The following is a 54,544-nucleotide window of genomic DNA, read 5'->3' as shown; positions in this document are numbered from 1 at the left end:
CCTTCTTCTGCCTTCTATCTACCCAGAGAGCTCAGGCCTGCTTGTCAGAGGGAGAGGGGCGCAGAGGGAAGCAGTGACTTTCCAGAGGCCAGCTGGTCCCCAGGGAGGATTTGGGAGGGTGTTGGGGTTTGGAGTTCAGTGGACTTCCCCTTCCCCCATTGGCCAGATGGTACCTCCTCAGACACAGATGCCCCCTGGCAGGCACTGGGGACATCTGGGGGAATGTTCGCTTGCTGAGCCTGAGGTGCCGGCAGTGCCTGTTGACCCAGCTGATGCCTGAGGTTGGGTTAGGGCCGGGGCGGGGGGGGGGGTGGTGGTGCTGTGCGAGGGGAGTGGGAGGGAGCCACAGAGCCTGCTGCCCTGCCCCTGTCCCCGTGCCTGGGGGCAGAACTGTTCCCAGAATCCTACGGGGCAAAGCTCAGGAAAAGCAGGGGAGCCGGGGTGGGTGAGCTGGGGGAGCAGTGGAGTTAAGGATGCCTCAGCCTTATTCTCAGGACTTGTGCCTGTGTGTGTGTGAGACCACGAGTGTAAGTCCATGTCTGCACGCGTCTGTGAACCTGAATGTGGCTTTGTTGTTTTTGTGTGTCTTCTGCCCATGGCCTGTTAGTGTCTGTGTGTTAGTGTGTCTGTGGGATTTCAAGTGTGGGTAGGTGTTACTCTAGAGAAGGTGATGTGCCCCTCCTCTCATGTCCCAGCCTCAGGACTGGGCCATCTCCCATGTCGGGGCTCGGACAGCAGCTGGCTTCTGGGGACTAGAGTTCTTCTAGGTAGGGGTGCCTGGGTGGCTCAGTGGGTTAAAGCCTCTGCCTTCGACTCAGGTCATGATCCCAGGGTCTGGGGATCGAGCCCTGCACTGGGCTCTCTGCTCAGCAGGGAGCCTGCTTCTCCCCCTCCCCTCTCTATGCCTGCCTCTCTGCCTACTTGTGATCTCTGTCAAATAAATAAATAAAGTCTTTAAAAAAAAAAAAAAGAGTTCTAGATGACCTCCTGCAGGAACCAAAGTTCTTGGTCCTTCCACTTCTTCCTACTTAGCAGAAGAAAGGGCAGGCTGAGCACAGGGAACACTCAGTCTGCTCCAGTGGCCCATCTGCTGCTCCCAGGGCTGGCCCCTTGGGAGGCAGAGGGACCGGAGGCTCAGGGGCTCCCCCAGCTTGGCCCAGTGCTGGCTCTGGGCTTGGGGAACTGAGTGTAAGTGGGAGGATGGGGTGGGTAAGGCATGCAAACGTTGGGGCATGTCTGCTCTGATTTGCGCACTTTCGAAGTGTTAAATGTGAGAGACAGAAACTCGCTCCTAGGAGGAAAAATATGTATTTTTTAAAGCAGATTAGCATATTTCCTATACGTCTCCACCATTCGAAGAGAACCCTAGAGAGCGAAGCCCACCTCCTCTGGCTGAGCTGCCTCCTTCCTTGGCAGGTGGCTTAGACACGACCAGCCTGCGGCCCCAGAAATTTCCTTCCCCTGGACCTCCTCCACTGGCTTCAGCTTCCCCGGCCTTTCCTGTCCCTGAAGTGGGGCCCTCCTCCCCACACCCATCTGTAGGAGTTTTGGGCTCTTGTTTGGGCACAGTCAATGGAGCACAATGCAGACATCCACATACACACAGTGGGGTCCGCGGGCCAACGCTTGAGCCCATTATCCTTCTGTTCAGTTGGTCTTTCAAGCCCGCCCTTCCTTATTTCCACTCTCCCTCCCATCCAGTCTTCTCCATCTGCGCGCACACTGGGTCAAATCACTCTCCTTCCTTTCCCTCATTTTTCTCATCGAGGCTTTCTTGAGAAGCCCACTCCCAGAGATAATCTGAAGTACATTCTTTTCCCTAAATCTGAAAATAACATTGTGTTGAATTTGTACTGTGCCAGGCTCACATACAGGAACTCCTTTCATCCTTACAAACCACCACCAGCCACTTACCTTCATCCTCATTTTACCAAGAAACCAGCTAATGGGTCCCAAGCTTCAGGGCCAAAGGGCAGAGCCAAGATCTTGGTCATGCCTTCTGCCGTCTAGACCACTGCTTGACACTGCCCCCTAATGGCCAGGCCAAGGGTTTGGGGGGGAAATTAGGGCCCTCCCAGTAAGGAAGCCCTTCCCTGGCCACACTGGAGGTCCCTCAAAGGGGGCAGCTCCTCCTACCATAACTCCCCAAAGATGCTCCCGGCTGCTGTTCAGACCAAGACATGAAAGGGGGAAAGCAGGCTGATGGAAACTGTTTCAGCTTGGGGTCTGGGGAGCTGGGTTTGGGCACTAGACCCTGGAGAGAATGCTCACTGCTGACTCACCAGTCCAGGGGACAAGGGCATGGGGAGGCCCGGGGCCTTCCCTGCTCTCCCTCAAGTTTCCCAGCATTTCCTGGGGTCCCTCCAGCCCCAGCCTGTGAACCAGGAGATACCCTCTCTATTTTATCCAGGGCAAGAAGAGAAGCACAAGTTCAGAAAATAATTTAATAGAGAAACCATGAATTACATTCTTTATACCTAGCCTCCTGCAAGGAAGACACCTCCCGTCCCAAGGAGGCACTAAAGAGCACAAAGAGCACATATCATCAGCACCCTTGTGGACTTTTAAAAAAGAACCTCCAAATAACTCCACTGGGTGAACATTGTTCTCTAGATTAAAGTCACTTTGTCCTCTTAAAAGCCCATGTCGGGGAGCTGAGGAGGTATTAACAGCGCCACTGGAGAGCTGGCGAGATCGGGCCCAGAAAGGGGAAAGGACTTGCCCAGGGTCACACACGGGGGGGTAGCAGCAACATCAGACCCAGAACCAGGTCCCTAGATTGCTGGCTCTTTCTCAGGGGGTCTGGCAGCCTCCATGCCTCCCCACTCCAAGCCAGGACTAGCTCTGAGGCAAGTAGGGGTGAAGGATGAAGGCTGCAGACCACTCCGCTTGTGCCCCCTGGGCCAGAGCAGGAACAAGGCATGGCTTTCTTAAATCGGCCCCACCCCTGAAAAATACATTATTTTCACGTCTGAAGGATTATCTTAAAATACTCAGAGGGTGGGTGAGGGTCAGCTCCCAGGAAAACTGGGCACTCTGTGGGCCTGAGTCCACACCGAGGGGTGGGTGGTCCCTGAGGGTCTTGGGAGTGCCCCGGTCCCATGCAAGGAGGGAGGCAAGTTGCAATAAGGGTTTCCAGGAAGGCAGGGGTGGGCACAGGGCACAGCTGCCTGCTGAGAGGGGAAGAGGCAAGAACAGAAGTGCCTGCGGAAGGCCCCCTGCCCCGTTCTCAGAGCAAAACTAGAGGCCTCATGTCCCCAAAGTGCCAGAATCAGGATCCCGCAACCACCACATAACCAAAGTCACACGAAGGAATCTCTTCTCCCAGAGTCCTGGTCCCCTTCCCCCAGGGGCCAAGACCCAGTGCTGCCAACACTGACATGGGCCACCAGACCTCCTGGAAGTGCAGACGATCTTGAGGGGGGCTGGGGATCCTGGGATATGTGTGTGGGGGGGGGTGTCTAAAAGTTGCCCATCCAGGAAGTCTGTTCCATAGTGTTCCGGAGAGCCAGAGAATTCTGGGCATCAGTCTAAGGGAGTGTGTCCCCAATTAGGGGTGGCTGTGGCCCATCTAATCATCCCTCCAGGGTCACTGCAGGGTGCACGCTGTGGAGAGGAAGGGGGGGAAAGTCCATCTTAAGCCTCTGGCACAGAAGCAGAATCCAGGACCGCCCCCAGCCCTTCCCTCTCCTTGGTAAGGGTCCGACTCCAGGGCAGGACTCACAGCTCCGAACAGACTCCGACAGCCCTTCTTTGTCCAGGGTCTCAGCGGCCCAGTGAGACTCCCTCATCTGTGGAACATAAAGGCAGCACAAGGGTGAGAGACAGCCAGATGCGGGCACAGGGCCGCACTGAGCAGCTGCTGAGCGACTGAGCATGAGTGCCAAAGACAGAGACAGCGATGGGGGGGACCTTCAGAGGAAGACGGAAGGGGGAGACATGCAAGGGGATGCGGGGGACAAACAGCCACAGGCAGAGAAGGGCAGGATGCAGCCAGCCCGCAACGAGGGTGCAAGGGACAGGCAGCCACAGGCAGAGAAGGGCAGGACACAGCCAGACCGCATGCCCACCTTGACCTGCTCCTTCAGGTACTCAGCTCGAGCCATGAGGTTCTGAACCTGCCGGGGGAAGACACGCCCATAGGGGTGTGGGCCGGAGGGGCCTTCAAACTGCTTTCCTCCTCATTCCCGATGCTCTCCAGAACCCTCCACACCACCCAAACCACGCCCCCTGAGCTCTTTATCTGCTCCCTTCTCCAGGAGGCCTTTCCAACCGAAGCAGCGCCACCCTGTCTGTCCCCGTGTGCCCTGACCCCCGGCACCTAAGCCCCTGATGGAGCGCGCAGGGCCCCCGGAATTCCCCAGGCTGTGAGGTCTGACTCCCAGCCTTGGAACACCCTGCAGGAAGCTGAGGACCCCCAGCACGGGAGCAGGGGGAAGAGGGGAAGAGGAAGCCTCCCAACCCTCTCAACCATGGCAGGCACCTCAGTGTGAAGCAGCTCCCGCCTCCGGCCTGGGGGCTCCGCTACAAAGAGAGGGAGGGTGTGCAGTGAGCGCTGGGCAGCCCGGGGGCCTGGGGGCCAGTGGTGATGGTGAGGGTGGGCTCACCTGCCAGCAGCACCAGCAACTCCCCCAGGCCATGCTGGTACAGGTCCAGGGCATCCTGTTCCCCACCGGCTTCTTCCTCCTACAGCCACAGGGACAACAGGTCACTTCATGTCATGCCCTGCACTTTTCCTGCCCCACGTGAACCCCTCACACTGGGTGCCTACCTTGGCCGTGGCGGCCGAAGCCACTTCCAGGGCAGCAAGGAGGCGAGGCTTGTCCCGGGCCATCTCTGGGATGAGAACAAAGGCTCAGGGTGAGGAGGAGCAGCCTGCTTTCCATCTCAGGGAACCTACCCCATGCTGCTGACCCCTCAGGCTGGAGGGAAGGTGCTGGGGCTTGAGGCCAGGAACCGGGCCTACCTCTGAGCAAGTCACGTGCAGAAGTCCCCTGCTTCAGCAGGGCCTGATTGGAGGAGGAGACAATGGCTTTGAGCTCCTCAGCCCGGGACACGTACTGCCTCACCTGCAGGAGGGGAAGGGCTGATAAGGTGCTGCCCCACACCCACCTCCCTCACCAGCACGCACCTCCAGGTTCTGCCCCACGCTGTAAGGACAGGGGGCCACTGAGATGGGCCTGACCCTCCCTAGGAATGAAGTTCTGGTTCTTAGTTCTAAGAGAGCCGGTCTGCAGAGACCCCCACCAGGATCCCCCACCCCAGGAGGGTCCCTCACCTACCTTTGCCTTAATTGCTTCCTTCCGCTGGGCATCCACTTCATCTGCAGATAGTGGGGGTTTGCGTGAGGTGTCTGCTCTGCCCCCCCCCAACCAAATCCTCTGGGACTCTCAAAAGGACCAGGTGCCAGATTTACCCTCTGCCTTGTCTCCCACAAAACTCTGGGTGGGGAGCTGCTTCTGGAATCCATCCACTGCAGCTGGGGCTGCCCCACCCCTGCTGCACCCCAGGGCTCCAGGCACTCACAGTGCAGGGCAGGCACGAAGAAGTCCAACGCTTGGCAGTAGAGGGATAAAGCGGCCACAGCCTCCCCATCCTGGTCCTTCTTCACAGCCTGCACCACAAGGGCGGTCTGGGGGACAGGCAGGTCAGGGGTCAGGCCCACCCCCAGGCTCAGCACGAAAGGAGAAGGGCAGATCTCTGGTGTACCACTGAATGGGGTTGATGAGTGCCCCCCGCCCAACCTGCCCTCCTCCTCCGCCCTCCCGCTGGCCCTTTTACCGCGCGAGCCAGGCTCTCCCTGCTGGGCATGTGCTCCAGGTCCACCCAGGGGTGGGCAAAGAAGTCCTGGAAGGAGATGCGACGATTGGGGTCACGCTCCAGGAGCCGCTGGAGCAGGTCCCGGCAGTCTCGGGAGAGCGGGGGCCGCAGGGGGAGCTGCGGGGAGGGTGGGAGCCAGATCACAGGGGGCCCCAGCTTCTTCAGCCCCCAGCCCAGGGGCCGGTCAGGACCACCTGGTCCAGGGATGCCCCAGAGGAACATGTGTGCAGGGGGAGAATTGGAGCCTCAGGAAGAACAGTGACAGGACAAGGCGCTGGGTGCCGGGGGGAGCCACGCCCTCGCAGGAAGCCTTGCTGTTGTGAACCCCACGTACTTGCTTCTCCTTCCCTGATCCCTCTTGGTAAGGCTGGGCCTGGCCTGCTGGCTTTGCTCCCACAGAGGGCCCACACACAATCAGTGGGGCAGTCCCTTTGCGTCCTGTCTGGAGCTGATCTGGGTTCCTAGAACCTTCTAGAGCCTCAACCTCCCCTCTAGAGCTCATCTAGCACCACAAAGCCAGCCTGGAGCCCATGCCCCAGGCTGTGCAGTGGCAGCGAGGGCGCCTAACTCAGGGCCCCGAAGCCCTCTCCCAACAGGTTGCCAGGGCTCTTTGAGACCCACCTCAATAACCCGGTTGCTCCGGATCTTCTCCTCCAGCTCTGAGAACGACCTGGAGGCAAAGGGGGGCTGCCCGAAGAGGGCTTCTGTGGAAGGGAGGCAGAGGGCAGGCTGGGAGGGGACAGGGTCAAGCCTGGCCTGGCCCACACCTTGGGGTTGGGGGGCTGACACCTCTCATGGCAGGGACTCCGGGCCTGCAGAGTCACATTCATTAGAACCTCTCAAGAGGGGCCCTAGAGAGGCCTTGCCTGAGGACACATGGTGGAGGTCCGGGGGTTGGGGCTGGGGACAGAGCTCTCACCGTACAGGATGACCCCCACGGACCAGAGGTCCACACGGGCATCGTACTGCCGCTGACACACCATCTCGGGGGCCATGTAGAGTGGGGAGCCACGGAGCACGTGCTTCTCGTCCCAGGGAGACATGTGCTGTGCGAAGCCAAAGTCTGCGGGAGAGAGGCCGAGCAGCAGGGCCCGATTCTAGCTGCTGCAGCTCCTGCCCTTTAAAGCTTCACCCTGTGCTCCAGGGCAGGGCTCCTCCCCACCTGCCAGGCTCACCGGGCTCACCGGGCTCAATCCTACTCTGTGGCTTTTGCTCACCCCCTTTCTCTCCAAATCCTAAAGCCTAAAACACCCTCCTCCATCTTCCTCTGGGAGCCAGCCCCCTCAGGCATCTTTTTCCAGGAAGCCCACCCTGATCGCATCAGCTATGAGGATAAGGGCCCACCAGGAGTTAGGAGCTGAGGTTTTGCCTTGCTTTCTGGCTTCCCAGCCTCAAGTCCATTCTTGGCCACAGCTACCTCCACCCCCCCATCCTCCAACAACACTGTCACAGACTGAGTCACATGTTGAGCCCCAATCCTGGGGACAGACCAGTTCCCAACCCTGCTCACACAGGGAGTCCTTCCTGTCGTCACATATGGAGTCCTAACCTTGACCCCAGACTGAGCCCTGGCCCCATCCAGTCCATTGCTGGAGTCGAGTGAAGGGAGCCTGAGAAACATCCTGCCTTTTGGTGGCAGGCCTGTCCCTGCATTTCCCAGCCTGTCATGGCTTGATGACTCAACAGAGGGTGCCATGAGAACTAGGGCTGCTGAGCGAGCCTGGGCAGCATGAGGCCCCTGTACACCCACCTTCCAAACCTCATCCCTGCTGTTCCAGACTCACACCTGCCAGTTTAAGATGGGGCTTCTCCAAGGAGCTCAGCAGAATGTTCTGTGGCTTCAGATCCAGGTGAGAGATATTCCGTTCATGCAGGAACTGCAGGGCACTAGCTGGGGAATAAGACCCACACGGAGAAACAGGTCAGAGAAGGCCATCCCTCACCTGCCTCTCGCCACCCCACCTGCGCCCCTGCCAGCCTTATATCTACCCCTTCAAGCCTGCCCAACTGGACTTCTACACTGGCTGCTCTACCAAATGTTTTAATACTTAAATATCAGGTTCCTGCCACTTCTAAGAATTTGCCCCCTATCCCCTTGACCCCTTCGCAAGTCCCCTCCCCCTCCTAGAAGCCTCCCCAGTCCCCCAACCCTTAAAGTCTTGTTTTTTTTGTTTTTTTTTTTTTAAAGATTTTATTCATTTATTTGACAGACAGAAATCACAAGTAGGCAGAGAGGCAGGCAGAGAGAGAGGAAGGGAAGCAGGCTCCCCGCTGAACTGAGAGCCAGACGCGGGGCTCGATCCCAGGACCCCGGGATCATCACCTGGGCCAAAGGCAGAGGCTTAACCCACCGAGACACCCAGGCGCCCCTAAAGTCTTGTTCTTTTCCTTGGCAAAGCACTTGAGTCCTACCCTTAGGCCCTGGAACATTCTATGAGTTCCTTATATTATGTTCCATGTGTGGAAACCCGAACTCCCCACAAACGAGGGTTCCCCTCTCTCTCTCTCATGTCATCCTTAAGCCAGGATAGGCACGTGGGAAAGATGGGGCCCTAACAATACAAGCTGAAGCAGAGACAACTACTAAGAACGGTTCTAAGCCTGCAGTGGGAGGTTGAGGCGGGCAGAGATCACGAGAAGGGGTGTCAGGCGGGGGTCCGAGGCTTTTACCCAACTGCTGCATGAAGACACGGGCCACCTTCTCAGGCAGAATTCTGCGGGTATGGATGAAGCGAGACAGGTCACCCCCTGCGCAGAACTCCATGATGAGGTAGATGTTGTCGCTGTCCCACTGCAGTTATCGAGGCAGAGAGGCAGCTTGAAGAGAATGCCCCTTCTCTAGCTCCCTTTGGGGGTGGCCCCACCCCAGACCCGCACCTGGAAGTCTTTCAGATGTACAATGTGGGGGTGTCGGATGCCCTTGAGGATCTCAATCTCTGTCAGGAGGTTCTCCACAGATGCCTTGTTCAGACTCTTCTTGGCCACACACTTTATGGCTACCACCTCACGGGTGTCCTTCTGTGGGGACAGGAGATTTGAGGTTTCTGCCTTGAGAGGAAGAGAGCCCATGCCTGGGCCCTCCTGCCCCATCACTGGGCCTCCCCACTCACATCAGCTTCCAGGCTTCCCAGCTTCCCCTTCCCAGGCCAGGGAGGCACTGGGATTCTGGAATCCCGGGCTCCCCACCCAGTCTAATGTTCTCCATAATCGATCTCATTGTATTCTAGAGTGCCCCCACGAAGGTGTGTCATTCAGTGTTCTAGAGCGGCGCACTCCGATTCCTAACTGGGTCCAACCTTCTAGAACCCTGTCCCAGACTCCTTCCAGCCCACCAAGGATCCTCCCTGTTCGCCTGCCAGTGACACCGAGCTTCACCGAGGCCTCCACCTGCCTCTCCTGACAAAACAGGGCTGTGTGGGCGTGCGTTTTTGTTTTTAAAACCTAAGGGTGGCAGTCAGCTCCCAGCTCCTCCACCGAAGCGCGGCCGGCCGCGGGCCACTGCTCGCACGCCGCAACTCGCCTCTCTCTCGAAGGACGCCCATCCGGGTTCGCTCGGGGTCTGGCGGGCACAGGGGCAGGGCCCTCACTGTTTCTCCAGCCCCGTCCCTGCCCGGCGCGGGGGTCCCCAGGGCGCCCTGCCCCGCACCCACCTTGGCGTAGGCTTTGTACACCGTAGCGTACGTGCCGCTGCCCAGGCGCTCGGTGAGGATGAAGCCATCCAGCCTCGGGGGACCCCAGGCGGGCCCCGCCATCCCCGCCGCCCGGTGCCCGCCGCTTCCTGCTTCCCAGCGCCGCGTTCCGGCGCGCAGCCCTGCGGTCTGGGCGCGCGGCCGCGGGCTGGACTCCACGCTGCCCCCAGCGCCGCCCGCCGGGACTGCAGCGCGCTGGGCGGGGCGCTATCTCGCCCCGCCCCCACGGTCCCGCCTCCCCCAGGTGCTCCAGGTGCCCTTCCGGGTGCCACGTCACTGGAGATCCCGTAGTGGGAGCACCGAAGCTCCCTGCGGTCCGAGGCCAGCAAGCGAGGTCGCTAGGAGGGGGGACGGGGAAATCCCACCCAGAATTTATGGCTCACGTGAAGGGCAAGGGGGGAGGAGTCGGGCAGAGCAGGTGTGCCCGGTAGGGGTAAGAGTCAAAGAGGCTCCCCAGGCTGCCCCTCGGGCTCAGAACCAGCGGCTCTAAAGCAGAGATACTGGGACAAGAAGGTGCTTTTGGCCAAGTAGTGTCAAGAAGGCGCTTGGCCCCTTCCAGACCAGCCAGAGCAGGGGGGCCAGATGTGGAATCTTGGTCTTCACACTAACCGCGGCAGCAGCTAACTCAGTGCAGGCTCTGTTGGCCACTCCCATCCTCCCAAGTCCACCAGACAAGAGGACGAGAGTTGTCTGAAAATGTCTTGTTTTTATTTAAAGCACAAAAATTGAGACATAACATATACATTTGTACATGAAGAAAAAAATACCAGAAAGTGTACAAAACCTTGGTCACTGCCATGATCAGTGGCTCTGGGGCTGAGTGGGCAGTCTGCACACTGCCTGGGGTGGGCCCCAGGTCCCAGGCGCAGGCAGTTGGCCAGCTTTTTGAGAAGTCCCCTCAGACCACACACCCGCCCCTGTAGATGGCCTTTAGAGGACAGGGTGCAGGTTTTATCTGTGGACTCCCAGGCGCCCATCACACGGGACACACCTGAGGAATCCCCAGGACCAGTGACAGGTGACCTAGGTTCCATGGGGGGGGGGGGGTACAGGGTAGCCCTCAGTAAAGTGGCTCATCAGTCCAGTGAGAGGGATGCAGTTCTGGACTGATTCTTCTGCCCCCCGAAGAGTCATACACACGAGATATTGCTGAGGGGAGAAGGCAGAGTGGGGAAGAATCTGAGGCCACAGCTAAGGGCCACTGTCCCTCAGGAGGAGAGGATATCGAAACAAGGCCAAACCACACCAGGATAGTCAGACTCTACCCCCTTAGACAACTGTCAAAGGCTGGGCAAAGGACTACTTGGGGTCAATGTCCTCCATCCCTCTCCATCCCCGAATCCCAGCCAAACCCACTGCACATTCAATAAGTCAACAGGGGAGAGGGCAAGGGCTCAGAGAGGGCCCCAGAGGGCACACATGCCTCCCACACCAGGAAGGTGCAGGGGGCACTAAAGGGCTATAAATCTGGGAGAAACAGAAGGCAAGGAAGAGCCTGGGAGTGACCGTGTCAGAGGCTCTGGAAGCCCAGAGACCACCTCAGAGTGATCTGGGGAACAGAGCTTTCCATCCACCTGGACTGCAGCTCATCTAAAGGGGGGCCTGGGGAGACTACTCCTGCCTAGGCAGGAGAGAAAGGCAGGACTGTGGAAGCCAAAGGCTGGGCCTGTGGAGCCAGATGCAGGCCAGGCCTGCTGGGGGAGGAGTGGAGTCCTAGGACCTTGGCAGAAATAAAACTGCAGCTGGCATGGGCCCAGGTCAGCTGGTGATCCCAACTGTGTTCACCTATGTGATGTGTGTGGGTGTGTGTGCACGTGCACGCCTGCATGTACCTGTGTAAGGGGAAGTGAACTACAGTCCCACTGCTTCGAACCTACCAAACCACCACCAGAGAAGGAAAGACAGCTTTTTTTTTTTTCCTTTTTTCTCTTGTGTAAAAAAAAAAAAAAGTCCCTGTCCCTCCCTCCCCTCCCCTCGGGCAGAATGGAGCTGGTAGCTGAGGAAGGAGGAAGGACTGTGCAAGACCCTCCCCAGGTCTGTGCTGGGCATAACCACCGTTTAAGGCACCCACGGAAAGTGCAGCTAGAAGGCAGGCGAGAGAAAAGGCTGGGGTAGAGGAAGGAGAGTCAGGAGGACTAGTTCCCCTGGAAGGCTCCTCGGGCAGCAGATGAGGCGGCACTGCGGAAGGTCCTGTTGCTGAAGATGCCCTGGGAAAACTCCTCCTGGGCCTGCTGGAAGCTGGCCCCCGTCCGGCGGTACAGGGAGTGCACCTGGGGAAAGAGGCTGCAGTGAGAAGTGCGCCCTGGGGACCCGCCTGACCTCCCACCCAGAAACTTGGTGACAACAGTCACTGGATCTCCGGGGCCCAGGAGCAGGGAGCCCAACTGCCTCCAGGGATGGGCATCCCCAAGGCGAAGGCAGGAAAGAGCTGCCTTCTTCCTCCGGCTGCTGTTGGCCCAGCACCCACCACTCACCCGCTTCAGAAGGAAGAGTGAGAGCACAGCACACAGGGTGAAGAAGCCAGCCACCACCATCATGATGATCGACACAGCCAAGTGGTCTTGCTTCAGCGTAGACAGGGCTGCGATCCAGCCACTGCGAAGGCGGGGAGGAGGAAGCCAGAGGGGACACAGTGAGAGGGGGCCCTGGAGGTCCCCATGAGGGGCTCTTTAAGTGGCCGCTGTAGACTGACTGGCCACCACCAGGCACCTCCCTGTGGCACAGAGCCATGGGCCAGAAGCCCTTGGGCTGTGAGAGCCCAGGCCTCTGTGAAGGCTGACAGGCCCCATGCTGCCCTCAGACAGGAGTAGTCCAGCAGAGGGCCTTTTCCTGCCACTCTAGGGGACACGGAAAGCCTGGCTGATCACTCCCAAAGCCCACCCCTGGGAAGGAGGACCACTGGCCAACCCACTGCATTCATCCTGTCACCTCAGCAACTCCTGCCAGGACCCAGGGCAGCCCCTCTGCCTTCAGTCAGTCATGTCAAATTCCTGAGCCCCAGTGTCCTTATCTCTAAGAGGGGATAGTCTCCCATTTCTGGACTTAAAACCTACTACAAAGCCACAGTTCTCAAAACAGTGCCGTACTGGCACAAGGACATACAGATCAATGGAAAAGAACTGAGAGTCCAGAAACAAACTGATACATCTACCATCAACTGATTTCTTTTTTTAAAAAATATTTTTATTATCTTTTTATAGATTTTATTTATTTGACAGAGGGAGAGGGGGAAGCAGGCTTCCCACTGAGCAAGGAGCCGGATGGGGGGCTCAATCCCTGGACCCTGGGATCATGACCTGAACCAAACGCAGAGGCTTAATCCACTGAGTCACCCAGGCATCCCCATCAACTGATTTCTGACAAGGGTGCCAAGACACCAATCTTTTCAACAAATGGCGCTGGGCAGCCACACGCAAAACAATGAAGCTGGACCCTGACTTCAGCCAGGCACAAATCTAACTCAAGATGGATCAGAGACCTAATACGAGCTAAAGAAAAGAGTTCACTCTTCATGACTCTGGGTTTGGCACTGGTTTTAGATATGACACCGAAAAAACATAACAAAAGAAAAAAATTGGACTTCATCAAAATTAAAACTTGTGCATCAAATGACAGTATCACAGAATGAAAAAATAATATAAAGAAGGGGGGGAAAAATGTGTTAATCTGGTAAGTTCATATCCAGAATATATAAAGAACTCGAAAACAAAATGGCAACCCAATTACCAGAGGAAGACCTGAATAGACATTTCTTCAACAAAGAAACACAAATGGCCAAAAAGCACATAAAGATGGTCAACATCATTAGTTATTCAGGAAATCCCAATCAAAAACCACACTCGGGGTGCCTGGGTGGCTCAGCTGGTGACACACCCTGGGTTTTGGTCTCAGGGTCCTGGATTCAGGCCCCATGCTGGGCTCCACGTTGGGTGTGGAGCCTACTTAAAAACAAACAAACAAACAAACAAACAAACAAAAAAAACCCACCACAGTGAGATACACCTCTAGGTTGGGAATACAACAAAATAAAATAAGCAGGGGTGAGGCTGCAGAAAAACGAGAGCCCTCGTATACTGCCAACGGAAATGGTGCAGCCAGGAGAACCCTCCTACCCCGTGGCCACCCCACCACAGACTTAACACGTGACCCAGCAATTCCACTCCAGATACATACCCCGAAAGAACCCAAACCAGGTATTCAAAGGCTTGTACAAAGATGTTCATAGCAGCACTGTTCACAACAGCAAAAAGGTGGAAACTACCCCAGGGTGTGTCCACTGATGAAAGGACAAGCGGATGGAAGAGTACTTCGTAAAGAGGAGGGAAGTACTAAGCCATGTTACAGCGTGAACCTTAAAAACATCACACCGAGTGAGGCTGGCGTAAAAAGCCCCATGCTGTATGGTTCCATTTAGACAAAATGTCCAGAGAAGGCAGATCCAGATAGAGCGCGAGAGAGCGAGCGAGAGCAGCTTCATGGCTGGCAGGGGCTCTGGGAAGGAGGGAGCAGGATGCCTGCTAAGTACAGTCTCCTCTCAGGGTGAAGCAAATGTCCTAGAACTAACTAGTGGATGGGGCCGCCTAACACTGTGGACCTACTAAATGCCACTGAATTTTTTACTTTAAGATGTGTTAAGGGATCACTAAAATAAATTTTATGTTCTGTGCATTTTATACTTGATAACAAGAAAGGGGGGGTTCTATCCACCCAGCCGCGGGGGTCGGGAGGTGAGGTGGGGAGGCGCTGGGAAGCCGGAGGCTGCCGAGCTCATGAGGGGGCAGGACAGGGGGGCGGGCCTGGACCAGAATGCCAGCCTTCTGACTCCCGGCCTGGGAAGCAAAGAGCACTTACGCCACAGTCTGTCTTCCAGGATCTCACTGAGGGTAGTGAGTGATGACATTTTCAAAGAGAAAGGGGCAAGCCCAGAAACAGCAGGGCAAGATGGATGAGGGGTGGCGGGAGGGCAGTGGGCACGCTTGGAGCGCAAGGTGAGTCAGGCCCCTCCCTCCGCCCTGCATTTGGCAGCTCCGCTGGAGGGAAGGGACCAAAGTAGTGCAGCCCCTCCAGGCTCAGGCTCTCAGCCAAGCGGCTGCCTGACCTTTCTGTAATGTTCCCTGTGCACTGGGGCAGAAAGGAAAACCTCAGCCGGCAGCTTTTCTTTTTGAGGCTAATTTTGAGCCGAGGACTCCAGCACCCAGGAAACTCAGGCCGGCTCTGTGCTCAAAGCCAGTTCAGAGGGGCTGGGGCTCCAGCTCGTGACATTACAGGGTCTCTGGACAAAGTCACAGCACCAAGTACACAAAAGGCCAGGGCCTCTGTCAGCAGCTACCCAAACCCAAGGGCTCGCCTGGGGCCTGTAGAAGCAGCACCAGCCTCTGGGAGGGAACGGCCAGAGGAAAGGAAGAGGATGCAATTCTCCACAGGACGTAACCCTGGTAATCTAAGGGTTTGGGGCCAGTCCACCCACAACACCTCAGAAAGTGGTGAACAGGTGAGGCAGTGAGTGGTGACCCGGGAAGAATGGGAGGGGCAGAGGAGGACACCAGGCAGCCTGCCCCCCACCTTCCCGGCCAGAGTGGAGAATGGGTCCTCTCGGAGGGCTCTGCGGGAGCGAGGAGACAGGGCAAGGGAGGTCAGGCCACCTCCAAAGCATCACCCCCTCATGCTGCCCCAGGACTCACCTGTCCCCCAGGCCAGGGATGCCTACCAACTGGATGATATAGATCCCTATTTGACAAAAAAATATGAAGAAGAACACGAAGAAGCTGAAAGAATTGTCGGACCTGTGGAGAGAAGGGGAAACCCAAGGTCATTAAGTGGGCCGGGGGTTCACTCCTCAGTATTCCCCGCTTGGCATTAGGAGCCAGAAGGCAGGATGGGAGTGCAGACAGCTCCAGTGGACCAGCCACACTGGCCAGAGGACACAAACAGCCACAGCCATAATCAGAAACAGCTTGCCACTAACTGCCCTCCAGTTTAAGGGGTCAATGCTTGACCCCTTACTCAAAGAGCTAATAAAGTTGCTCCCCAGAGGATGACATAAAGAACTTAATAGTCCATTTTCTGAGCTATGTACCTGCATTTCATAAGAGACAAGGAAATCGATGCCAAAGACAGAAACACCCAATAATAAAACCATTGGCCTGGGTCAAATAAAAAGCTATTTGGGGAGCACAGAACTGTAGACCAAACCTCCATCCCCATGTCCTCGAGGGCTGGCGTACTGCCCGCAGAGTGCATGGGAAGGTTCAGCCACCGCCTGCCCCCTCTCCCTGGGGCCTGCTAGGCTCCCAAGCCTGAAAGCAGCAACTGGGAGGCACAACACCACAAACGTTAGGGGTCTATGAGATAGATCTGCTCGAGCTCACAGTATCTATTCTCCACCAGCCCGTCTGTACTCAGCAGGCTCAAGAGTTACTGGGGAGGCAGGGGAGAGGCGGAAACAACCTAGGAGCGATAAGCCATGCAGCGCTTATCAAAGTGGACTCCCTAAAGCCTCGGAAGGGAGCTGAAGAAGCCCTGCCCTCTTCCCAGTAACGCAGCAGACCGCATGGGAGTGGGTGGGAGCCCAAGGACCCCTCTCTAGGTCTCCCGTGCCTAGTCCAAGGACAGTGCTCAGAGCAGACCCCGGATACAACATCTCAGCAAAATGGGTCCTGAACCCCGTCTGCTTGCACTGTGGATGAGAATGGGAAAGTGGATTCCCCCACCATCCTGTTCTGCTCCCAGACTGGGATGGGGCCCCTGGGCATAAGGCCCTTGGCCTGCTACCTGGGATGCTAGCCATACTCTCCCCTTGCCCCAGCCCCACTCACCTGAAGGCCTTATAGATGGGTCGGTACCAACAAAGGAAGGCACAGGGGGTGAAGATGATAAACCACAGGATGGAAAGGCCGAAGTCCACTCCCTTGGAGCTGTCGACTAAGAACCAGGCCAGGCAAGCAAGCAGGTTCAGAAACAGAGTCACTGAATGCACTGGGGAGGGTGAGGAGAGAGACAGGCTGGTGCTGAGGGGACAGAAGGGCTCCTGGGCCCAGCAAACCAACCCCAGAGAGGATGTGAGGTCCCTACAGTGAGGGCATCAGCAGAAATGCCAGTCCTTGGTCTGCACCGAGGCAAGGTGAGCTCCCAAATCCTGGTTTTTCTGGGACAGCAAAACCAGGGACCAAACCAAGTTCCTAAAAGGTGAGGGTACAGCCCAAGCATATGAAGGAGGGCAGAGGGGGAAGAAGAGATGCAGACTCAAGGGCTGATCCCTGGGGAAGAAGTCTTTCAGTGACTCTTGTCCCTGGCCCTAGAGGGCCCACAGTGGAGCTACAGGGGGTCTTATATCCGCTCACATTCCTAGGAGCCAAGAGGCCTGTGGGGAGGGAAGCCTTTGCCAAAGGAGGGCCTTTCACAGGCAATGAGCCCCAGAGGAACTCTGCAGCCTCCTGCTAGTCCCACCCTACTCGATCTGTGGTGTGAACCAGGGTGAGTGGGCCCTTTCAGGGGGCTTCCCAGGACAGGGAGTAGACAGTGGAGGGCCAATGTGTGGCCAGAAGGCAACCCCCACCCCAACACCAGCCCAGCCCTGAGGAAGGCTGGAGTCTGCAGTGAGGAGCAGCCAGAGCAAGGACAGAGCTCTGGAGTTACATCCCACTTCCCCCTTGAGCTCAGAAGACGACCCCAGACTCACACATCCAGAGATAGTACAGCATCTTGCATATCCGCTGGTAGTCGGCAGGGATCTCCACTGAGAAATCCTGATAGAAACAGGGCTTGACAGGGCACCAGAAGGGCAGGGGCGGCCAGTTGTTCTCTCTTACTGTGGGTGAACAAGCAATGCAGTCAGGCTTAGCCTCTGTAGCAGCATGTGGGGTGCATACTCCTGGAGTTTATGGGCCAAACCAGGGCTCCCAGAAGAGGCCGGCAAGTGGGAGTCAGAGTCACTATGGGTAGGGAATGGGATGGGCAAAGTGGCATGGGGCACGAATATCCACAAGCCACTACAAGATAATGGATCCCAAATGGAGCAAGAGGGCCTAAGTCATTATTTTTATGAACAACCAGCCCATAAACAGAAGGAGTCATCATCACAAAGATGAGGGGGAGTCGCACACAGGACCAGTGCCCTACTCTAGCAAAACCCTCCAGAGCTGGGAAGGAGCATGGAAACAATTTATAGTTTGAGGACCACACTGCAGGTCTCCCGGCCTCCACCTTGCTGCCCTTCTGGGCACTGGCACCAGCGCCGCTGAGATGATCTACAGCCCAACAAAGCTCCAGGGCTGCTCTGGCCCGAGCAGGCTCAGGGAAGGCTCCTGCATCAGGCAGGCTGGCCCAGAGGCTGGCAGCCTCCCTTACCGTGTAAGTTGGCCACTGTGTTCTGCAGCTCCCGCTCCTTGCGCTCTAGTTCAGCTGCTTTCCTGTCCAGTTCTTCCTGCTGCCGGAGCAGGCTTGCCTGCGCTGCGGAGGCCACGGCCTGGGGGACACAGAGGGTGGGGGCAGCCGGACACAGGAGACAGAGGGACAGCATCAGCCTGAGCTGAAGGTGGGAGGGCCTTTCCCCCGGCAGGGAGAGCCAATTCCAGCCCCATGGTGTCTGGGGTACCAGAGACCACCAAAGAGATGCCAAGGCGAACTATCTCCTACTGCCTCAACACCTCTGTCCTCTTAGGTGTTAACCAGCCTTAGGCAGGGCTTGTCTCCCCTTCTTCCCTGGGCTTGAGATTAGAGAACTACCCCCCATTCTAGAATCCAGGCAAAGTTCAATTACAGTGACCTTTGGGGTAACAGCAAAGGGAAAATGGCCTCACAAGAGACTACCTTCTACAGAAACCCGAAGAGCCACACCTCACCTGAAGAGCCTGGAGGGTGCGTGTGTGAAGGGGACACAGTACAAACCTGCCAGCAGTGAGTGCAGGGGGGAGGCATTGGAGGGCTGACCAAAACGCACCTAGGGCCTCAGGGATTTAAGCACCACCCCACCCCACCCCACCCCCAGGAGCAGCCCCCTGATGTCCACCTGAACTGCAACCGGGTACACCCCAGGCCAGCGCCCTCGGCTGGGCCCTGCTCTGCCCGGCTCTGGTGACATGCACAGTCCAAGCTTTATCCCCTGTCCAGGAAGAGCAAGGCCTCCAGGGAGGCATCCAGGGAGCTTCATGTGAGGCATTCCAGTGCAGGGTCCTGGGCCCCGCTCCTGCCAGGCGCTACAGCCACGGGCGCCTGGCTCCTCCTGAAGTCTACAGTCCTTAGGCAGCGGATCTCAAACCAGTCACCTTGCGGGATGACCAGCCAGGTGTTATGTGTACATACGTACGTGTGCGTGCGCGTGTACTCATACCCACACTCGCTCTCTCGCTCTCTCCAAAAAGAGTTCTCCGAAGAGCTGAGGCTGCCTTCGGAGGTAAGTTTCAGGCTCCGGGGGCAAAAGCAGGACCAGAACTGACCACACTGGACCCTGCTGAGGGTCTTGGCCCTCCCTCCCAAGTCCAGTCAGATGGTGGGAGCAGCTTGGGGCCCATGAGAGTCCAAAACCCGGCTCAGGCTTTGCCCTCACTCAGGCTCATCTACACTTTGCCTACCTTCGGAAGCTTTCGCGTGTAGCTGTCTCTGAGAATACTATCTCCTCCTAGCAGCATCTGCCTCTCTGAGAGCTCCCTCACTGCCAGGAGTCTGGTAGGCAGGAACTCGCTGGCCTGTCTAAGCAGGAGCTGCAACACACACTCCACTGAGGGCCACGGCCACCAGGGGTAGAGGGGATGGGGGGCAGGAGGGCAGGGTAGTGAGGTGATGGCAGAGAGGGTCAGGCATGAGGCAGACCAGAGCCCCAGCATTTGGTGAAGGGACAAAGGGCAATAGGAAGGAAGACAGGAATGAAAGAGGTAAAAAAAAGAAAAGTGAGAGTGAGAGAGGAAGAGAGATTCTGGGCCCCGAATAAGAGAGGACAAACCAAAGGCTCCAGGAGGATCTGGAATGCCAAAACAGGGGCAAATGCTCTTGTTCAAGACACCAAGGACTCCAGCCTGGTAAGCAGAGCTTAGTTTCTGGTGGTAGTAGTGGGGCGGGGTGAGGATCGAGGCTGGCTGAGCAGACCCTCCACATGCAAATGACTAGCTCCAAGGTCAAGAGGGCCCTTGAAGGGGAGCTGGGAATGAAGGCCCTCTGTCCACCCCCACTCCCAATCTCAGGGCTCAGCTACTGGTCTGGGGGCTTCCCTTGCTGGAAAGGAGAGGCTAAAAGGATCTTTGTTAATAGTACCTGGGGGGTTGGCTGGGTTGGTTCCACTGAAGGCTGGAGAACCGCCGGCTGCGAGGGCCCAGGGAGCTGTGTGACAGGAACAGTTGTCGCTGCATTTGTCTGCATGGGATACACCAAAGGAGGCAGGTGAGTAGCTGCACCGGTCAGCCTGCCAGTGAGGGGCATTGCCCCGAGGGCAGGCCTGGGCCTACCTTTGCGACTTCCTGGCCATCAGTTGAGCCTCAGGCACTGGGCAGTGTGGTGCTTCACCCAGCACCTCTGGTCTCTTGCTGGAGCCCCAGCTCCCCAGCACAGTCCTGCTCTCTTCAGGGAAGGGCCCAGATCACAGATCCCAAGGGAAGAACTGGTGACTTCTTCACCCTTCCCCCCACCCCAAGCCCATGTTAGGGCTATCCCTTTGAGGACGGAAGTTTCTCAGAGCTGTTTCTGTCACTGCCAAGGCTCCTTGCCCCAGAAACCTAGCACCAGCCAGAGGGCCCAGGGACTCAGAAAGAGGGCATGCTCACCAACCTCTGAGAAGGGATTGAATTCCGCCAGGCCACCCTGTGGAGCACTGGTCAGCTGGGTCACAGAGGGATCCTGGGAAGGTAACAAAAAACAGCCGTGAGACACCCGGGAGAAGAGAGAACCTTGATGAAGGGAAGGGACAACACCGTCCCTTGGCCCCTCCCAGGGATACCTGGCTGGAGGGACACTGCTGAGCCCCTTCCTGGTGCCCTGAAAAGCCTCTCGGGAAGGCTCCTGTGCCCAGCCCCTGCCACACCAGAGCTGTGATCTCTTCTCCTGGAAAAGGACAAGTTCAGCCCCAATGACTTCCCAGGAAAGACCCAGAACAAGCTTCCCACTATGAGACCTCGGAATAGATACCACCCATGTCCTTGTTAGTGTCCTTTCCACATTCAAAATGGTTCACAGCATTTACCTCCAGGGACTGGGGGCGTGGGGGGCCATGGGGGGCGGTGGTGTAGAGAATTATTTTTTACTTCATAACCTTTCTCTACTGTTGTATTTATTATTTTACAGGAAGCACTTATTCCTCTCCATTTTTAAAGGACAGTTTAAGGTTCTGGAACAAAAACGTGCTGCTGGCTGCCAGTGCTGGTTTTATTAAATCAGGCACACTTGCTAGGAATAGAGAGGCATGAAGGGCTCAGATGAAAAGCCGGGAAAATGTTTTTGGGGTTTTTTTCTGGATTCTTTTCAAAAAATCCAAAAATGTCCTCAGAACACAGTCTTTTCCTGAGTTTTCCTTCCTGAGTCTTCCCTTCCCCATCTGACCTCTGCCAAGGCCAGCCCTCTGGCCTAGGGCCTGCACAGCACTCCCTGTCATCTCCTTCTCCCCAGCATCCCCCGGTTGGCCCAAGGTCAACAGGCAGTGGCCTCATCCTGCCCCCTCCGCACCCTCTATCATCCATACCTTCCCCTCCCCCTCCCCCACATGTAATAGGTACGAGGCTCAGGTCCAGCTCCACAGCGACGCATGGGCTCTGGAAGAAAGAGCTGTAAAGGATGGGCTCAGGGCCACTGGACTCTGCCAAGTTCCCGGTTACAAGGCCTCCCCTGGCCCGTCTCTGTGTATCTAACCCTCCCAACCCCCAACCCTCACTACGGTCCACATGCTCCTGTTCTGCTGGCCCAGCTTCACCTCCACTAAATGGATTCTCAAACGGTATTCACATGAGACAGACCTTCAGAGGACAATCCCCTCACATGTCAGATGTGGAAACAGACCCTAACCATGGCACTGTACTTGTCTTAGGTCTCAAAATGGCTGGCTCCCTATTCCGTACATTCACAAAACCAAGGGTCAGTTGTGAGTGTTCTCTCTGATGTTTTTCACACACACCAATTCTCGTCTCTGATTCCTGACCGGTGAGACTGACTGGCTGGCCCCCGGGCCTAGCCCAGAGCTGGGTATGCAGCTCCAACTCCCTTCTTCTCTCTGGATACCTCATCTCTCTGCACCCCATCCAATTTCCTCTGCTGGCCACCATCCCCGCCTAGTGGCCCCTACAACTTGGGACAAAATGACAAGGTGAGGTTCAGAAGGCCAGCTGAGCTGGAGGAACTGGCCTTGAGGTTATTCATTGGCTGAAAGATTAGCAGATATCTCCCAGAATCACTGGGCTGGCTTCTGGCAAGAAAGATTTGGGGCTCGGGCTCTGTTCCCCTTTTCGACTCAGCAAAGCACCAAGCCACAGCAGACTGTGTGAGCTGAAGTCACTGAAATCAGATCCACCATCCAGGGAACTGGTTACCTGAGTCTGTGTCACAGGACAGAGGACAGAGAGGTGGCTCTGGTAGCAGTTTCGGGTGCTGGCCCACATGTCTGCCTGAGGCGCATACGTCTTAACAGGCAACCTCCAGACCATAAAGAGAGGTCATTTCCTTTACCAAGGTCAGCCAGAAGAGGATTCTGGGGGTGGGCGAGCTGACTACTCTGCCTATGGTGAGCTCTCTCCTCTTTTTTTCTAAAATCTTCAGCACTCGGTCCTGGACCCCTCACTAGATTCACCACAAATACTGCCTCAGCTAGCAGGCCATAAACCTCTGTGGCCAGATGCCTCTGTGTCTAGTTCAAACTTCCAGCTTCTAGTGTTTGGTGAAGGGCCTGATGTGGAGCAGAATCTCATGGGATCTCGAAGCTGATGTTCGAGAGTACCTGCTGCGTGCTCTCCTCCACTTTCTCTGGGGAGGTACTGCCCCAAAGCTAGGGGGCGCCCATGCCATTGCAGCAGCCCCAGGGCCCACGAGCACCCTGCCTCAGAAGAGAGGCCTAGAACACTCAGGCAGGCCTGGGCTCCTTCTGAAAGATGAGAAGCTTAGGCCTGGTGGGAGAGGAAGGGAGCTGACATTTACTGGGGATCTACTATGTGCCAGGATTACACAGTGATGCTAGAGTGAAGTTCTAGTCACCCCAGAACAGGTCATGTTGTGAAGCCGTCAGATATGAAGGTTCTACCAGCCTTCTTCAACCTGATTCCTTGAAAGAATTATGGCCCAATGCCCTAAGGCAGCCACCGTCTGCAATGAGCTGCCTTCTCCCCCGTGCATCTACAATAGTTCTGATTCTAATCCATCCTTGAGAGAGTGGAGAAAACCCTCACTTCAACCAGCTTCCGTGCTCTGCAGCTCAGCTGAGCAGCCCTGGCCAAGAAAAGCTACACCCCCCCATCCCCAACTTCAACATCATGACCACCCTGCAAGGAATGATTTTCTTTAGTTTGAGGCTGGAGAAAGCCCCAGCTCACAAAGGGGAAGTAGGTTTGTCCAAGATCGCAGGGATAGTGGCTGAGCCGGATCCTGAATTTGTCTATCTCCAGGGACACAGTGGCAAGCCTGAGAGGGGAAGGCTTGTTCAGCAGTGCACACCCAAAGCCTGCTGCAGTTAACAAACAGAAGGTGCTCCATGTGTGACTGAATGAAGGAACCCCGCTCCTGAGGAACACAGGGCATGTGACTGACCAGGACAACGGTTTCTGTTCGGTTTTTTATTCCTGGACTTCAGGAAGTCCTTGGGGGATACTCATGGCCGGAGACATGCAGAGTCTTGCACGAAAGACCACACTGGCTGGTCTGAATGAAGACCCTCAGCTTCTACTCCGAACCACAAATAAGAAGCCCACAGCAGCTACGTCCTTTCCTACTCGCCAAACGTCAGCTGACTCGTAAGTGGGTCAAGTAGTTATTTCAAGAGATGGCAAGAGCTAAGTTTCACCTATAGAGAGGTAACACAAAACCCACTTGGTACACAAAGGACTCAGACTGCCTGATGCCTTTGCCGAATCTGTAACAAAGAAAACTCGCCTGCACTCAGTTCTTTCCATTCGGGGAACAGTCCGGGGGTGAGGGACACACCAACACAAAGAGGGTGCATTGCCCTACCAGAGCCAATGATCGATGATCCTAGCAGAGACATGTGTGCACAGCACAAGAGCCCAGGGCAGAGTGAAGAAGGGAGGGGAGGAGAAGGGAGGGGAGACCCCGGAGGGGAGGAGAGGCCCACCACCACTGGAGAAGGGAAACCCTTCGTGGAGACGCAGTGTCAGGGAACGGAGGGAAAAGAGGCGGGCAGGCAGGCAGGCTGGAGCTCGGCCAGGAAGGGCCGGGGAAAAACATACTTGTTTCCAGTCTGGCAGTCACTTTCCATGTCACAGGTCCTGGCTGCGCTTGAGCTGTGACTTTGCCATCCTACACTCCACCCAAGCTCCCCGTGTGGGATTTATTTCAGGCTCCAAATAAACACATTAAATAAACACCTCATGAATAACAACAACAAAACACTCAGCCATTCTCTTTGAGAGGCAGTTACCAAGACTTTGGAACCTCTGTGAAATCCTATTTGGTTTTAGACAAGGCTGTGTGTCATATGACTAAAAAGGGCAATCGTCCCCAGACTGGCTGGCTGGGTCCCAAGTGAAAAAAGCCACAGTGAACCTTGGTAGTCTCTTACCTGAGAACCCATCCTGGGGAAATAGGATAAAAATACGTAAAAATCTGGATCTGCAAAGATGTTTATTGCACCAGTATTTACAACAGGAGGGAAAAAATCAGAGGCGCCTGGGCAGCTCAGTTGGTTGAGCATTTGATTTTGGTTTCTGCTCAGGTCATGATCTCAGGGTCGTGAGATGGAGCCCTGCGTAGGGCTCCGAGCTCAGCGAGGAGTCTGCTTGAGATTCTGTCTCTCCCTTTCCCTCTGCCTCTCCCCCAACTCACTCTCACTTTCTTTCTAAGAAATAAATTACCAAAAAAAAAAAAAAAAAAAAATCCAGAATCAACTTAAACGTCCAATGACAGTGAGCAAAGAATGTTTTGGTACACATCCCCCCAATGGTCTAAACAGCTGTTAAAAATCATAGCTACAGACACAGGGCAGCAACACAGAAAAGTGCTTTGTTATATGAATCCCAAATAACAATTTTGTCAAAAGTGCTCATATAAAGAGACTGGCAGGAAAATGCATCAAAATAGCAATGGTTTCAAAAGGCAAGAAATTGCAATGATCTATTTTGTCTTCCAAATTTTCCATGTGATTACATTATTTTTCCCTTCAAAGCACATGTACCCACGCATTTTTAAAAAGAGCCTGAGGACCCACCAAATGAGCAAGGTGCAGGCAGGGCCTCTCTCTCCTGCAGCCCAGGAAAGTGAGGCTAAACCACCAGCTGGGCTCCCAAGGCCCTCCTGGCCCTGGCGCCCGCGCTCTGGGCAGGGCCTGTCTGCGGTCACACCGACCACCTGCCCCCTCCTTCCACCTTTGTCTCCTCCCTACGCAAACCATACCACACCAAGCACAGGGCTAGGATGCTGGAAAAAAGCCTTGGTTCCTGCCCTCAAGAAGCGGACAGTGCAGAGAACCAGTAGGCAGGAGGGGAAGTGTGGCAGGAGGCACCCTGGAAGCAGGCAAGGCCAGGCACCTTCACGGGGGAAGAAGGGACTAAGCGCTCGGGGAGGCAGGGAAGGCTGTATACTCAGGCGCTGCCTGAGCTGGATCTTGAGTGATGACAGACGTGTAGCAAGCATGGAGGAGGGAGGCAAGAGCAGCATTTGCAAAGGCACAGCAGCTCTACAGGATGTGGGGTGACCCAGTAGGGGGGCTGCCAGAATTCACCCAAGGCAGGACCAAGGACATTGAAGTTTACTGAAAACCCTGCAAGGAAGCAGCAGGCAGGACAGCAAAGGAGAGACAGTCTGCCACGAGGCAGGGCAGGGGAGAGGGGGCTGTCGGGAAGGGGAAGTGAGGAGGTATGGGAACGTATGGAATTTTCCTTTTTTGGTACCTGTGCCTGGGTGTAAGCAGCCCATTTGGTCAGCCGGGGCTCAGGGATCTTCTGTGCTGGGTCACTTAACAAGCCTGTTTGCATTCAGCTACAGGGGTCACTGTGGGTCCTTTTACCTGACTCAGGTTTCCGGTGCTCAAGTCTGACGCTTAAAACCAGCTTCTAGGGGTGCCTGAGTGGCTCAGTTAAGCATCTGACTCTTGGTTTCGGCTCAGGTCATGATCTCAGGGTGGTGAGATCAAGATGAGGGTTGGGCTCTGTGCTTAGTGGGGGATCTGCTTGAGATTCTCCCTCTCCTTCTGCCCCTACCCCTGCTCTAAAACAATCTTTAAAAAATAAAATGAATCGGGGCACCTGGGTGGCTCAATGGATTAAAGCCTCTGCCTTCGGCTCGGGTCATGATCCCAGGGTCCTGGGATCAAGCCCCCCATCAGGCTCTCTGCTCAGCAGGGGGCCTGCTTCCTCCTCTCTCTCTGCCTGTCTCTCTGCCTGCTTGTGATCTCTATCAAATAAATAAAATCTTTAGAAAAATAAAATAAAATAAATCATAAAAATAAATAAAAAATTAAAGCAGCCTCTACACAGGAGAAGGCTCCGATGGCTGTGGAGTGAAGAGTAGAGAGAGAGGAGCCAGGAATGCCAAGGAACCAGCCTGAAGCAGGGGTTAGGCCAGGCTGCCAGAGTTTGGACTCCACCTGTGGGCAGTGCTGGACAACTGGAGACGGGTGTCTGCCACAGTGAGGACAGTGCAGTGAATAGGGAGAGAGGCCTGGACGGGACCACAGTCCACAGGGGTGACAGAGAGAACTGGCATGACAGCTGGGAGTGGAGAAGGGGGGACAGACTCCAGACACCTTGCTTGGGGAGATGCCATGGGCTCCGCCATTCTCTGAGCCAGAAAGGGGAAAGGGAAGTTGAGGGACAGGGTGGCCAGCTTGGGTGACTGGTGAACAAGGGCAGTGATCACAGTGGAAGAAGAACAAGTTTTTCAGGAGTGGGCGTGTGGGAGCAGGGAGAGGCCCGGAGAAGATACCAAGCTGGTCTGGAGATACCTATGGATGAGGTCTGCTTGACTAGCAGGCAACCTGCAGGCAAGATGTGGGAATACTGGTCTGAAGCTCAGGAGGAGGTGAGGGCTAGAGTCCTAGATGTGGTTGGTTTATCTGTTTTCTTGAACTCACAACAATCAAGAGTCACACTCTACCAGCTGAGTGAGCCCGGCGCCCCTAGAGCTCTAGACCTGGGATGGCGGGACGCAGATGCTACTTGGAAGCCACAGTGGGAGAGGACAACACCCCCCTCCCCCGCCCACCCCACCCACCCTGTTCTGACCTCAAGCATTCTAGCTGGCTGCTTCTTCCCGGCTCCTCCCAGGGTGCAGGCTGAAGACCCTGAGGGCAAAGCATCCTCTGCCGGAACCGAAACTACCCCCTGAAGCAACAAGGGCTGTCGGAGCCACAAGACTCCACACGTGACTGACTTGAAGACAACGAGCGATTTAACCATCATGGCCTACCTGGCACATACCCACCGACCTTTGTCCCACACTTTCAGGAGATAAACCTGGAAGCCTTCCCTCCCCCCAACACTTTGGAGATGTCTTTGAGATGCCAGCCCGCCGTCTTCCCGGGCTCAGCCTCACGGCAATAAACTTGTTTCGCCACCGCTCAGCTCTCTGCCTCTGGATTTAGTCAGGGGCAAGTGGCTGAACCTGCTTTGTTTGGGTCCCCGGGGCCACGTGGTCCTGCACCCCGCGTGCCGGCTACAATGCAAGTGGAAGAACTTACTCAGAGAGGTCTACAGTGAGAACAAAGTCAAGGACAGAACTCCAGGTTTCACAGCCTGCAAATAGGAGGAAGGTGGTGAGAGTCCCAGCGTTAAAGAGGCCAGGACAGAGAGAACCACCAGAGGGACTGGCCGAGCAACTGAGTGTGCCTCAAGTAGCGGACGTGTCCAGGCCCACGGTGGGAGAAGTGGGGGGAAGACATGACTGGGGCTGGGCGGCGACAGCATGTGGAAGCTTCGTTACCTGAAATAGGAACTACCCTCTCTTCCCATCCAGCCGGCTCTCTGCACCCCGCCTATCCCTGTCTACCACAGGACTCTACCTTTCCTCCTCAGATCCGTCACAGCTCCTTCTGGCAAGTCTTGACTGCCCTCATCATACCCGCATTACCGTGAACAGATCAGAAGCTCTGGCAGGTCATGTGCTGCTCATTTACCCTGTCTCCTGCGCAGGCCCTTGGAGCGGCCGGAGCTCAGTGATGTGCCTAAATGTGTCAGCCATCTCAAGGGAGCACTGCTGGACAGGTCATGCCTTGCTAATGCACACCGCGCTCTTCTCTGAAAGAGCGGCGAGAACCCCTTGTTTGTCCTGGTTAAGTATTATCACTGCTCGGAACACGGGATTATTCTACTCCAAGTAGCCGCAAAGACAACGGAAGTGTGGGGCTCCAGTTCCACTGTGTCTCTAGCCAGGCACTTTCTAGCACCCAGCCTGGCTCCAGGTGCCAGCCCTAGAGGCAGGGAGACGACTCCCACCCCCCACCCCCCAGTCTGGCAGCTGTCTGGACTCCCACTGTCTGAACTTCACCGTTTTCAACTTTCTCGAGACAGTGCTCCTATTCCGCAGGAAAGTTCTAACGGGCCCATCTGGTGGGTTTAAGAATCCCCGCAATTACAGTCAAGCTGGAGCCCACCCTCTCTGGGAAGTGGCAAAGCCTCCATGTCTGAGCAGGGAGCTTTGTTCACGCCCAAACCACGTTTCTGCCACCACTTTCTCCTCCCACAGGAGAGAAACGTTTTAAATCCTTGGGAAGCAGCCACACTGCTGAGATTATCTTTTAATTTCGAGGAGGCAAGTGTCAAAGTGATATTGTGTGATCTGGCAATGCTCGACACTGAAAGGTTTTGTCTGTTCAAGTGCCGCCAGCCACTTTACTCCCCCTCCTCAAGATCAACGCCGTCTGCCTGAGGCAACGTGGCAGATGCGCCCAGGAGGAAAGTGGCCCTGGCACGGGCCTGGGTGACCTGCTTGCCAGCAGGCTGCTGAAAACTCCAACCGGTGCGCCAGTGCCCACCTCTAGCCCTCTCCTTCCCCACCCAACAAGCCCTTCCTGAGAAGCTTTGGGGAGCAAACCCAGAGAGGGTGGAGCAGAGGCACCACAATAACAGGGGGGTGAGGGAGTGCTGGGGATGTTGTGAAATCCGTAATCCTTGGCTTGCAGTTTCCTGCTTCCTCCTGGAAGTTTGGTAAAAACCTTTGCTGCGCTCTTGTGACAACTCTGTGCTTACAGCTCTTACTGGGCAGGGAGTTTGCTAAGAATCCCAATTATAACTCTAGGCAAAGAAGCCTAGGGTTCTTTAAATTTAAAGGCACAGCGGAAGTTGCATGGCCTATTACAAGAGCTGGCAGAAAAAGGATTCCATGGCTGGATAACTTTGGGAAGTGCTGGGTCAGACAAAGTTGAGCAAATGTCTTTACTGTAAGATTGTGCAGAGCCTTTCACAAAATAACAAGCCTTGCCAATCTGCAACAAAAATGGAATACAGAGTGATTCCCAAATTTATTTGACTACATAACCCTGAGTACCTTTCAGGACTGGTATTACTCAGAAGCTATGCTGCTAAAAAGCACAGTATAATCTGTAATATTCCAGCCTCACACACTGTGGTGGGGGGAGGGACTTGCATAGCTAACACTAATTAGTGAGTACTAATTAAAACTTACTTAACTAGTACTAATCAACCTTACCAGTACTCTCATTTCAAGAATGGGGGCAGTTGGGGCACCTGGATGGCTCAGTCGTTGGGCATCTCCCTTCGGCTCAGGTCATGATCCCGGGGTCTTGAGATTGAGCCCCACATCAGGCTCCCGCCTCAACTGGGAGCCTGCTTCTCCCTCTCCCACTCCCCCTGCTTGTGTTCCCTCTCTCACCGAATCTCTCTCTCTCTCTCTGTCAAATAAACAAATAAATAAAATATTAAAAAAAAAAAAAAACAGGGGCAGTGATGATGAAGATACATTCTTTCCTTAGCAGGCCTAAATAACCCCAATGCAGTTTAAGACCAGTATGTGCTCCTTCCTGCTGCGAATTAGCTGGTAACTCTAGCATGCCCCATCCTCACTGGGTTCCTGGTTTCCTCCTCTCTAGACTAAGGGGTTACAATAGATTTCTGAGGATGCCCTGACTCTTTAACAGTCCACCATGGACTCTGAACACTAAGCATACTTTCATAACCCACCATGGAGTGACAGAAAACATGACTCTGCTCTGAAAGCTAGCTAGGTGTGACAGTTGTGGAGCCTATCGCCACTCCCCTTACTCTCTCCTGAGCTCTGTGCTAACACCCTGGGTAAATGAAGCTGGGCTCACACCTAGTCACCCCAGGGCTACACCCTCCCAATGTCCCAGCCCTGGAAGTCAGGGAAGCAAACACTTCCATCACAAGGATGGGGAGGGCGGCTCTCCAGGAGAGCTTGAAGGCCCCACGTCCAAAGCTCCTTCTCCCCGTGGGGCTGTGTGCCAAGAGGAAAAACCCAGTCCAGCGTAAGAAGGAGCAGAGTCACAGCCAGCCAGCTTCCGTCTTCCCACACAGAATTCCCCACCAGATGCTGCTCTTTACAGGACCACAGCTGCTTCCTGTCCTGCCATATCCTGGAGCTGCCTGACGGACAGACTGTCTCGCTTGAATGCAGAAGTTACTTCTACCACAATTTGCACAATCACTCCTGGGGCTGAAGATGTGGTTTAAGCCTAAGACTTTCAAGCTGCTATTAATACAGGGCAGCACTCAGGCCAATTATCTCGTCCAATGCTACCGCTGGAGACAAATTCTCTGCATCTCCGGAGGACTGCCTCTCAGATAGAAACAGACATTTTATTTCTGATTCTGACAGGAAAAAGAAAAAAAAAAAGCCAACCATTACACAGAACGCGTTCCAAGAGACTACTAGATCCTTAATAAAACTCAAAGTCCAGTGTTATAAAGCAGTTTTGTAATTAAATTAAACTCTTACCAGATGACACTGACAGAAAAGAAAGACGCAAATGTTTTTTCTTTACTCAACTAATAGAGATGAGACAAGGTCCCTGCAAAGGTTCCATCAAGAAGCATTAAGCCGCAAGAGGAATGTTCAGGACGTTACAAAGACCAAGCTACTAAAATTTGCCCTAAGGGCTCCCTTTGACTAAATACCTTGAGACCAAGAAAGAGCGACAGAATGTTGACTCTGATAGTATACAATTATTCCCTGCTGGTCTCCTTTGTTTTTGCTCTGATCCTTGAAGGAATTCAAGGTGAGAAAACTCAGGCAGAGAGTTGCAGGAGGACCCCTCTAAGTACTTCCCCGACATCTGCAGGAAACTTTGCAGCTGCCAGTGACCAGAATAAAATACAAGCATGATGAGTTAATGTGCCTGGTGACATCCTGACAGAGCAGAAACCTTGGGGCTCATAAATCACCAGTCAGCGCAATTAAGTTTCCCTAGAACTGGTTTTGAGCAGACATAAAATAAGAGGCCCAGGGCACCTGGGTGGCTCAGTGGGTTAAGCAGCTGCCTTCAGCTCAGGTCATGATCTCAGGGTCCTGGGATCGAGTCCCACGTCGGGCTCTCTGCTCAGCAGGGAGCCTGCTTCCCTCTCTCTCTCTCTCTCTCTGCCTGCCTCTCTGTCTACTTGTGATCTCTCTCTGTCAAATAAATAAATAAAATCTTTAAAAAAAAAAAAAAATAAGAGGCCCAGGAGATCTGGAGCTAATAAGCTTCACAGGCTTTCCAAAGCCCTTTACTGGGAAAAAAGAATACCCCTGCACCCTCAGCTCAAAGGTAGAAAGGTTTCAGCTTTAAGTAGGAAGACTTCTTCTGCGATCCTTTGCTCAAAAGATCAGGCCGGCTCAAAGGTCAACACATCTCAACTACCCTAACAACACACACAGGTCCATCAGATCGCACTTCTTGAGCTTCAAGACCCTGAGGCCCTCCCCACTCCCTAAACCTGGGCTCTCTCTCCTATCTAGCCAAATCCCAGTCCAAACTAGACCCATGGCCAAGGTTTGGCATTCTTATCAAGTCCATATTTCAGTGTGCGTTGGCTACCCACCCTCTCCCAACCTTCCTTTCCTAGCGAATCTCAGTGGGTCTCCTACACCTTGTAGGCTAGTTTGGCTCTTCGGCAGAGGCTGGGGGAGGGGTAGTAGGGTGGGAGGAGAGCTGAACTTGGGATCTTCCCACATTCCTCCTTCCCAGCAGAGGCTTCCACCTCTCCATCATGTAGTTTTCACTCCCTTTCCTAACGTGACTCAAGGAAGATGTCTTCCCAAGACGGCGGGATGGGGTAGCCACACTTCCCCCTCAGTTGAAGTCGCTTCTCTCCCCGACACTGGGGGTCTCCCTGACTGCGTCTGGTTCAGTTCCTTTCCCTAGCAGGGTCCAGCTAGGAGCGTCGTCGTCCAGAGGGGCGACACCCGGGGAGCTAGAGGGTCCCACCACTCCTCTCCAAGCTACAGAACCCCGCCCCCTCCTCAGTTACACCTGCTGCTAGTCCCGCCCCACAGACACTACGATAGGCCAGCCCTCAGAGCCCATTCTTCCATTGGGCAGACAGCCTGTCTCTTCTACGCCACGTCTCCCGCTCCAGCGAAAGAGGCCCGGGCCGCGGCCTATGGCACTAGAGAGAATTGAGTTGGGGCTGTACCTGGAAGGGGTTTACGTCCACTGGGTCTGCGAAGGGGTTGGTGTCGAAGGACGACATGGCGGTCGGGGGCGGACAAACGAGCTCCGCCAACGCTTCTGCCTCCGGGCACCCAGACCCAGCGGCACTCTCGGTGCAGACCCTCCACTTCCGGGAGCGAGGCAGCCGTTCTGGCGCAGGCGCGGCGCCCTCTTAGGGGGCGTGGTCATTGACGTCACAGAGATCCGCCCCGCCCTCCCGTGCAGTCCACTACAAAGCGGCAGGTGGGCGTTTGGCTTCAATTTGTTCCGTACCTTCCATTGCTCTTTATCGGAGCTCACTTGTGCTCCGCACTGGGGACGGCACCCAGGCTCGAGGGAGCGGGAGCCGGAGACGTTATCAGTAGCCTCTCCAACTTCCTCTTTCCAACTTCGTTTTGGAAAATTCCCAAGTAAACTCTGCTAAGTGGAGTCGGAAAGTTAAATCCTTAATTTCCCTCGAGGGCAAGTTTGGAAAGTCGCACTGGTCCAGGCAGGAGACAAGTGTTGGCCCATTTCGGCGGGAGTGGGGAACGGAGTTCCTGACCCGAAAGGACTTCGCTGAGCTAGGCGAGGATTCTGGTGATAGAGCCCAGCAGAGGGGTTCTTCTTCGAAGAACCGACCGTGCATCTGTCCCACACAGGTGCTGAGCCCTGATTCTTTTTAGGTCTTGCCCTCTGCGGTCAAGTTTTATCGATTTAGTGATGAGGATCCCTGAGCCCAAGACTGTTTTAGGGTCTGAGGTGGGATTTGAATCTGGACATCAAGCATTTGTTAAATGAATGAGGGATTTCAGCATGGGGGAGATGCTCTCCACTACCCTTATTTCTTCATACTCTTCTGCTTCGTTCATTTGTGCTGCCACCGAATCCAGTCACTATCATTCCTTACCCAGCTCTGGTACAGGGCTGCTAATTGGTCTATTGTTGTTTATGTTGTAACCAAAGATCGCTTTAAAGGGAACAAAATACTATAAAATATTATTATAACAATACCATTTATTTAAAATATTATTATAAAACATCATTATAAAAGTGTTACTATAAAATAATATCATATTATTTTAAACATTACTGCTTAAAGTCCTTCAATTATTTTCCTTAAAGGCCCCAATTCTTGTATGGCCTCTAGGTCCTTTAGGACCCGCACCTATCCAGCCCTGCTAGTGGCTTTTCAGTTCTTCAAACTTCCTTTGTTCCCTCCTACCTGGGAACCTTTGCCCATAAAGTTCCCTCTTCCTGCTATGCTTTTAGCCCATGCTCTCATCAACCCTAGTTAACCCCTACTTATCCTTTTATCCAAGCTCAGATGCCCCATCTTCAGGAGTGGCCTCTCCACTCTATAGGTTAGATCACCTCCGCCCACCACAACAAATGCTTATATTACCTTGTAGTTTTGCTTCATAAGAGGTATTGCAAATTGTAAGTATATACTCGTATTAGTGGTTATCTGTTTATGTCTATCTCTCCCACTAGACTATAAACTCCACAAGGGCAGGAGTAGGGTCTATTTTGCTCACTGTTACATTTCTGGCACTAACATAGTACCAAGAACATGATAGGTAATAAGTAAATATTTACTGTTTACCTCACCCACTTTTCTTACCTTCCTCTTTACTGTCTAAATTCCAGCTTCTCCCAGAAGGCTCATTTGGCTGGGGGAGTGGGGATGAGGAGAAGGAGAGGTATTCAAAGGTAGGAGGTATGTGAGATGTGCTGTTTGTAGGATTCTTGTATTTTCCATTTTATTATTCCTTAGTGTATGCTGAAGCTTCCTGTGAAGTGCAGGCTGATTTATCTGAGCTAGGGGACCCTAGGGAGGGGGATGTCCACAGCCAGGCAGAACATTTCAGAGAAAACAGCACTTCTTCTTTCCGCTGGGCATGTGAGGTAGAGATTGCAAATTGGGGAAGGGGCAGAGGGAAGCACAATCAGGACTGTAGTCCCTCATTCCAGGTATCTCAACTGGCTGCCCTCCTTCTGGGCTGCTGACTGAGTTCCAGATGTCAGGGCCTATTTCCAGAGGATTTAGCAACATTACTCCCCAAACAAGGCCCAGCCCAACCTTCAGTGTGCAGAGCTCCAGGCGATTCTCCCTGGCTTGTGTGTGTGTGACAGGTGAGCAGCTCAGCCTGGAGGAGCAACTGGGGTTTTGCATCTGCAGTACTTAGGGCAGGGAGGATCAGAGGAGCACCAAGCACTGACTGCCTTCCTGCACCTCACACCATCTCATCTCACTCTCCCACACACCTGTCAGGCTGACATTGTTATCTACATTTTATAGAGGAAGAAACTGACACTGAGGTGGTTAAGGGCCTTGCATGTGACATTTACCATCATCAAGCATCAGTGAGTCCCTACTTAGATCACAGCAATTCTTTGCTACTGACTGAACTACTCAGTAAAACCTGACGTTCTCACAATAGCCTGCGAAGTTCTGCCCACTGCCTTTCTTCTCTGACCACCCCACGTGTACCCTGCACCCACACACACACATGCTCACTCTGCTCCACACACACATTGGCCTCTCTGCTCTTTACTCCAGAATAGGACAGGCACATTCCCAGGTGCCCAAGTTCCCATCGTGGAGTCTTTGCTCAAGCTATTTCTTCTGCCAGAACATTCCTCCTCACCTCTAAGTCTGTGCTCAAGCCTCCCCTCCTCAGTGAGACCAAGACATTTAAAATTCTGCAAACAGCTTCCCACTCTCACCCCCCCTTACTTTCTGTGGCACTTATCTTTCAACATACCATATGATTTACTTATTTATTATACTTATTTATTTGCCCGTCTTCCCTTCATCAGAATGTAAGCTCTATAAAGGCAAAGGGATCTTTGTCTTGCTCTCGGCTGTATCGTCAGCCCATGGCATTTTGCTAGTGCTCAGTAAATTTGTGTCCGGTGAAGGAACGAACGAATGAATACTGAGACCCAGGACTGCGGGCGGGAAGTCTCTGAGCTGCTGGAGCCTCCTTCCTCGTGACAGCTGGAGCCAGAAAAGGTGTTCGGAGTTCGGGGAGTGTTCTCGCAAGGCGCATGAGCCTCCAAGAAGGCTCTCGAGGAACTACATTTCCCATAAAGCTCTGGGAGCAGTAGGGCCGCGGGTGCTGACGGGAAGGGCATACGTGCCAGAAGCCTGGGCCGGTACCCCGAGGATGGCGGTTCAGAAAGGTGGGCTGCGGACTGGGGTGCTGACGGGAACGTGGGGGTGGGTTGCGTCGCGGGGATCTTTCCCGACCTGATATGCCAGGTGGGACCCAGGCTTGTGACTCTGCGGAAAGACGGATGGGCTCTGGACAGAGGAGGGGGCACCTGCGATAGGGATTGAGCCATTATTTCAGCGCTCGCAGGAGGGTCTTGAGGGGAGGAGCCGCGCGTGGGTCACTTCGAGACGGCGTGTCCTGTAAGAGGTTCCTCCCGCTCCCTCCCCGTCCCTCCACACAACTATCTCCCTCACGTCTGCGGAGAAGCCTTACTGTCCGCTTTACAGATGGGAACATCTCGCCTGCGGAGAAGGGTCCCAACAACCTACAGACCCCTTATTTGACTTTGTCCCCCAGACAGAACCCTCAGCCCGTGTCTAGTTTTCCCAAGACCGTAGGGTCAGGCCTCAGGAGTGGAGTGGAAGCTGACCCACTGTTTCTGCTCCCCTGCCCCCAGTATTCCCGCTTTCCTGTACGGTGCAGCACTATGCCTGGGGGAAGATGGGTTCCAGCAGTGAAGTGGCTCGGCTGCTGGCCAGCAGTGACCCACAGGCCCAGATCTCAGAGGACAAGCCATATGCGGAGGTGAGACCCGGGTTGTATTTCACCTTATATATTTTTTTAAATTTTATTTATTTATTAGAGAGCGCAGAGTGTGAGAGAGCAGGAGTTGGGAGGGGCAGAGGGAGAGAAGCCCGCTCCTTGCTGAGTGGGGAGCCCAAGGCAGGGCTCCATCCCAGGCAATGACAGAGCCGCCCAGGAGCCTCTGTATTTCACTTTAACAGCAGGTGAGACCAAGGGATTTCTCCATTCAGAGGGCCTGGGGTAAGTCACATGGATCAGCTGGGAGAGGGAAGCAGCAAGAGGGAGGAGGCTATTCTTGGCTCTTCAGATCCCAGAAAGTGATGAATCCAGATGGCAGTACCAAAAGAAGAGAGGTTTTGTCATCATAGGCCGATTTCTGGTACCCTCTCCCCGCCCCCTGCCCCAAGAACTCTCAGCACTTAATGAATTTTAATTCAACCCTCTTGGACAATTAAAAGTTTTACTTTGACTAGGTTTTACATTTTAATAGCCTAATATATGTATTTTTCTTGATCATTTAGGTGAGATAAAGCCAAAGCATAGTAAGGCCTCCACTTTTGAGATTGGAATAAGTGAATGTTAACACTTCCCAGAGCCATCTGAGAGAGATTTTTAGTGACCTTGACAGTGCAGGTGTCATTCTCATTGGACAGATGAGAACATTGAGACCGACTGACTAGAAGTAATTAGCCCAGGCCTCCACATCTGGTTGCAGGCAGAGCCTGAACTGGGTCTCTCTGCACTACTGGTGTCCTGGGGTCTGCTGCTTTTCTGTATGCCTGTGATGGCATGAACATTTATACCCAGGCACGGGAGGCTCCATTCAGGATTCAGGTTGGTGGTGCCAGGTTCTTCCTCTTTCCCTCTCAACTTTCCTGTTTTTCTAGTTGTGGATGGGGTCCCACCCCCGGGGAGATGCCAAGATCCTTGACAATCGATTCTCACAGAAGACCCTAAGCCAGTGGATCTCTGAGAACCAGGACTGCTTGGGCTCAAAGGTCAAGGAGACCTTTGATGGCAAGCTGCCCTTCCTCTTCAAAGTACTCTCGGTTGAAACGGCGCTGTCCATCCAGGCACACCCTAACAAGGTATAGGACCGGAGTGGGGTGCAGAGGTCAAGGTACAGCAGAACTCATGTCAAGGCCCTCCCCCTACTTTTACTGCTGTGTTTTACCTCACCCACGCTGCACTCCAGCCCAAAGCTAAATCTAGGCTTAACGACTCCCAGTTTAGCTCTGGAAGGCTGGATGCTGGTGACTCAGGTTGGCAGCTAAGTCTCAGTGGACAGCTGACCAGCCTGTGTCAGAGAGCTGCTCCATGCCCTTCCCTGGGTTCCCCTCATGCAACCCAGGACTATTCATATCTGCTGTTTTCCCCGCTGGCTCTCTAGGAGAGTTCACCTTCCAGAGCAGGGAAGGCATCCTAGCTGCTGCCTCAGCTCCTAGGCATTTGTCTGTCCAAATTTGTCATTTCTAGAGGGCAGAGTAAGACCCAGGAAGACAGGGATGTAGCCAGAGTCACACTGCTTATTCGTGTCCGAGCTTGGCTTGGTGTTTGGGCTTCCTGATTTCCAGTCCAGGCCTCTTAAAGTCTCCCCCAGATTTGGCCTGTGTTCCTGCCCTGGTTTGAGTGAACCCTGAGTTTCTACATTATGCCCTGACTGGGCTCATTGCTGAAAGTATGAAGCCAACTGCTGTCTGGCGACTTGGGAGGGTGGAGAGCAAGGGCCGGGTGGGACTGGTGTCCTGCTAAGTGATGACTGCACCTTGACCATCCTCCTCTTCTCCTGGCCACCCCACAGGAGCTGGCAGAGAAACTGCATCTGCAGGCTCCACAGCACTACCCTGATGCCAACCATAAGCCAGAGATGGCCATTGCCCTCACCTCCTTCCAGGGCTTGTGTGGCTTCCGGCCCATTGAGGAAATTGTGACGTTTCTGACAAGTAAGGTTGGGCAAAATGCTAGAACATGCATACTGGGCCTACGATGCATGGGCAACCCCAGGCAGAGCTGGAACAGTGGCAGAGAACAGAGGCTAAGTGTCATAGGAAGTGAGGGGCTGGTCGGCCCGATGAATTCTTGAAGCCATGGAGTGGGCCTGTGAGACCAGGCTCAGGTGTGCTTGCTGAGGCTGGTGCTGAGCAGTCGGTTTTCACCTCCGAGTTTGCTTAGCACTGTGTGGCTCCTTGGTGAGGGATGGGATGGGGAGGCCTCCTCAGACTTCCTGCTTCTTCGGGTTCCATCTTGTTGGTCCTGACATGGGCCCTGGCCTGGCCTTCCTGCAGAGGTGCCTGAATTCCAGTTTCTGATTGGAGATAATGCAGCGGCACAGCTGAAGCAGAGCTCGAGCAGTGACTCCCAGTCGGCGGCCTCAGCTCTGCAGAGTTGTTTCTCCCACCTGATGAAGAGTGAGAAGAAGGTGGTGGTGGAGCAGCTCAACCTGTTGGTGAAGCGGATCTCCCAGCAAGGTGGGTGTGGTGGGCCTGGGTGCAGTGCCCTGTCCTGCCTGGCCCCAGCGCAGACACTAGTCCGTGGAGCTTTGGCTCAAGTGGAACACCAAAATGGGCCTTAGATGACTTAGATGGGCTGTTAGCAATGGGCATTTCTTTCCGTCATTGTGGAGTAGGGCCCTTAGCTGAGTGCTGCTTCCTAACTGGCTCTAGAGGGCTGGAGACAGATGGGCTGGGACGACTGTTAGGAGGTCTTACCACCTAGGCATTCTGAGACGTCCTCGGGCCTACAGTTGCTCCCTGTGGTTGGGTTTGTACTTTGGGGCTAGAGAGCAGGAAGGGGACAAGGGAATCCTCATCTCCTTTTCTTGGAAGGCCTGAAGCCCAGAACTTTCGATCAGTAGATCTTTACTTTTTTTTTTTTTTTTGGTGTATATGTATACACATACATACACACACACATTTCCTTAAATACCTGCTCTGTGCCCAACCTTGTGCTAACTAAGGAGAGTTCAGGAAATGACTGTGATGGGTGTGGTTGTCACATTTGCATGGGAAGTCAACACAAGCAAGGCAGGAAGGACTCCGGCTGTGAGCTTATGGGGCATGCCTGATGAGGCCCTGTCCCCTTCTCTCGGAGACCCCGGAGCTCTTCTGGTTCTCTCTCTACACATTTCGCCTGCTACCTCTGAGCCACAGAGAATTATTTTACCCAAACGTATCCTTTGTTTTCTTTTCTTTTCTTCTTCTTCTTCTTTTTTTTTTTTTTTTGTTTCGTTTAGTTTTTGGTGTTGTCTCTGCTTCCATGTCTCCCCTTTGGGGCCTCTTGCACTCTCGACAGAACAGATTACTCTTGCCGGGAGCTCCCAGAACCCCTTGTTTCTAGCACCTGTGAGTCTATATCATTACAGACACGCTTGTGACAGCTGGGGTTTTCTCCAGGCTAGGGACTTGGCTCTTTGGCTTTTGTGTGTTTCCAGCACTTAGCACAGAGGTGGTATTCACGTCTTACTGTGAAGACTCAGAACCACCCTCCAATCCAGACCAGCTGGTTTCTTCATTTTGGCACTGACACATTAAGCTTTCATTTACTCATGCCCTCCCCACTTCTTTGCACACTCAAGAAATTTCAGCTCACCTCCCTGCCCTCCCCTCATTTCCAAAGCCTTCCCCCACTACTCTAGCCCAGGCTGAGGACACATTTTTGGTCCTGGGCATATTCTGCCTCTTGCTCTCTGGGGTGACCAACTATCTCGATTTGCCCGGGACTTAGTGATTTTCTGAGACACAGTGCTTTCTGGGCTAAAAAAGGGAAGGGCCTGGTCTGTCTGGGACAGTTGTTCACCCCATATGGAACTCTTGGGTTATCCCCTAATAGATCAAGCTCTATAGCAGTGGTTCTCAATCAGGGGACACTGGCACTTGTCTAGAGACATATTGTGGGTAGAGGCCAAAGATGCTTTGAAACATCTACAAAGCACAGGACAGCCCCCACAACAAAGGATTATCTGGCCCCAAACTTTAGCCCTTTCAGTGGCCAGAATAATGCTGGGCATATAGGCAGTCAGAATGGGGAAAATGGCACCTGTATGGGCTGGAAGATCAAGGAAGGCGGGCCCCCAAAGGGTGGGGACGTGGCTGGGAGAACACACCCACCTGTTTCTGGATTTCCCTGGGCAGAGACTTCCCCAGGACTTGATGGCCAGGGTGGGGCTGTGAACACCACTGAGAGTTCCTAAGTGGCCTTGGGGTGCTCTGTGACCATCAGTGGCTACTGGAAACAATATGGAAGACATCTATGGGGAGCTCTTACTGCAGCTGCACCAGCAGTATCCCGGTGATATTGGATGCTTTGCCATCTACTTCCTGAACCTGCTTACCCTGAAGCCAGGAGAGGCCATGTTTCTGGAGGCTAATGTGCCCCATGCCTACCTGAAAGGAGGTGAGCCACACTTGTGTTTTTTTTAAAGATTTTATTTATTTGACAGATCACAAGTAGGCAAAGAGGCAGGTGGGGGGATGGGGGAGGAGTGGAGCAGGCCCCCTGCTGAGCAGAGAGCCCGATGCAGGACCGGATCCCAGGACTCTGGGATCATGACCTGAGCTGAAGACAGGGGCTTTAACCCACTGAGCCACCCAGGTGCCCCTAAGATTTCGTTTTTAAGTAATCTCTGTACCCAGTGTGGGGCTTGCACTCACAACCTGAAGATCAACAAGAGCCGCATGCTCCACTGAGGTAGCCAGGTGCCCCAAGGTGAGCCATGTTTTAGCAGCGAGCCCCATTACCAAGCCTTGCTTCCTCATTTAGATAAAAGGGGGAGGGGGAGGTCAAAGAGAGACCTTTAAGGTCCCACCAGGTCTGACCTAGGCTTCCTGGGGGTGGGCTGGGTAGTGGCCAGTAGGAATGAAGAATGCCAGCTTAGTGCTGGACACTACTTGAGTCTTCACATGGACCTGTGAGGTCACGATACTCTCCTGCTACCCTGTCTGCATGTGTGGGAGCAATCTGAACCCAGGCTACATTGGATCGAGGCTGTTCTCTCCCCTGCATCACTTCAGCCTGTCTGTCCTATCTATCGAGAAATTTTTGTGAGAAAATACATTTCCACAGAAAGGTGTCACATTTTGACTATTGGCTATTTATCTACTCACGGATAGGATTCCGTGGTAGAATAGTCTGGGGAAGGTTGGGGCTCCCCCAGGGGCTAACATGACGTGACTTACCACCTGTTTTCGGTATCTTAGCCCATTCTCCTGATGGTGCAGTTCACACATTTTTGCATAACTCTGCAAGGGGTTCATGGCCCTCAGGTTAGGAGGCCCAGCCCTGGTGAGCCAAACTCCAAGACATCCTTCATCAAGTTAGCACATGACAACTATCTGTCCCCAGACTGTGTGGAGTGCATGGCATGTTCAGACAACACGGTTCGTGCTGGCCTGACACCCAAGTTCATTGATGTGCCAACCCTATGTGAGATGCTCAGCTATATCCCCAGCAAGGACAGGCTCTTTCTTCCAACTCGGAGTCAGGAAGACCCCTACCTCTCTATCTACGACCCCCCTGTGCCAGACTTCACTGTCATGAAAATTGAGGTGAGTGGAGGGTGGTGGTGGCTATGGTGAGTATCTTTCGTATGGCATGAAAAAGCCTGGCAAGGGCCACAGTGTAGAGTACACCTGGGGCAGTGTTCCCTTTCTTTTAAGCACACTTGGATGTTGGGTGTCGGCGGGGGTGGGGTGGGGTGTGCCACACATCACAGCCACAGCCACAGGGCCCGCCCAGTCCTCCTTGTACCAGGGACCAGACATGGGCCTCCATGCTGACAAGAGCCTGAACAGTGGGGGAGAAGGTGGCCATGCTCTCCCTCTCGCTGCCCCTGAGGCTGTCCTGGGCCTCCCCCTGGAAGCTGACAGGCACAGAAAACAAGCTGCACCATCCTGTCGTTTCTTCCTGCCCAGGTCCCCGGCTCCATCACTGAATACAAAGTCTTGGCAGTGGACTCTGCCAGCATCCTACTGGTGGTCCAGGGGAGAGTGACAGCCAGCAGTCCTACAGCCCAGACGCCAATCCCTTTGCAGCGCGGTGGGGTGCTTTTCATTGGGGCCAATGAGAGCGTCTCACTGAAGCTCTCTGTGCCCGATGACCTACTGATGTTCCGTGCCTGCTGCCTGCTGTAGAGGCCACAGCCTTCCTGGCTCTCCTCTGACAGTTACCCTAAGTCCTGGCCGGCCTCTCCTCAGGCCCAGCTCCAAACCCGTCCCTGCCCTGGACTTGGGTATGCCCTGGAAGAGCGGGGGTAGAGTAGTGAGCTTGAAGGTAATGACTCCAGAGCAAGCCTTGGATAAACCATTCTTCTACTGGGAGGAGGGCCCTGGTGAGGACGAAGACCTGAAACTCCGCTTGTATTCTCACCGTACCGAGCCAGGCTCTCCTCAAGGCTGGAGGCGGGAGCTCTGTTCCAGCCCACAGCATTAGGCAGCTGGTAAAAATCTATAATTTGTTCAGCATCACTCACAGCAAGAGGGTAGGTAGTTAATTTCTAAGAACAGGGTTTGGCCCTGGGACTGCCCATTTCCTCAGCTGCAGAGGAGGGGAAAGAGTAGGCCTGTGGACTAATACTACTCATTGTCACCCTCTGGCTCTGTCAAAGCAATTAAAAGATCACTTGTGTTGAGGCTGTAAGAGCAGTCAGCCTTCAGCGTTCCAGTCCTTGAAGTGGGCTGATCGAGCCTTTCCTGGATTGGACGTCCAGTTTTTGCTTTAATTCCTGCTTCCAACAGCTCCCAAGGTGAGTATGTATAGAGCCCTTTAATAAGAACATATGGGAGGGGCAGCCCACTTCAGCCTTAGTGGCAGAGCTTGCAGATGACCTCGGGTCCTGCAGACGTGGAAGGTGAATCTAAAGACAGGTAGTGCGAGATTCCTTGTTTTCACTTGGCCTCAGGGCAGGGATCAGCCCACCAAGGCCAGCAGGCTGGATCAGACCACACCTGTCCCTTACATTTGGCCCAGCGCTTTCAGGCTACAGTAGCAAAATGGAAGCCGCACAGACTGTATGCCTGCACAGCCGGTAGTGACTGGCCCTTCACAGAGAAAGTTTGTCAGTCACTTCTTTAGAACACGCTCAGTCGCTGTACACTGGGGATTCAGGGACAGGGTGATCCCATTTGTGTTGTGAAGAGAAACCTAGCTAGTTTTTCTAACCTGGAGGGAAGTGTACAGAACATCATCTCCCCGTGCTTACCCACCCTCTAGACATGGATACGCCTCTGCAGGAGGTGGTGCAGCTGTCTGAGGTCCTGTCACCCCAGACTAAGCAGAGCCCCAGGCTGTTCAGGCCTTCCTGCAGAGTAAGGTTCACACTGGCATAAAAGGATCCTTCTGGGTGGCTGCCCATACTAGACCCCCCTGCACCAGGGAAATCTAGCCAACTACCTTCAGAAAAGTTCTGGCCAATTTGTTTAGGGGTTTTTTCTGGCCTCCAGATTTTCTTCAGCTAAAAACAAAAGATGACCTGACAAAAGGAAGGGTCTGCCAAAAGGAACACCATCTGGAGAGAAGTGCTGTGCAAAGTCCTGCTCCCTCCAATGGTGCCGGCCTGACAATGGTGCCCACTGGGAACAGCAGGGAGCGGGCGGTCCTATGAGGAATGGCCACAACTGGGGCTGTGAGGGTCCTTTCACAATTCAGAGGGCTGTAGTCTAGGCCTTGCTTTAAAATCCTATGGAACACAGACACAGCTCAACTAGCATGATTGTATTTATTCTTAAAAACTTCCAGAGCTGTAGAAGCCTAAGCCAAGAGTTTTGTAGAGTACTCTGTAAACACTGTACACATATTCCTCTGTGAGGTTAACTGCGAGTACACCCCTCCCCCCCGCCGGACACTGTGACCTGCAGATTACCCAGCTCTGAATTAAGGCAGTTTGGCTGTAGGCACCTTGGTGCCTTTACTGGTGACATTTTAGCCTGGGACCTCTGGCCCCAAACAACGGACCATTTCTACCCTGCCTATCCCCGTTCTGCAACTTTCCCCACAAAGATAATGTTTTCCACATGGAGTCAACCAGTTCTGGAACGTCATCAGGAACAGATTCAAATACATCCGTGTTGACTTAAAGTAACAACCATCTGGAGGGCCTTGGTCTTGGGGTCTTGCTGCCACCCTCACCCACAGCTACTGCTAACTAATTCTGTCCTAACCAACTTCCCCACACAAACGTGGCCCCACTGGCCTTCCTGCCACCACCACCGTCTCTCCACACTGCCCTGCATCTGTGCCCTCTCTTCATGTGCACTCTGGCACCTCTGCAGAAACCATGACAGCCTGAAGACAGTCTTTATGGAGGAGCCCTTGGCTCCTCCTGTCTTCAGATGCCTGCAGGCACGAGCGCCAAGGGCTCAGCACATGAGGCACCTGCAGTGTGGCACTGCAGAGTCCCAGTCCCAAAACCGTCTGCTTCCCCAATTCCCCAGACCCTGGGGTGCCTGAGGAGGCCTCCGTCCCATCTCCCACCTGCTGTGATGCTACTAGATGAGAAAATACTAACCACAGCCCTCCGGGTACCATGTATTCTTCTCAACTTTCTATGATTTGACAGAAGCACCAAGATAGAGGCCAATCAAGCACTGACAGGTTACCCTCATCATCTGACCTCAGCCTTCCAATCACCTCATGGTGGTAGAACAAGAGTCCGTGTCAGCCCTCATTTCTCTAGATGCCGCAGGACACTGAATAAATCACCAGATCAGGCACTTCCCGTGTGGCGCCCACACCCCAATCCTGACTACCATGCCCCTTAGGCTGGGAGCCGTGTCCACTCACCTTCAGTTCTCACCACAGCTCTAGATGAGCTGTGCCTCCCCCACCCCCAAAAAAGAACCACTGAAAACAAGTCTAGAAAAGACTGGTAGAGCAAGAGATACCATCTGGGGTGGAGGTGTGGTCACTGGGGGAGATTATGCCTGTCTCAGCTGTGTTCCCACAGGGCTGAGGCTGGGGTGCCCCAGAGGTTTACTTGTAAAGCCCAATCCTCCGTATCTAAGGGGAAGCCCTCTGCAATGGCCAATGATCTCCTCAGGCAGGGGCCCCTGGGAGCAGCACGCGTCCCTCCCCCCGATCCTGTGAGCCTCTGCCCACCTCAAAGCCTCACACAGCCCGGCCAGTACACTTCTCACCCATTGCTATTCTCAAGTTTCAGAAGCTAAATAGGAAGGCACCTGACCGATCCCTGCCACTCCCTCTGCTGGTCACCCACACCTGCAGGCTTCCCAGGGAGCTCCAGTCCTTTCACCTAACCTTGACACTCAAAAGACTGGATGTTGAACTAGCTAAGACCAAGGCAAAGAATGGTGACCAGAGAAAGACAAAATAAATAAATATGTACATAGCGGAGCAATTTTTCTCCAACTAGGGGTGGGCTGACCAGTCATTAACCCGCCCACACAGTTTAAGCCAGCTGGGGATGGTCCGGGTCCAGGGATTCTGGAAGCCTGATCCTGCTGTGCCATCAAGCAGCGTGCTGTGTTCCCTGGCCAGAGCCAAACAGGTGCAAGGGGAAGAAGGCCAAAGGGCCTTGCTTTATGCTTTCTTGAGGGTCCCATCGTGGAGCCAGGAAGACAGAGCATTGTGGAATTTCTTAAACTGGTCCCAAATAGTTCAGCTATTTTTTTCAAAGGCTCCCAGCTGCAAGCCATAAAGTGCTATTTTCTGCTTCCATATACCACCATCCAACATAGCCAGGGCACAAAAGCTCTCTCTCCACAGAGCAGGACAAACACCAGTCAAGATGTCTGAAAGATTTCCTTAGCCAACTTTGTCACCACAAGAAATCAGAATTCCTCTGTTCCTGCCGTTATTAAAGTGGTTTTTCCAAACTCTAACAGCAGAGGAAAACTGCAGAATTCCACCTATCACCCTATCACCCCATGGTCCAGACGGGGGCCTCTGGCCTGAGAAGCACCACGTAAGGCGTTAACTGCATGTCACTGACCTTCCAAGAGGGTCAGTGCCTCCAGTGATTCTGGGGATGACTGCACTCCCCACTGCACTCCGTGACCTAAGAAGGGCCCACAGGGCTCTGCAGGACACGGTGAGCAGGGCCCGTCTTAGGGGGTTATGTCTACTGGAGGGTACAGGAAGGAGAGTCCCCAGGACAGCACCAGCAGCAGGAGCACGTTGAAGAGGCCATAGGCTTGGGAGGAATGAGGTCCAAGTCCTCATCATCTGGAATCTCATCCAGGTGATACCCATCCTGGAGCAGCTGCCGGCTCACATCCTGGTTCACCTGCTAAGAACAGAAGAGGAGAGAACTATAAGCCACATGGCAAAGCAGAAATGACTGCTGCCTGAAAGGCACACCTACATGCCCTTACCAGAGCTTCCTGTCCATGCTCTACCCTCAGGCCAACTCCATGCATCGCCGGACTACATGTCCCCACCCAGCACCGACGGGCCCCAAGCAGCCTGAGCCAGCACCGTCCTGGCTGCCGTGTCGTTAACCCCCAGGGGAACTGTTCTCACTGAAGAATCCTAAGGCATCTGATGTAAGTATCAGATTCCAGATTATGTTTGAGTCAACAGCCTGACCAGAACGACTGGTCCCTGTGAACACTGAGGAATATGGGACAGTGATAGCAGAACAGTGGGGGAGAGGAGTTACACAGGATAAGAGTGGGGAGCAGCTCTGTCCCCACTGCTGGTTAAACAAGTTAGCTTTTATGCCAGCAAAGCTTTGTTCTCTGCAAAGTGGAACCTGTCAGCCTTGCTTCACCAGTTCCATTGGGCAGAAGGAAAAGGAGGTCAGGAATAGTGTAGAACTTTCTCTGGCTCTTGGCTAATTTTTCTTTTCTTAGTTTAGTCTTAGACACCCAGATATTCAAGGAGGATAAAATTTACAAACTGCTTCTATTCTCTTTGGCAAAAACTCGAGGGGTGGCCAAGGGTTTCCAGAACAAGGAAAACACCAGTGGCGTTCAGTCGTATCTCTAGCACTCTGCCTCTATCTAAGGCAGTCAGCTGCACATGCCACATCTTTCCATCCCCATGTCTCTGGGACCATCACTCTGGAAATGTGTGCAAAAGGCCAGCCCACTGGTATCTCAGTCTGAATTCCCATTGAGGGAACAACTGAAGGAACACAAGTTGTTTGGCCTGAAGAAAAGCTTGGTGGAGGATGGCCATGGGAGGGACAGGAATGTTGATCACAGATAAAAGGCAAAGGAAGGGACACTGGAATTACTGGGTGACACTGGAGGGCAGGCTTAGGACCACTGACTCCATCCTCTAGGAGACACTTCAAATTAATAAGGAAGAATTCTCTAAGAGCTACCTGAAGAAGGAATTTGTGTGTGTTTGTGTATGTGTGTTGGAGGGAAAGCAGGCAGCAAGGCTTCCTGGAGAGAGTAAGTACTCAGTTACAAGAAGCATTCAAGCAAGCAGAGGCTGGTAAACACTAGGTGGGATTTCTCATGAGGATTCCTTTTCTAAGTGGTTGCCTGGGCTAGAAGACTTGTGAGGTTCTTTGAGCCCTAAAGATCTATGGTCTCTTGGATTTTCAACAGCTTTCCTCAGACACCTATACCTCTGCTGGGGGAGTAAGGCAGAACAGAAGATTGGAGAACAGACCGGAAGTCTGGCACAGTGCCGTGCACACAGCAGGCACAAGACAAGCATTTGGCAGTGGCGGTGACGCTGCCTGCAGCCTGGCCCCGTGCAGAAAGGCGCTCTGGACTTGCCTCTGCAGAGGAATACCCGGAGGAGTATCTGGATTCCAGCTCCCCATCACTAGGAGAAGAGGAAAACAGTCAGTTCAGGGGGATGCCTGTGGAGCGCAGCTGCAAATGGCGAGGTGGAGAGCATGCAAGGGGGTCCGGACGACTTGTGAAACAAAGACCATCACAGAACTCAAGCCCAGAATCCGTCCTGAATACCACTGGCTCTTTCCACTGGCTCCAGCAGGGACAGGGTCACTGTCATAAACAATGAAGCTGTAAGAGGGGAGGATGATTCCCCCACACAAGGTTAGTGCTCCAAATCGAAGGGCAGCATGAGCACCTGAGCCTCTAACCCAGCTATCCTGGGAAGGGATAAGGCCCTGAAGAAGACTGCTCTGGAACATGCATGAAGGGTCTTGGGCGAGATCTGCAGTTTTACCCAAGTCACTCCCCAAGGGATATTTTCAAGGATACCACTCACCTGTCAGAGTCGAGGGACACCAGGTTTTCATCTGGACTCTGACTAAGGGCCGTATAGCCCTTGTTAAACTTCACTGACCTGAGGGTAGACAGGGAAGGGACCAAGCATAGATGAAGCAACAGTTCACAGAGAAGGCCAGAGTCCTTGCCCTTATGGAAGAAGGACTGACTGTAGTACGCCTGTCTGGCCTTCCTGTCACACAGCCACTGTGGCCTGCCCTGTATCTGGCGGCAGCCGCTGGGAATATGCACTTCCCCACACCACTCCCCCTACTGCTCCTGAGGAAAAGCACACCTACTCTTTCCAGTAGAAGGAAAACTCCCCCACTTCAGCTTAGTTTAACACAGAACAGAAAAACTGCAAGTTCTGGGGGCAAATCTCTTCTCGAGTTTGAGCTCTTACCTATAAGAGGCTCTGAAAAGGTCTCGCTCAGCCCTCAGACTTTACCATTCTGTTGAAAAAGAAATACAGCACTGGCTGTTCCCACACTGCTTTCTAATTTCACTCCTAGCAAACCCAGCCACTGTGCTGCTCCCAGACAATGATCCTATGCACTAACAAAACTGTTATTCCAAAGCCCTTTTCTTGACATCATTACATCTTTAAAGGAAAAGAAAAGGTCATTCCTCTTCCCATTTTAAAATAGTGAAAAAGACGGGTTGGCGTCAGGTGAATCACTAGCTCGGTCTTAAAACGGGAGAACTGTCTCCCAGCCTGAGGATCAAGGCCTTTTCTGGAAACTGCTTGCACAGAGAAGGTGGCGCCTGCTGAGACCTTTTCGCTGAAGAGTCGGGGCGATTCGCCGAGGTCCCCAGCATGCCTTTTCTCCGAAGAACAGCCTTGGCCAGATCCCGATGCTTCTCTGGAAGTCAAAGGGCCCGGGTCAGGGGGGTCTTCCCCACTCCGCCGTGTCTCCCCAAACGCCAGGAGCCCGCTTTCTCCGAACAGATTTTCGGGGACGGGAGCGGGCTGCAGCTCCCCCTCCAGGGTCGCCCCGGCGGGACTCCAGAACCTGCCCGGGGAACCAGGTAGCCCGCCCAGGCAGAGACACCCCCCACCGGGCCGCACTCACGCAGCTTGGCCTGAATGGAAGGCGCACGCGTCACCATGTACGGCCCCCTCTTCTCCACAACCGCCGGGAGCCGCTCCCCCAGTCGGGGGACTCCACTGCCGCTTCGCCCGAAAGGCAGCCCCGTAGCTCCCGCTGCGCAGTCCAGGGTCCCGGCGGGGCGCGGTCCCGGGGTAGACATCCATACCTCGGGCCCGCTGGGATCCGCGGTCGCCATGCCCTGGCCACCGCCCGCAGCGACGCAGAACCCCGCCTCTTGGCTTACTAGTCGTGGGCAGGGAGGGAGGGAGGCGGTCTTTTCTGAAAAAGATGGCGGCGCGCAGGCGCGGGACGTATCCGCTTAAGCTTTCCGGGCCCGCCTGCAGAGGGGAAGGCACAATTGTTCCGCACTCCCGGGGGCGGGGCACCTTCAGTTCCGGCTTTTGAGAGACGCTGCGGTAGTTGCAGTCGGCCGGAACCTGGGCATGTCGAAGCCAGTTCGGTGTCCAGTGGAAAGAAAATATCGATATTTATGCAGGGCCGTGGCTCCGCGCGCGCTGGGCGAAGCCCTTTACCCCCTGGCGCGCACGCAGTGTCTCCGAGTGGGTCATCTCGTCACATCCCGAGCTCCCAATGGCGAGCCCTGGAGAACCTGGGTTGAACCTAAGAGAGCTGTTACGAAGGGAGGAGAAATTAAGCGCCGTTCTCCAGGAAACGAAACAGGTCGGAGAGGTTCAAGGCCTTTGAGCCCGTCGGACACTAGAGGCATTGCGGGCGCTGATCCATCTAACATCAAACCCACGTTATTTCCAACACAACTTGGTACCCGCCTCTCTCTAACCCTCAGTTCACACATTTTTAAATGGAGCCAATATCACTGCCTGTTGTATAGCGAAAATAAGTGCAAAATAGGCTGTGGAAAGAAGGGTGAAAGTGCACTGAGTCTGTGTGTGGTAGGGCACGGGGCTGTCATGGCTCTTGACTTCTCCCGCCCCCAAGGGATGTGCTGGTGGCTGGCTGGAAAGAAGTTCACATCCTTGTAGGAACTGCCAAATCCCATGAGGCCGCCACAGGCTAATTGATTGGCCTCCACGGAGTAGATCAACAATATGCAATTTTGAGTCCCCAGGGCCACCCAAACAGTGGAGCAGGAGGACTATGCCTTAGGCAGGATAGGGAAAAAAAAAAAAAATTAGCACTGGAGTTTTTGAAAAATCAGAAGCACAGAAGCATGTTAACTATTCTGGTAGATTACACTCTTTAAAAACAAATTACTTGTTTTACAGAAAAAGCATGAGCAGGAGGAGCAGAGCGAGAGGGAGAGAGAACCCCAAGCAGACTCCCTGCTGAGCACAACCCTGAGATCATGAGCAAGCGGAAACCAAGAGTCCTTTGTCTAATGGACTGTGCCACCCAGGCGCCCGGACCCCTGTTTTAGACGTCCAGAAACAGCAATTTCATATAGCTCAACTTAAAAGTAAGCTCCAGGCCTAGTGTGGAGTGCTTTTACCGAGTTGAACTCAGGACCTCTAGACTACGACCTGAGCTGAGATGAAGACTTGAACTAAAATCAAGACTCCACCTCTTAATGGACTGAGCCACCCAGGCGCCCCCATATGGCTCAACTTTGTATTGAATTCTCATGACTTAACGATGTAGCCGGTTCTGAGTCCTATTAGTCAAACGAGGCTGAGACTTGGTCAAATTCACCAGTTAAGTGGGAATCCGGGGATTTAAACCCAGCTCCCTGTGGACTCCGAAGACATGTTTTTCTCATGGCTATGCTGCCTGTTAAACTGATGGGGACTTCACCAGGGGCCAAAGAAAACGACCAGAACCTACATGATGTCACAAAATCTCTGGGAACTTTGTAGCAAGACTGTGAATGCCCTCATTTATGTCCCTCCTGGATCTCCCATCATTAATGCACAGTTACTTGTTATGTGATTGAACATGTTCTGCCACTTACTGGCCAGGTGTTTAATTTCTTTATATCTCCATTTCTTTCGCAGAGGAATGGGGATAATATTACCTATCCAACAGAATTGTGACGTTAAATTGTGAAGTACTCCGAGTGGCACCTCGCATGTAAGAGTTAAAGATATGTAACCTATGGGGGAATATGCAACTCTTACTTTCAGGGTTGTAAATTCAAGCCCCTGGGTGGGTGCAGAGATTACTTAAAAATAAAATCTTAAAAAGGAAAAAAGTAAACTTAGAAAACTTAGTGTTCTAGGAACTTAGTGTTTATTCTCACTTGGCTTTACACTCCCCAAGGGAGACTGCCTTATTTATTTTGTAACTCTTGTTTTGATCCCTTTCACCTATTTGCCACACCCTGGCAACCACCAATCTGTTGTCTATATCGATGAGCTTGAGCTTGGTGTTTTGCTGTTTTTATTTATTTTAAAGATTCTTTTTTTGTTTTGTTTTGTTTTTTGTTTTAGGAGCGCCTGGGTGGCTCAGTGGGTTGAGCCTCTGCCTTCGGTTTGGGTCATGATCTCGGGGTCCTGGGATCGAGTCCCACGTCGGGCTCCCTGCTCAGCGGGGAGCCTGCTTCCCTCTCTCTCTCTCTACCTGCCTCTCTGCCTACTTGTGATCTCTCTCTCTGTCAAATAAATAAAATCTTTTTTTAAAGAAAGATTTTATTTATTTGACAGAGAGAGACAAAAGCAAGAGTGGGAACACAAGCAGGGGGTAGTGGGAGAGGGAAAAGCAGGCTTTCTGCCAAGCGGGACTCTGGGATTATGACCTGAGCCAAAGGCAGACCCTTAACCGACTGAGCCACTCAGATGCCCCTATTTTTTAAAAAACATTTTTATTTTATTTTTAAAAGGATTTTTATTTATTTGACACACAGAGGGAGAAATCACAAGTAGGCAGGCAGAGATAGAGGTGGGAAGCAGGCTCTCCGCTGAGCAGAGAGTCCGATGTGGGACTCGATCCCAGCACCCCGAGATCATGACCCGAGCCGAAGGCAGAGGTTCAACCCACTGAGCCACCCAGGCTTTTCTTTTTTTTTTTTTTTAAGTAATCTTTAAATACTTTTAAATACTTTAAATACTTTTTTTTAAAGTAATCTCTCTGCACCCAATGTGGGGCTCAAACATAGAACCCCGAGATCAAGTTATATGCTCTACCAACTAAGCCAGCCATGTGCCTGTTTGTTTTTTAGATTATACATACGAGTGAGATCATACAGCATTTGTCTTCCTCTGTCCAACTTATTTCACTTAGCATACTGCCCTCTCAGGCTCCATCCATGTTGTTGCAAATGGCAAGATTTCATTCTTTTTATGACTGAATAGTATGCTATATATATATATATATATATATATATATATATATATTTATATATATATCCCTCAGAATAATATACTGCTCAAAATATAACTTTAGGGCACCTGGGTGGCTCAGTTGGTTAAGCGACTGCCTTCGGCTCTGGTCATGATCCCAGAGTCCCAGGATCGAGTCCCACATTGGGACTGTTTTGCTGTTTTCATTTATTTTTTTAAAAGACTTTTTTTTTTAAAGGGCGCCTGGGTGGGTCAGTAGGTTGAGCCTCTGCCTTCGGCTCGGGTCTTGATCTCGGGGTCCTGGGATTGAGTCCCACATCAGGTTCTTTGCTCGCCAGGGAGTCTGTTTCTCCCACTGAGCTCTCTCCTCTCATACTCTCTCTCTCAAATAAATTATATATGTATATATAAATATATATATATGTGTGTGTATATATATCTAAATGATCTCGGGGTCCTGGGATCCCGATGTATATGTATATATACATATACCTACTTATATATGTAGCAATTTTTAAAAATATATATATATATATTTTTTTTAAAAGATTTTATTTATTTATTTGACAGAGAGATCATAAGCAGGCAGAGAGGCAGGCAGAGAGAGAGGAGGAAGCAGGCTCCCCGCTGAGCAGAGAGCCCGATGCGGGGCTCGATCCCAGGACCCTGAGATCATGACCTGAGCTGAAGGTAGCGGCTTAACCCACTGAGCCACCCAGGCGCCCCTATATATATTTATATATAAAACTTTAATGAGTTGAACTGGTCATGCAAGCTTCCTTAAAGATGACCTTGAGAAAAACATGTACTAGCAGCAGGCCTCTGGTGGAAGGGATGACACACGTCCTTGAAGCCAAGCGGCTGGGGATGCCCGGCCTGCTCAGGGTGGAATGCCGCCCTGCTTCCCTTTTTCGTGGTCTCCCCTGCCCCAAAGAAAGCCTCGGGTTAAGGTAATCCCTTTAAGTGCGCTTCCAACACTACAAATCCCTGCAGCTGGACAGACACACCTTACTCTTCTTGTTTACCTGGTTCACCATATGACTCACGTTCCTTCTTGTTTACCTACTAGACATATGACTATTGTGTAACTTTCTTTTCTTCTCCTTTGTTGCTATCTTTTATCTAACAAATAAGGAATTGAGGAGTTGGGGTGACAGTCCTTCCAGCTGTTGTCCCCTGCTCCCTCTTCTCTTGAAGCTGACTTATTCCTGCCTCATTCTTCTTCTATTAGGTCTATTAGGGTCTATTAGGGCCCTCCCCCCCCCTTTTTTTTTTAATATAGAGAGTGTGAATGGGAGGGAGAATCAGAGGGAGAGGGCAAGAAAGAATCTCAAGCAGGCCCCCAGCTCAACGTGAAGCCCAACAGAGGGCTTGATCCCACAACCCTGAGATCATGACCTGTGCTGAAAGCAAAACACTTAACCGAATGCCCACTTTTAAATCAGAGATTTTGTTTTTCTTTCTTTCCTTTTTTTTTTTCCTTTGCTATTGAGTTGTATGAATTCTTCATATATTTTGGCTATTCACCCATTGTCAGATAAATTATTTGCTAAGATTTCCCTCATTCATTTTCATTTTGTTGATGGTTTTCTTTGCTGTCCAGCTTTTTTAAAAAGTGTTTTTTTTTTGTTGTTGTTTTTAAATCTTAGAGAGCACCCACATGTGCATGAGCAGGAGGGGCAGAGGGAAAGGGAGAGAATGTCAAGCAGACTCCTTGCTGAGCTCTGTCAATGATCCTGAGATCATGACCCAAGCCAAAACCAAGAGGCAGATGCCTGACTAAGCCACCCAGGCACCTGCTGTTCAGCTTTTTAGTTTGATGTAGTTTCACTTATTGCTGCTTTTGTTGCCTTTGGTTTTGGAGTCAGATCCAAAAATCATCAAGACCAGTGTCAAGGAGCTTACCGCCAATATTTTCTTCTAGGAGTTTTATAGTTTCAGGTCTTACATTCAAGTCTTTAATCCATTTTGAGTTAATTTTTGTGTACGGTGTAAGACAGTACACTAGTTTCATTCTTTTG

At 53.3% G+C, this 54,544-nt stretch overlaps 4 protein-coding genes across 14 annotated transcripts; 1 reads left to right on the top strand and 3 right to left on the bottom strand.

Annotated features, from left to right (window-relative positions):
* Nucleotides 1-2,430: 2,430 nt before the first annotated feature.
* Nucleotides 2,431-9,652, bottom strand: ULK3 (unc-51 like kinase 3). Of its 6 annotated transcripts, none has more exons than XM_047738526.1 (16): nucleotides 9,471-9,652; nucleotides 8,698-8,838; nucleotides 8,491-8,611; nucleotides 7,605-7,711; nucleotides 6,740-6,883; nucleotides 6,442-6,507; nucleotides 5,782-5,847; nucleotides 5,527-5,632; nucleotides 5,283-5,323; nucleotides 4,967-5,069; nucleotides 4,772-4,836; nucleotides 4,608-4,686; nucleotides 4,484-4,524; nucleotides 4,071-4,118; nucleotides 3,725-3,791; nucleotides 2,431-3,606 (listed from the first exon to the last, which is right to left on the bottom strand). In XM_047738526.1, exons 1-16 carry the CDS (start codon nucleotides 9,570-9,572, stop codon nucleotides 3,590-3,592), a joined length of 1,314 nt encoding a protein of 437 aa, XP_047594482.1. In that variant the 5' UTR covers nucleotides 9,573-9,652; the 3' UTR covers nucleotides 2,431-3,589. The 6 variants fall into 6 exon arrangements, with proteins under 6 accessions (XP_047594482.1, XP_047594480.1, XP_047594479.1 ...); XM_047738524.1 differs by having other exon boundaries at nucleotides 5,782-5,937; nucleotides 9,471-9,651; XM_047738523.1 differs by having other exon boundaries at nucleotides 5,782-5,937; nucleotides 6,442-6,524; nucleotides 7,607-7,707; nucleotides 8,496-8,611; nucleotides 9,471-9,650.
* Nucleotides 9,653-10,195: 543 nt separating this feature from the next.
* SCAMP2 (secretory carrier membrane protein 2) lies at nucleotides 10,196-32,408 on the bottom strand. Of its 2 annotated transcripts, XM_047735711.1 has the most exons (10): nucleotides 32,231-32,408; nucleotides 20,265-20,333; nucleotides 19,755-19,853; nucleotides 19,079-19,207; nucleotides 17,856-17,973; nucleotides 17,188-17,316; nucleotides 16,325-16,484; nucleotides 15,191-15,292; nucleotides 11,984-12,104; nucleotides 10,196-11,779 (listed from the first exon to the last, which is right to left on the bottom strand). In XM_047735711.1, exons 1-10 carry the CDS (start codon nucleotides 32,285-32,287, stop codon nucleotides 11,645-11,647), a joined length of 1,119 nt encoding a protein of 372 aa, XP_047591667.1. In that variant the 5' UTR covers nucleotides 32,288-32,408; the 3' UTR covers nucleotides 10,196-11,644. The 2 variants fall into 2 exon arrangements, with proteins under 2 accessions (XP_047591667.1, XP_047591668.1); XM_047735712.1 differs by lacking the exon at nucleotides 19,079-19,207 and having other exon boundaries at nucleotides 32,231-32,406.
* Nucleotides 32,409-35,304: 2,896 nt separating this feature from the next.
* MPI (mannose phosphate isomerase) lies at nucleotides 35,305-42,670 on the top strand. 2 transcript variants are annotated; one of them, XM_047735709.1, is made up of 8 exons: nucleotides 35,309-35,415; nucleotides 35,905-36,032; nucleotides 36,920-37,120; nucleotides 37,834-37,975; nucleotides 38,318-38,500; nucleotides 40,251-40,424; nucleotides 41,373-41,575; nucleotides 41,942-42,670. In XM_047735709.1, the coding sequence occupies exons 1-8, from the start codon at nucleotides 35,400-35,402 to the stop codon at nucleotides 42,158-42,160; spliced, it is 1,266 nt and encodes a 421-aa protein (XP_047591665.1). In that variant the 5' UTR covers nucleotides 35,309-35,399; the 3' UTR covers nucleotides 42,161-42,670. The 2 variants fall into 2 exon arrangements, with proteins under 2 accessions (XP_047591666.1, XP_047591665.1); XM_047735710.1 differs by lacking the exon at nucleotides 40,251-40,424 and having other exon boundaries at nucleotides 35,305-35,415.
* Nucleotides 42,671-43,729: 1,059 nt separating this feature from the next.
* On the bottom strand, nucleotides 43,730-50,396 carry FAM219B (family with sequence similarity 219 member B). Of its 4 annotated transcripts, none has more exons than XM_047735715.1 (5): nucleotides 49,252-50,354; nucleotides 48,954-49,041; nucleotides 48,180-48,257; nucleotides 47,720-47,768; nucleotides 43,730-46,269 (listed from the first exon to the last, which is right to left on the bottom strand). In XM_047735715.1, exons 1-5 carry the CDS (start codon nucleotides 49,463-49,465, stop codon nucleotides 46,105-46,107), a joined length of 594 nt encoding a protein of 197 aa, XP_047591671.1. In that variant the 5' UTR covers nucleotides 49,466-50,354; the 3' UTR covers nucleotides 43,730-46,104. The 4 variants fall into 4 exon arrangements, with proteins under 4 accessions (XP_047591671.1, XP_047591669.1, XP_047591673.1 ...); XM_047735713.1 differs by having other exon boundaries at nucleotides 43,730-46,272; nucleotides 49,252-50,342; XM_047735717.1 differs by having other exon boundaries at nucleotides 46,132-46,269; nucleotides 47,610-47,768; nucleotides 49,252-50,396.
* Nucleotides 50,397-54,544: the final 4,148 nt, after the last annotated feature.

This window comes from Lutra lutra, chromosome 7 (assembly GCF_902655055.1).
Source record: "Lutra lutra chromosome 7, mLutLut1.2, whole genome shotgun sequence".
NCBI lineage: Eukaryota > Metazoa > Chordata > Mammalia > Carnivora > Mustelidae > Lutra > Lutra lutra.
The sequence above is the reverse complement of the archived record's forward strand: the minus strand, read 5'-3'. Positions and strand labels throughout refer to the sequence as shown.

What these genes read in the sequence shown, in the direction of transcription:
- FAM219B (XM_047735713.1), bottom strand. Translation starts at nt 49,465, where the DNA reads ATGGCGACCGCGGATCCCAGCGGGCCCGAGGTATGGATGTCTACCCCG. An exon ending in TTCCATTCAGGCCAAGCTGC is followed by an intron (nt 49,042 to 49,251) that starts GTGAGTGCGGCC and finishes TTTGACTTCCAG; the next exon opens with AGAAGCATCGGGATCTGGCC. An exon ending in CCGGGTATTCCTCTGCAGAG is followed by an intron (nt 46,273 to 47,719) that starts GCAAGTCCAGAG and finishes TTCTGTTCTTAG; the next exon opens with CAGGTGAACCAGGATGTGAG.
- MPI (XM_047735709.1), top strand. An exon ending in GAAGCGGATCTCCCAGCAAG is followed by an intron (nt 38,501 to 40,250) that starts GTGGGTGTGGTG and finishes TGTGACCATCAG; the next exon opens with TGGCTACTGGAAACAATATG. An exon ending in CCATGCCTACCTGAAAGGAG is followed by an intron (nt 40,425 to 41,372) that starts GTGAGCCACACT and finishes ATCTGTCCCCAG; the next exon opens with ACTGTGTGGAGTGCATGGCA.
- ULK3 (XM_047738522.1), bottom strand. Translation starts at nt 9,572, where the DNA reads ATGGCGGGGCCCGCCTGGGGTCCCCCGAGGCTGGATGGCTTCATCCTC. An exon ending in TGTACAAAGCCTACGCCAAG is followed by an intron (nt 8,839 to 9,470) that starts GTGGGTGCGGGG and finishes CTGTCCCCACAG; the next exon opens with AAGGACACCCGTGAGGTGGT. An exon ending in GCCCCATCTTAAACTGGCAG is followed by an intron (nt 6,884 to 7,606) that starts GTGTGAGTCTGG and finishes TCTCTCCCGCAG; the next exon opens with ACTTTGGCTTCGCACAGCAC.
- SCAMP2 (XM_047735711.1), bottom strand. Translation starts at nt 32,287, where the DNA reads ATGTCGTCCTTCGACACCAACCCCTTCGCAGACCCAGTGGACGTAAAC. An exon ending in AATTCAATCCCTTCTCAGAG is followed by an intron (nt 19,854 to 20,264) that starts GTTGGTGAGCAT and finishes TATCCCATGCAG; the next exon opens with ACAAATGCAGCGACAACTGT. An exon ending in ATCCCTGGCCTGGGGGACAG is followed by an intron (nt 12,105 to 15,190) that starts GTGAGTCCTGGG and finishes CCGCCTTCGCAG; the next exon opens with TGGCTGGATCGCAGCCCTGT.